Source organism: Bufo bufo, chromosome 5, assembly GCF_905171765.1.
Source record: "Bufo bufo chromosome 5, aBufBuf1.1, whole genome shotgun sequence".
In the NCBI taxonomy this organism is placed as follows: Eukaryota; Metazoa; Chordata; class Amphibia; order Anura; family Bufonidae; genus Bufo; species Bufo bufo.
Genome location: NC_053393.1, coordinates 531,315,569 through 531,387,657, shown reverse-complemented (window position 1 = coordinate 531,387,657; position 72,089 = coordinate 531,315,569). Strand labels below are relative to the sequence as shown.

General features: G+C 43.3%; 1 protein-coding gene across 1 annotated transcript; it reads right to left on the bottom strand.

Moving 5' to 3' along the window:
• Positions 1–29,740: 29,740 nt before the first annotated feature.
• Positions 29,741–58,487, bottom strand: TAC1 (tachykinin precursor 1). The gene is made up of 5 exons (XM_040431222.1): positions 58,445–58,487; positions 58,125–58,357; positions 42,598–42,691; positions 41,417–41,440; positions 29,741–30,546 (listed from the first exon to the last, which is right to left on the bottom strand). Exons 2-5 carry the CDS (start codon positions 58,230–58,232, stop codon positions 30,497–30,499), a joined length of 276 nt encoding a protein of 91 aa, XP_040287156.1. The 5' UTR covers positions 58,233–58,357; positions 58,445–58,487; the 3' UTR covers positions 29,741–30,496.
• Between the last annotated feature and the right edge of the window lie 13,602 nt (positions 58,488–72,089).

The window sequence follows — 72,089 nt, the reverse complement described above, 5'->3', positions numbered from 1 at the left end:
TTTTTTTTAATAGTTTCTTAACGCAGAGTGTATTTTCTTACAGACCGCAATACCACGTTGATAGTTTGAAGGACTTTTGTTTCCTTTGCGGTGAATATGGATTAAAGTAAGATGAAACATTCGGACGATTTACCTATGTCATTTCCTGTTTGTTTAATGAATTGATGATGTCATGATCAGGTGATTTGGATTTGCATCTATAAAATGTTACTAAGTGTCATTTAGTATCATGCAGTTGAGAAAGGCTGGACGGGCCGAAACGCGTCCTGTAACTTTGTCATTTTTGAAGATGAAATAAAGAATATAACGTATTGGAAGAAAGAACGTCTGCTGGGATTATCTGTTGCCCCTTCCCGTGCAGCGTGAATAAGGATCGTGAGTAGTGTTGAGCGAACTTCTGTTTTAAGTTCGGCGTCTAAAGTTCGGCTTCCGGTTAGCGGAGAATCCCGATATGGATTCCGAATTCCATTGTGGTCCGTGGTAGCGGAATCAATAATCGGCCATTATTGATTCCGCTACCACTGACCACAACGGAATTCGGAATCCATATCGGGATTCTCCGCTAACCGGAAGCCGAACTTTAGACGCCGAACTTAAAACAGAAGTTCACTCAACACTAATCGTGAGCTGTTGAATCTTTTTTCAATTAGATTTGCAAAATTAGGACTGGTCAGGATAGGGGGTAAATGGTCCGGTCTGGAAGTGGTTAAATGAAATAAAATTGTGCGTAAGTTCAGTGACTCATTAGGGAAAATAGCTGAAACGTGGTGTTAATGCACCATAGGAATATAAAGAGGTAAAAAAAAAGAAAATCAAGGTTTCCCCCATCAATCTGCGCTCAATACCTCATAATGAGAACGTGGGAAAGGAATTTTAGAAATTTCTTCAAATTTATTAAAATGAAAAAAACTCTAATTTCATATTCACAGACCCTTTGCTATGACACCTGACATTTAGCCCATTTCTGTGGATGATCTCTGAGATGTTTTACACCTTGATTGGAGTCACCTGTGATAATTTCAGTTGATTGGACATGATTTGGAAAGACACCGTCCTTGTAAGTTCTCAGATTTCAGAGCAAATACCAATCCATGAGGAGGAAGGAACTGCCTGTAGAGATCTTCCCATAGAAGCCCTATGATGAAACAGTAACATATAAAGGAGAGAGGGGGCGCTATAGCAAAATAAGACCCCCGTTAAGGTGCAGGCCAGAAGGGTCTTGTGGTTTTGTCCCGCTCCGTGCTGCCCTGGGCCAATTCCCTATATGCCATGTTCTTCTCCTTTGGTAGGTTTGCCCTTGGACAGAACAAGAAGCTCATCATGTAAGTATTTTTCGTTTTATGGATGGTTTTCCGAAGAGAAAATCCTTGTTTGTTTAAGGAGTCAATTAGGAAACCTGACGCTGACGGCTACTCAATGACCCTAATGAATGGCCCATTGTGCTCTGCATGTAATATAATTAATCACCGGCTCTAAATTAATCCGTCTGATAGATGGGAATGAGCAGTCAATGGAAAAAGAGGAGAACTGTGCAAGAAGAAATGGTGTCACCTCCTGCTAGGATACACTTACCATGATATCGATCTGGATATGAGGGTCGATGTATACTACTTACTTACAGTATGTTCCAGTATAACCTCCCCCCTTCACGGCTGGTACTGCTAGTTCTTAAAGTCTGTGGATGATACTTGGTTAATTCAAAGTTTTGTTCATATGGAAAGTAAAACTGCCGTAATACCGTTATACCGCCATACCATGCAGAGCCCATACAATAGTGCCGTGCAGTTTTTACATTATACAGTCCCTTATGGACAAATTTCAGAAAGTTCTTAATAAACGGAATCCCCCACTGGAGCATATCAGGTGGAAATATTGATTAAGATACATGAAGGGAGGGGGGTAAGGAGTGTTAGGGTGATAAAGAAACGCAGGTCGCTTAAAGGGGTTTTGCCATGATTGATGTAAAAAATGAAAATCAGACATCATATAGTAACTGCCAGATGTGTCCTTTCTCCTGCAGCTATCTCCCTATCACAGCTCAGAGGGTGTGTCCTTTATGCTGCAGCTTTTTCCCCATATCACAGCTCAGGGGCGTGTCCTTTCTGCTGCAGATACCCATCACAGCTCAGGAGGATGTCCTTTATGCTGCAACTATGTCCCTATCACAGCTAAGGGTAATGTGTTCTTTCTGCTGTAGCTTTCTCCCTATAACAGCTCAGAGGGCATGTCCTTTCAACTGTAGTTCTCTCCCTATCACAGCTCATGGGGTGTGTCCTTTCCGCTGTAACTCTTTTCTTATAACTGCTTCAGCTTCTAACAGAAGATGTGGCTGGTGGCAGTTTAAGAATTAAACTAAGTGCGTGCGACCAGCTCAGTGAGGCAGACAAGAAATAAGGAAAAGAACAAACGGCATGTGCCACTATTGAGATACATGTTAGTGAATAATTCAGTGGCTATACTAAATCTTTAATTACATGCAATTACAAAAGTATTCAGACTCAGGCGCTGTTTGGAAAAATTTAGAATATTTTTCATGGCACAACCCCCTTTATTGCATTTGCCACATCTTCTGTCAGTCCCTGCATAAGATAAGCAAATATTTGCCAGCTATCAGCTGGTGTACATTTAAATTATAGTAAATAGGTCAGCCCATGAGAAGCCAAGCCCCTCCTACTAAGCTAAGCCCACTTTTTCTAAAAGTTGTGAGAGCGGTGTAAAAATAAAAGTCATTTTAGTTTTCTGTGCCAAATTCCACTTGTGCAAAAAAGTGCAACTTTTGTACATCAGATCGTACAACCTTTGGGGTTCCAAAAATACTGTTTAGTGGTAAACACAGAACCACAAGAGCTTCCATGGATATTAGATATTGGCCCATGACTAGCCGAGACCACCTTGAATAATGGATATCAATATCATCCCTTTCACCACCCTAGACCACCCTAAATGAAGGATTTCAATATTATCCCCTTCATCACTCTAGACCCCCTTGAATAAAGGATATCAATATTATCTCCGTTATCACCCTAGACCACCAGAGATCATAAGTTTTAACCACTAAGACACTTTAGACACCCAGGGATTTTACAAGAATGTTATCACTAACCCCTTAAAGTGGACCTCTTCTCACATGTCTGTTTTAGTAACTACTGTATTTGCATCCTTCTTGCAATAACAATTCTGGACCATCTATTCTTATGACTTATATCTTATGACTCTATGTTGTGCCATTTTCTTTTTATTTCTAATAGAAGTTATGAATAAATTTGCAATGAAGGTCCGGATGGGTGTAACCAGTTAAGGGGTGTCCTTGCACAGTCTGACACTATCCAATCCACTGACGTAGCTATAGGGGTTGCAGCGGTCACAGTTGCTAACCCTAACCTCAGAGGGCCCCCCTTGCCAGTGGTGATGTATATTTTCCTTTCTAAGATGCACTGGGAATGCTAGCTTTCATTATGGAAGCACTTACTAGTATGCAGGTGGCGGGGGAGGGAAGCGCTGTGAGCGTCTCAGATATGGAGGTCTGGTCTAAGGTCTGATATGGGGGTCTGGAGGTCTTGTCTGGGGTTTGGAGGTCTGATATGGGGGGTCTGGAGGTCTAATGGGGGTCTGATTGGGGGTCTGGAGGTCTAATGGGGTCTGATTGGGGGTCTGGAGGTCTAATGAGGGTCTGATTGGGGGTCTGGTGGTCTTGTCTGGGGTTTGGAGGTCTGATATAGGGGTCTGGAGGTCTAATGAGGGTCTGATTGGGGGTCTGGTGGTCTATTGGGGGAAGATATGGGGATTTAGAGGTCTGGTCAGGAGGTCTGATATGGTGGTCTGGTCAAAGGTCTGATGGAGGTCTGGAGGTCTGGTCTGGGGTCTGGAGATCTGATATAGGGGTCTAGAGGTCTAATGGGGGTCTTATCTGAGGTCTGATATTGGGGCGGGGTCTGACATGGAGGTCTATTGAGGGTCTGATCTGAGGTCTAAAACTAGGTCTGATATGGGGTCTGCCATAGAGGTCTAAAGGGGGTCTGGTCTGAGATGGGGGGTCTCATCTGGGGTTGAATATAGGGGTCTGATTTAAAAGATAATGGGTATTTTTTTGTACTGGCACACAATATAAAGGGGTATTTTTGTACTGGCAGGTATTTCTGTGTGGTACCAATATTTTCAGGAGGACTGTTTCTGCAGGATAGTATTGGGGAGGTGGCAGGATGGGATGTTGAAAAGGTGGGAGAATGATGGAAAAGTAGGACACTAAGATGTCTGTTTGTTTAACTCTGCAGAGACGAGACACGGCTGAAGAAGTCACCACGGCGGTCTGGTCTGAAAGGAGAAGATGAGGAAAGAGAACGTCTACATCAGAGGCGACGTCACTGGATGTAAGAGGTACAGTTGAAACCATAAGTTTACATACAAAATATAAAAAGACACATATGCATGTTTTGCTCAATATCTGACATGAAATCAGAATAAACCTTTCCTGTTTTTGGTCAATTAGCCCCTTAAGGACTTATGACGTACCGGTACGGCATGGTTCCTGAGTCCTTAAGGACCCATTTTGTACCGTTACGTCATGTGTATTTCCGATCACTGCCGCCCGACGGGCGGTGATCGGAACCCGGTGCCTGCTCAAATCATTGAGCAGGCACCTTGGCTAAATGCGCGGGGGGGTCCCGTGACAATACAGAAGTATTGGAATGCATTGTAAAGGATTAGACCCCCAAAAGTTCAAGTCCCAAAGTGGGACAAAAAATAAAGTAAAAAAAAAGTTGAAAAAATAAAGTGAAAAAAAGTTGAAAAAATAAAGTTTTCCCCCAAAAAAATTTAAAGTTTCAAGTAAAAATAAACAAAAATTTCATTTTCCCCAAATTAAGTTAAAAAAAATTGTTAAAAAATAGGGGAAAAACATATCACATGAACTAACCCCTCAGATGAACACCGTAAAAAATAAAAAATAAAAACTGTGCTAAATAAACCATTTTTTTGTCAGCAGGCAATCAAAAAGGCGTTTGCCCACCAAAATAGTACCAATCTAACCGTCACCTCATCCCGCAAAAAATAAGCACCTACCTGAGACAATCGCCCAAAAAATAAAAAAAACTATGGCTCAGAATATGGAGACACTAAAACATTATTTTTTTTGTTTTAAAAATGCTGTTATTGTGTAAAACTTACATAAATAAATAAAAAGTATACATATTTGGTATCGCCGCGTTCGTATCGACCGGCTCTATAAAAATATCACATGACCTAACCCCTCAGATGAACACCGTAAAAAATTTAAAATAAAAACTGTGCTAAATAAACCATTTTTTGTCACCTTACATCACAAAAAGTGTAATAGCAAGCGATCAAAAAGTCACACGCACCCCAAAATAGTGCCAATAAAACCGTCATCTTATCCCGCAAAAATCATACCCGACCCAAGGTAATTGCCCAAAAACTGAAAAAATTATGGCTCTTAGACTATGGAAACACTAAAACATGATTTTTTTTATTTAAAAATGAAATCATTGTGTAAAACTTACATAAATAAAAAAAAAGTATACATATTAAGTATTTCCGCGTCCATATCGAGCGGCTCTATAAAAATATCACATAACCTAACCCCTCAGATGAACACCGTAAACATTTTAAAATAAAAACTGTGCTAAATAAACCATTTTTTGTCACCTTACATCTCAAAAAGTGTAATAGCAAGCGATCCAAAAAAGTCACACGCACCCCAAAATAGTGCCAATAAAACCGTCATCTCATCCCGCAAAAATCATACCCTACCCAAGGTAATCGCCCAAAAACTGAAAAAATTATGGCTCTCAGACTTTGGAAACACTAAAACATGATTTTTTTTGCTTCAATAAAGAAATCATTGTGTAAAACTTACATAAATAAAAAAAAAGTATACATATTAGGTATCGCCGCATCCGTGACAACCTGGTCTATAAAAATATCACATGATCTAACCTGTCAGATGAATGTTGTAAATAACAAAAAATAAAAACGGTGCCAAAACAGCTATTTCTTGTTATCTTGCCTCACAAAAAGTGTAATATAGAGCAACCAAAAATCATATGTACCCTAAACTAGTACCAACAATACTGCCAACCTATCCCGTAGTTTCTAAAATGGGGCCACTTTTTTGGAGTTTCTACTCTAGGGGTGCAACAGGGGGGCTTCAAATGGGACTTTTTATATAGTGTATGTAAAACCTCTGGTTTCAACTGCACATATATAGGGCTGTATTACCCTGTACGTTCTGTAGTGCTGTATGTAATGTTTACCAACTATGTCTTTAACCCCTTCCCGCCCAGTGCCGTAATAGTACGGCACAGAGGGACGTGACTTTCCGCCCAGCACCGTACTATTACGGCGCGTTGATCGGGCGGGTGCAGGAGTTGCGCCCACCCGATCAGCGGCGGAATCCGGCAGTCGCTGATAGCCAGACCCCTGCTATATGCGCCGGCATCGGTGAAAACACAGATGCTGGCGCATTAACCCTTGATGTGCCGCGGTCAGCACTCACCGCGGCACGTGCGATGTCCGTGCGGGGATCGGAGCAGCCATCGGGTTCCCGCGCTGCTGTGACGGGGACCCGATGGCAGGGAAGGTAGCCCGATGCCTTCCTTAGGCATCATGGTTGCCTTCCATGTAACCCTGTGAGATCCAGCCGCCTGGATCTCACAGGAAGCAGGCTGTAAGTGTATTATTCTGGTAATACACTTACAGCCAATGCATCACAATACAGAAGTATTGTAATGCTTTGTAAAGGGGATCAGACCCCCAAAAGTTGACATCCCAGAGTGGGGCAAAAAAAAAGTGAAAAAAAAAGTTTTACAAAAAAAATTTAAAGTTTTAAGTAAAAGAAAAAAAAGTGTCCTTTTCCCAAAATAAAGTAAAAAAAAAAATTGTAAAAAATAGGGAAAAAAAGAAAAGTAGACATATTAGGTATCGCCACATCCATATCGACCGGCTCTATAAAAATATCACATGACCTAACCCCTCAGGTGAACACCGTCAAAAAAATAAAATAAAAACTGTGCTAAAAAAACTTTTTTTTGTCACCTTACATCACTGAAAGTGCAACACCAATCGATAAAAAATGCCCCCAAAATAGTACCAATCTAGCCGTCACCTCATCCTGCAAAAAATGATCCCCTACCTAAGACAATCGCCTAAAAAATATAAAAAACTATGGCTCTCAGACTATGGAGATACTAAAACATGATTTTTTTTGTTTCATAAATGCTGTTATTGTGTAAAACTTAAATAAATAAAAAAAGTATACATACTAGGAATCGCTGCATCCGTAAGAACCTGCTTTATAAAAAGATCACATGACCTAACCCCTCAGGTGGACACTATTAAAAAAAAAGCCAAAAAAAGCAATTTTTTTGTCACCTCACATCACAAAGCGATCAAAAAGGCGTATGCACCCCAAAATAGTACTAATCAAACCGTCACCTCATCCCGCAAAAAATGAGACCCTACCTAAGACAATCTGTCAAAAAATAAAATAGCTATCACTCTCAGACAATGGAGACACTAAAATATGATTTTCTTTGCTTCAAAACTGCTATTATTGTGCTAAAGTGAAAAAAAAAAAAGCAGACATATTAGGTATTGCAGCGTCTGTAACAACCTGCACTATAGAAATACCACATGAACTAACCCCTCAGATGAACACTGTAAAAAAAAAAAAAAAAAGTGTGTCAAAAAAGCAATTTTTTGTCAACTTACATCACAAAAAGTGTAATACCAAGCGATCAAAAAGTCATATGCAACCTAAAATAGTACCAATCAAACCATCATCTCATACCAAAAAAATTAGCCCCTACATAAGACAGTCACCCAAAATGTAAAAAAAAAAAATATGGCTTTCAGAATATAGAGACACTAAAAAATATTTTCTTATTTTTTTTTTAAATGCTTTATTATGTAAAACTGAAACAAACAACCAAAAAAGTAGTCATATTTGGTATTGTCATGTACGTAACAACCTGATCTATAAAAATAGCACATGATCTAACCTGTCAGAGGAACATTGTAAATAGCAAAAAATAAAAACGGTGCCAAAACAGCTATTTTTTGTTACCTTGCCTCACAAAAAGTGTAATATAGAGCAACCAAAAATCATATGTACCCTAAAATAGCACCAACAAAACTGCCACCTTATCCCATAGTTTCCAAAATGGGGTCATTTTTTTGTTTGTTTCTACTCTAGGGGGGCATCAGGGGGTCTTCAAATGTGACATGGCAACTTAAAATTATCCCAGTGAAATCTGCCTTCCAAAAACCATATGGCATTCCTTTCCTTCTGCGCCCTGCCGTGTGCCCGTGCAGCAGTTTACAACCACATATGGGGTGTTTCTGTAAACTACAAAATCAGGGCAATAAATATTGAGTTTTGTTTGGCTGTTAACCCTTGCTTTGTTAGCGTAAAAAAATGGATTAAAATGGAAAATCTGCCAAAAATGTGAAATTCTGAAATTTCATCTCCATTTTCCATTAATTCTTGTGGAACACCTAAAGGGTTAACAAAGTTTGTAAAATCAGTTTTGAATACCTTGAGGGGTGTAGTTTCTAAAATGGGGTCATTTTTGGGTGGTTTATATTATGTAAGCCTCACAAAGTGGGTTTTGGAAATTTTCTGATAAAAAAGTGGGTTTTGGAAATTTTCTGATAAATTTCAAGATTTGCTTCTAAACTTCTAAACTTCTAAGCCTTGTAACATCCCCAAAAAATAAAATGGCATTCACAAAATGATCTAAACATGAAGTAGACATATGGGGAATGTAAAGTAATAACTATTTTTGGAGTTTTTACTATCTATTATAAAAGTAGAGAAATTGAAATTAGGAAATTTGCTAATTTTTCAATTTTTTTTGTAAATTTGGTATTTTTTTTATAAATAAAAATGAAATTTTTGGACTCAATTTTACCACTGTCATGAAGTACAATATGTGACGAAAAAACAATCTCAGAATGGCCAGTAAAAGCGTTTTAAAGTTACTACATAAAGTGATACATGTCGGATTTGCAAAAAATGGCCTGGGCAGGAAGGTGAAAACTGGCCCTGGGTAGAAAGGGTTAAATGGGTTATTTTCCTTTTTTTTTTTTCGTATGAGCGCTTCCTTCTCTGCTGTGCAATTGCTGCGGCGAGCAGGTGAACAGAACAGAGAAATTTTTGGAATCATAATGTTTGTGACTATGGCATTTTTGTACTTTATCTGATTTGCAGGGTGCTGCTGCGTTGTCTTTTTTTCTCCTAAATACTCTAAGCTATCCACATCATTAGCCCCATTCTGACCCCAATATTGGTCGGATTGACCCACCCAGATCGGAGCTCCAGCTTGGGCCTAGCACTTACGTAAGACCACGGCCTAGATTACTCCACGAGGCCCACCTGGGAAATAGACAGGCGGCTCTAGGTGCTACACAGCCCTGCTGACTTATACAAAACCACTGGTGAGCATTTCGTGGATCTCGCCTAGATAGTCGCTGGCCTTGTGACCTACCTCCAGTGCCCCGGCAGCTCCGCCATCTTGCCCAGACCGAGCCACGCGCACACCACTGGCCGTACTCTACAACACGCCCGTATACAACTAACCTACAAAGAGGAAGATTTTTTGTGGTCTTACATAACAACTGCTCTCACCTCAATAGGCCTCTCACGGCTGAAGATCTGTCTAGTGCATCTGGGGCTTTTGAGCCTGCGAGCCCGCTACACCTTCCCGGGGCATCTGGGGACATGAACTGCAGTGGTGAGGTCTTTTGCTCCCAGACAAGAACCTGCTGGAATCGCGGGAGTAAGGAGGGTGACCTCCTGAAGCACGACCAGACCCGGTCTTAATAGCGAACACTGCCGATCATCAGACTGAATTGTCTGAGGTACCACCGAGTGGACAGCTGCCCGAAAGTTCCAGCTCTCACCTGCTACAGTCGGAGTCTCCGCCGCTGCTCGTCTCCTTAGCTGCTCCTGTGGAGAGAACAATGTATGGTATCCAAGACGCCTTGAGGTGGAGTAACCGGGGGAATCTAGACCACATGGGCCGCAGTAAGTCTCTCTATATACCCCATCATCATAGTTGCACCCCGGCCTGAAACTCATTTTAAGGGTAACTTTTGACTCTCACTTCCAACCCCCACTATCCTCCAATTTTTCTTGACTGTGGTACAGCCCACTCTGCACCAATATCCCAGAGTCGCATCAACCTTAACATAAGGACATAGTCCTAATTTTTCTTGCCGCTCTCATCTGCTACTAATTTCTACTACCTGTGTACCCACAGACTCTGAATGTGATCATAAAATAAGCTCCCAAGAGACCCAACATCTCTTTAGCTTTCATCCAAAAATAAAATGGTGATAATAGGGAACACTAATATCAAAGACCCCAATAATTCTCAAAAATCCGCTTCAACACAAGGCGAGATGGACAAATACATGACAAAAAAGAATTCCAATGCTGCTCTCCAGAAGAAGTCTACACCATCCAAAAAAGCTCTTCTTGGAGCTCATGCAGATACTGGAGAGGACTCAGATAGCGAATTGGATGTCCCATTAAGCCAAGATTCTCTTCCTATCTCCCGCACATTTCTACAAAAAACATTAAATAAAGCTCTTGAACCCCTTTCAAAAGACTTACAAGATATCAAGCAAGATGTAAAAACAGATAGTGGTTAAGGTTGAACAGCTAGAGATGTCACACGCTGCCATATGTTAATACAGTTCAGCTGTCACAACCAAAATGTTGTCTTGTCAAAACTACCTTAATGCGGCCTTTGATGCCATAGAAGACCAAGAAAATAGAAGCCACAGGAACAATCTGAGAATAAAAGGTCTTCCAGAATCAGTTATACCAACAGCACTACACTCAACAGTCTTGCAAATCTTCAGTTCTATCTTGGGAGTCTCTTATACTGAGGATATCATAATAGAATAATTAGAGCTACTAGACCTGCAAATCCCTACCTAGGCAGTGGTGAAAGACCTGGAAGATTCACCACACATTCAGCCACCCACTCCTTGGGAAGAAGTGATGCAAGGACGATCTGGGAAGTCCAAGAAGAGAGATGGAAGACGGACATCAGGCAGCGCCACTTCAGATAACACCTGAAACCCTGTGTTAATATTAAGGTCACTCCTTCCATTTTTTAGTACCCTGATTTGACGGAATTCAGATAACACCTGAAATGCTATGTTAGCATTAAGGTTACTCCTCTCATTATAGGTACCCTGATTAGATGGAGCTCTTCCATCTGAAACCACAGATTATTACACTCTCCTCACCTCTATCTCTTATTGCTGTATTCCACTCAGCCCTCTTGAACACGGCTTTGCTCTTTTCTGTTTCCCTTACCAGAGCGAGCTCCTATTTGGGCTTTGGACCGTGGCGCGGCCCAAGCCCCTTCTCTAAGACTCCCCTCCATATTCTTACTTCTCCTCAATACTCCCCTCTAATGCACTACATGCACTTGGGCTACCGCTCTTCTGGAATATCTACTGAATTACCAATCAACTCTACCTCTATCCCTGAATAACCGCTGCCCCTTGTAGCTCTTCTATACTTCTCCTAAATCTTCTGTCTGTACCTTTCACACCCTTTGCATTATTACCTATTGAACACCATATACACTAGACCAGTTTGGTCTCACTTGCCGGAGCATCTATAATTGAAATGTCTCCGGTTGTACCTGTTTGTCGTACAACCTTGAGGTGTATTGCACACCTTAACATTAGCACTACACTATTTTTGTGGTTGCCACAACTATACTTGATTTACGTTATCTTTATGTTGCTGTATTGCACTTGTTATGCATTTATATCCCCTGCCCCCCCCCCCCCCCCCTTCTCCTTGTCTTTTCCTTCCCCCTCCATTTTCAGGGCTACTGATACCTACCGGATACTGCAATTAATGGTCTCCCTCTTTCCAATCTACCAATGACATGCTTTATGATTGTTTCATATAATGTGAGAGGTATGTGTAGCTGGCCAGCTTAAACCTGTCCTAGGTTGCAAATACAGCTTATATGTTTATACAGCTAGACCTGCCAATAACCTTAATACAGTTTCCTATGTTTGTGTGTTAAAGACAAAAGCAGAGTTTACAGTGACTTCATGTTTGGATGTCATGTAACTGCTATATACACTCACCTAAAGAATTATTAGGAACACCATACTAATACGGTGTTGGACCCCCTTTTGCCTTCAGAACTGCCTTAATTCCACGTGGCATTGATTCCACAAGGTGCTGATAGCATTCTTTAGAAATGTTGGCCCATATTGATAGGATAGCATCTTGCAGTTGATGGAGATTTGAGGGATGCACATCCAGGGCACGAAGCTCCCGTTCCACCACATCCCAAAGATGCTCTATTGAGTTGAGATCTGGTGACTGTGGGGGCCATTTTAGTACAGTGAACTCATTGTCATGTTCAAGAAACCAATTTGAAATGATTCGATCTTTGTGACATGGTGCATTATCCTGCTGGAAGTAGCCATCAGAGGATGGATAAATGTTCTCATTCTGTTTACGCCAAATTCGGACTCTACCATTTGAATGTCTCAACAGAAATCGAGACTCATCAGACCAGGCAACAGTTTTTTTTTCCAGTCTTCAACAGTCCAATTTTGGTGAGCTCGTGCAAATTGTAGCCTCTTTTTCCTATTTGTAGTGGAGATGAGTGGTACCCGGTGGGGTCTTCTGCTGTTGTAGCCCATCCGCCTCAAGGTTGTGCGTGTTGTGGCTTCACAAATGCTTTGCTGCATACCTCGGTTGTAACGAGTGGTTATTTCAGTCAACGTTGCTCTTCTATCAGCTTGAATCAGTCGGCCCATTCTCCTCTGACCTCTAGCATCCACAAGGCATTTTTGCCCACAGGACTGCCGCATACTGGATGTTTTTCCCTTTTCACACCATTCTTTGTAAACCCTAGAAATGGTTGTGCGTGAAAATCCCAGTAACTGAGCAGATTGTGAAATACTCAGACCGCCCCGTCTGGCACCAACAACCATGCCACGCTCAAAATGGTTTAAATCACCTTTCTTTCCCATTCTGACATTCAGTTTGGAGTTCAGGAGATTGTCTTGACCAGGACCACACCCCTAAATGCATTGAAGCAACTGCCATGTGATTGGTTGACTAGATAATTGCATTAATGAGAAATAGAACAGGTGTTCCTAATAATTCTTTAGGTGAGTGTATATTGTGTTCACAGAAGCAGAAAAGATAATATGCCTTTAAGATTCATTATATAATGTGAGGTAAGCTCAATGACACAGCAGAAACAACAGAAAGCATAGAGTTAAACTGTTGAAATTTCAACCAATCACGGACATCCTCACACATAGCAAGAGATTTGACCAATCACAGCCAACCTCACACACAGGAGCTGCTAGAATCATTACACCAGAGGAGAGAAGCTGAACAGACATTCACTCCACTAAGAACTGTGTTTTATGGAAGCAGAGAGGCCAAACTAGGTATTTAAATAATATATATAATGTTCCTACTGTAAATTATATAATGTTCCTACTGTAAATATAGTGATTAGAACTGTATACTGAACTAGTTATATGTGTGTTTACTAACAGTTCCACCATACAAACGAACTACTGAGCCATACAAATTACAAACAATCAAACAAATTGCATACAAATGCGAACTGCTCATGCCAGATCATAAGCAATTGTATAGAGCAAACTGCAAACCAACTTGAGCAAGTGAACTATTGGTTAACCTCAGATATACCTCTCAGAGAGATCATAAAGTGCATAAATAACTTAAATGGAACATGTCACCTGGATTTTGTGTATAGAGCTGAGGACATGGGCTGCTAGATGGCCACTAGCACATCCACAATACCCAGTCCCCATAGCTCTGTGTGCTTTTATTGTGTAAAAAAACCAATTTGATACATATGCAAATTAACCTGAGATGAGTCAGAGCTTGAAAATATGACTCTTCTCTGGTCACACAAGTAAGATATGACTCTTTTATGTTAATTTGCATAAAAGGAGGGAAGTACAAAAATGCATAATACTTATTGAATTTGTCTGCAAATGAAATTAAGTGTAATTTATATGTTTAGGGTAACACAATGAACATTTAGAAACGCTCAGTGAGGGTAGCATAGTAGAGGTGACAGGTTCCCTTTAAAGGGAGAGTACAGATACTCAAGAGAGAAATATATCCCCCATTTTATGTTGAATGACAAGATTGAACAGTTGAACCACCATCTTATGCATACTGCCATTTTATGATACTTTATTCAACACGTGTTATGTACATGGACTATCTGCTGCGGAGGCGGCAGTGTTATATATGAAGAAAAGTTGAAGTTAATAAAGAAGTTATTTCAAGCATTTGGTGTGCTCTACTGTATCCATAGAACGGCGCTAGAGGAATTACAGAGTAATAGACAGTCTGGTTAGACTAAAAGTCAGAGATATCAAAATTCTTCTAATGCCACAGCGCAAAAGGCACTTCATAGTGCTGCACCTGCCACATTATGAACTCCCCATCTAAAAGAGGACAGGTAATGTACTTTCTTAAATAAATAAAAATCTGATATATGCTTACTGCAAGAAAATGCACTTTAAGAAAAGGAACATTCCAAACATGAATAGACTACATTTTTCCTCATGGTTTCACGCTAGCTCTGACAGCGGAGCGTCAAGAGGCGTGAGTATAGGGTTTAGCAAGCATGTCTCCTTTTCGGTAGCAGATAAATGTGTAGACCCAGACGGCCGCTACCTTTTCATTAAAGGGAAGATATGTAATTCCATGTTCACTATAGGGAACATTTACGCTCCCAATAAGGCGCAGATTCCTTGGCTTACTAAGACTTTGGAAAAGCTATTACACTTCACAGAGGGGACTTTAGTCCTTGGAGGAGATTTTAATGTCGCACTGAATCCACTCATTGACACTTCTAACAGTAGATCGGCTATCCGATTTCCCTTCAATTAGCTGACTCTTGGCGTACTCTACATCCGTCAGTCAAGGACTTTACGCACTACTCGGCCCCACACAATTCATACCAACGACTCGATTACATATTCATCTCCATTAACCACATTCAATACTGTCACTCCGCAGACATCAAGACACAGGTCCTCCCTCTCAGACCACTCCGTGGTCGAAATAACCTACACAATTCCCTTGTCTCCTGCTCCCTCCAGATGCTGGAGACTGAATGACCTTCTGCTAAAATCCCCCCAAAATGTCCCAAAAAATCTGACGACTCCTAGAGGAGTTCTTCGAACGAAACGATAATAAGGGGGGTTTCTATACAGACAGTATGGGAAGCTCACAAAGCACATATCAGAGGAGAATTTACTTCCCTTTAAGCATATGAACATAAGCAAAAATCCAAAACGATAACAGATTTACAGCAAAAGATGTCGCAGCTGGAGTGTCTGCATAAAAGATCCCTGATAGCTTCTCATTTAAAAGAATTAACATCGGGATGAACTTAAAAATACCCTTAAAGGGATTCTGTCACCTGGATTTTAGTGACAGATCTTTTAACATCATCACATCAGTCTGCTCGTTTTGTATTAGAATATACTAGTATTACTACCCTAAGTGTTGTCCTTTGTCTAGAAAATCGCTTTTATTAATATGGTAATTACCTGAGTAAGGAGCCCAAGGGGTTGTCCCTCCGGCCGCTGGAGCCCAGACGCGCCCCTTCTCCTGGAGCCCAGCACCGCCCCACTGCTAATTTATTCACTCCTCATTGCGTAATATGTTTGCTGAGCCGTAATCTCGCGCATGCGCCGTGGATACACATGTCAGCCCCTGGAATTGGCCTCACAGGACGCACTGCACATGCGCCAGCCAGCAATGAGGAGTGAATAAATTAGCAGTGGGGCAGTGCTGGGCTCCAGGAGAAGGGGCGCATCTGGACTCCAACGGCTGGAGGGACCGAATATTAATTTCCTCACACTTCGTGGTAATGAATCGCATTTTTTTCTTAAAATGAATTCTGCACGTGTGAGGACATGGAGCAAGGAACTCTGGGAAGGCAGTATCACCCATAATGTCATGCATGCTGCCAATCAGCAGCCAGCCCTGTGATGTCACAGCCCTATAAATACTCAGCCATCTTGGATTCAGCCATTTTCCAGTGTACTTAGTGCAGGGAGAGACGTCAGCAGGCGCTAGGGACAGTGCTAGGAAAGACTTTAAAACTTTTATTTAGCTGTATAGAAGTTCAGGGAAAGGATAGGGAGGAATCATTCCACAGTATCGAAGCAGAACAGGGTGCAGTAGGGGAGGTTACAGCCTGGGTAATAGGAACAATCCTATTACACCTTGCTGCACTGACTGGGGATCCAAATTGCCATTATACAGCTCTGTAATTCCAGCAAACCGTTCTTGTTATTGGGTTGCAAGTGCTGTGTGATACAGCCATTAACAGGAGTTATTACAAGGAAATATTTCTATGTCTTATTTGCCCTTGTGCGGTGCAGTTATATGTTCTAAAGCATTTTTTGGCTTGTATTAGTGAGAAAAAAGGGCTTATTAACCATTGTGTGGTGAAGTGAGAAAATTACAGCCCTTTTTGGCGTGTATTAGTGGCAAAAAATATATATATTTGCCTTTCAGCGGTGCAGTTATATGTTCTAAAGCTCTTTTTGGCATGTATTAGTAGAAAAAAATGGCTTATTAGCCGTTGTGTGGTGAAGTAAGAAAATTACAGACTTTTTTGGGGTGTTTTAATTTCTTTTTTATTTATTTATTAGATCTAACAGTATGTCAGACAGAGAAGTGCCAGGCCCTGCACAGGGGACGGGCAGAGGCCTAAATGTTTATGGCGGAGGCACAGGTCACATCAGAGTAAGGGGGCATGGCAGCAGGAGTCGCAGCGAGAGGCCTGAGCTCCCGGTGTCATCTAGCGGTCGTGTCTTGACCAACAACCCAGCGGTTTTTGAAAGGTTGACTCGGTCATCCACTTCGTCCCAAGTGACCCAAGAGTCGGTGGGTTCGTCAGACACAACCCTTAGTTGGCATGGCCTGGGAGCAGGCCATGTGCCCTCACCTGTCCTCAACCTGCCTCTGTCCTTTTCTGTTTCCTCAGCTAGAGAAGTATTATATGCTGTGGGCTCAGCCCCACCATACAGCGAGGATGAGCTACTAGAGGACAGTCAGCAGCTACTGGCCAGCCAAGATGTGGAGGAGACATCCGCTGCTTCCTCCGGTAGGCGGGCAAGTTGTGATGGGGAGAGTGGCGTGGGAGCTGGTGTCGCAAGCGGTGAGGCTCCTGAGGACATCAGTGACGTTCAGACAGTACTTGATGATGATGATGTAGCTGATCACACTTGGGAGCCAGGTGAATTAGGGGCTTCATCATCATCGGGAGAAGAGGGTGTCAGCTTGCCCGTGAGTCAGCGTCAGAGCCAGTAAGTCGCTAGCGGGAGGTTGGGGCCCGATGCTTGCTCACTTGCCTGCGTAGCGACAGCCAAATTGTCACCATTCGGCAGAGGGATGACCTCTGGCTCTCCAATTTGTTGGACCCTCGCTACTGGTCCAGAATGAGGGCTGAGAGGGAGGACAAACTGAACTACTATAGAGACATCCTATGTAGTCAGTTGGCTGCTGCTTATCTGCGCCATCGTCCATACTCTCGCAGGTCTGACCGGGGGGGGGCCGTCTGCTCTCACTTTCCTCTGCCATGACTGCTGTGGCAGGGTGGGGGGGGGGGAAGGGTAGGAGCAGTTCCAGCTCCATCAGCAGCAACTTGAGTCTAGAGTCGCTGATGATCAGCTTTCTTCACCCACCTAGTGAAGAAACTACTCACCAGCACCAGCAGCAGCTAGACCTGGAGCAGGACCTGAACCAGCAGGTGTTGGCATGCTTGGACAGCACCCTGCCACCCCACATTCAAGATCCGCTGCACTGCTGGGCAGCCAAACTGGATTTGTGGCCGCAAGAAGAACTTGCCTGTCCACCCAAAATGTGGAGAGACTGACCTCAAGTCAAGATGAATCAGACGTGGATCAGCCAGGATTTCCACCGACCGATGCCTGAGGCATCAAACTAGATCCTTCATGGTGCCACACCAACACTTTGACAAAAGAGATTGGTTTCTTCTGGCTACCTGCCTCAGCTACTATTTTGATGCTGCCACCCACCTGATGCCACATATCTTATGCCAAGTGCTACTTCTTTCACCCACCATCTTCAGCTGGCAATGGTATTGCCATCCACCTCCCCACTCGGTCACCGGGTCACTCTGTGGTCTCCTGATGCTGCTGTCACCTCCACACTATGTCACCTTGCCACTCTGTGGTCTCCTGATGCTGCTGCTACCTCAACACTATGTCACCTTGCCACTCTGTGGTCTCCTGATGCTACTGCTGCCACCTCCACACTGTCATTGTGCCACCCTGTGGCCTCCTCCTGATGCTGCTGCTGCTACCTCCACACTCTGTCATTGTGCCACCCTGTGGCCTCCTGATGATGCTGCTGCCACCTCCACACTCTGTCATTGTGCCACTCTGTGGTCTCCTCATGCTGGTGCTGATGCCACCTCCACACTGTCATTGTGCCACCCTGTGGCCTCTTGATGATGATGCTGCCACCTCTACACCTCTGCACACCACATGTCATTGTGCTACTGTTTTGCCTGAAAAAAGTGTTGCTAACACTACTATGGAGCGCTCACTAGCACACAGACTAGGACCATTTAAAGCAAAACAATTACTTTATTTATGATTAATGATAATAAAATTATGGTTGACAATAAGAGTTATCATAATTATAAAACTACAGTTATCTTGATTATCATGAGTAAGTAAGAGCAAAGCATCAATACATCACCAGATATTGTAGCATCACCCGTTGCCCACAGATTGGGGGATTCCAACAATCAGCATGGGGAAGAATCTGGGAACAGTGCAAGGCACGTCTGCTGCGTCTTCAATGAATCCCAATTCCCCATGGAAACCCCCCTAATTTTATAAGCAAATATGTTTTCATAAACTCGTGATTGGGCATGTAAGCGCGTGGTCATATTTACTTGATCATGCGCAGAGAGAATAGTCTTATTATGCTTATTATAAGAAAAGTAGAAAAAGCCTTCTTTTGAGAAAAGTATTATTATGAGAAAAAGTCTTATTATGAACACTTCATTTGTTCATGCACAATAACTTGTTTTCCTAACTTGTGACAATGCCTGAGAATCTTCTTTGTTTTCCTGAACTCCAATACCCTCAGTACTTTTTCACTTATATACACGGCTATACTAACTAAGGTTTCATGACTACTTGAGTATCAATCACCATTATTCCACTCATTCTTATACATTCGTATCACATTTGTATCACAGATACCATGTGGCCTCCTCCTGATGCTGCTGCTGCCACCTCCACACTCATTGTGCCACTCTGTGGTCTCCTAATGCGGGTGTTGCCACCTCCACACTGTCATTGTGCCACCCTGTGGCCTCCTCCTGATGCTGCTGCTGCCGCCACCTCCACACTCTGTCATTGTGCCACTTTGTGGCCTCCTGATGCTGCTGCTGCCACCTTCACACTGTCATTTTGCTACTCTGTGGCCTCCTCCTGATGCTGCTGCTACCTCCAGACTCTGTCATTGGGCCACTTTGTGGTCTCCTCATGCTGCTTCCACCTCACCACTCTGTCATAGGGACACTCTGTGGACTTCTCATGCTGTTCCCACCCTCCCCACTTCATGACTGGGCCACTATTTTACTTTTCGGCCTGGCTAACATCATCATTTGTTTGACCCTTCTTCTGATCTGTCAGAAGGAAGGAAAAATGAGACGCACAACGGATCCTGTCTATGTAACAGCTGTAAGGCCTGCATGACATGGTGCCTATTTTGCATCAGAATTGGCTTATGATATGGTAGCCAAAAGCAGGAGTGGGTACAAAACACAGAAGACATGCAAATATTACATTCACTTGTCATCTCATCTCTGTTTTGGATCCACTCCTGTTTTTTTGGCTTTAGCAATACTGATGGATTACTTAACCAAATGCTGATCCAGTGAAGGCCTATGCTCCACAGACAGGATACTTTTTTTGGGGATTATTGTTCTGACGGATCAGAGGAAGGGCAAAATAATCAGTGAGGTCAACACAAACTTACTGCTGACAGCCTCTCCACTCTGTCGGGGGCCTCTACTTGTATAAGCGTTTAATAGAACAGGTTCTGTAGACATCTATGTGGAATCAGCTGACGACGGTGTAAAAGGAGTGCGCTTCTTCTTGACGCTAACATTGACCTGTGAGTTCACACTTCAGTTATTTGGTCAGTTTTGGCCCTGTAACTGCCAAAATAAGTAAAGTATGCAGTAATTCTAAGGGTACTTTCACACTAGCGTTTTTCTTTTCCGGCGCTGAGTTCCGTCCTAGGGGCTCAAATCCAGAAAAGAACTGATCAGTTTTATCCTAATGCATTCTGAATGGAGAGTCAGTCCTTCAGGATGCATCAGGATGTCTTCAGTTCAGTCTTTTTGACTGATCAGGCTTTTCAGAAAAACGTAGCATGCAGTATTTTTACCTCCGGCCAAAAAGCCTGAACACTTTGACTGAACGCCGGATCAGGCCTTTTTCCCATTGACTTGCATTAACGCCGGATCCGGCGCTGTGTGTTCAGTCAAAACGGATCCGGCTTTTGCATGTTAAACCCGAAAAATGTGAAAAAAAGTTAAAGTCCATAAATGGCGGATCCGTTTTTTCCAATGCATTTTTTAATTGTGATCAAAATCCTGATCAGGATTCAAATGTAATCCGTTTTCACACGTTTTTCCGGATCTGGCGGGCAGTTCCGGTGTCGGAATTGAACGCCGGATTAAAACAACGCTAGTGTGAAAGTAGCCTAAGAGTGACGCCTGTCATCTGCATGTCATACTGACTCACAGTATTGTTTCACTACCACAGCAGACTCCCTATGCGTGTTACTGCAAGGCACAGTGTTCTACACCACTATAAAGGCTCTCTGCAGCCAGGAAATAGCCATTTTTGGATAGCCGAATAAAGTTTTGAGAAATTCGCTCATCTCTAATCATTACCATAATGTAAGCACTGTGTTTATTATCTCTGTACTGTGACATCACTGTGTTTATTATCTCTGTACTGTGACATCACTGTGTTTATTATCCCTGTACTGTGACATCACTGTGTTTATTATCCCTGTACTGTTACATCACTGTGCTTATTATCCCTGTACTGTGACATCACTGTGTTTTTATATCCCTGTACTGTGACATCACTGTGTTTTTATATCCCTGTACTGTGACATCACTGTGTTTTTTTATCCCTGTACTGTGACATCACTGTGCTTATTATCCCTGTACTGTGACATCAGTGTTTATTATCCCTGTACTGTGACATCACTGTGTTTATTATCCCTGTACTGTGACATCACTGTGTTTATTATCCCTGTACTGTGACATCACTGTGTGCATTATCCCTGTACTGTTACATCACTGTGCTTATTATCCCTGTACTGTGACATCAGTGTTTATTATCCCTGTACTGTGACATCACTGTGTTTATTATCCCTGTACTGTGACATCACTGTGTTTATTATCCCTGTACTGTGACATCACTGTGTGCATTATCCCTGTACTGTTACATCACTGTGCTTATTATCCCTGTACTGTGACATCACTGTGTTTATTATCCCTGTACTGAGACATCACTGTGTTTATTATCCCTGTACTGTTACATCACTGTGTTTATTATCCCTGTACTGTGACATCACTGTGTTTATTATCCGTGTACTGTTACATCACTGTGCTTATTATCCCTGTACTGTGACATCACTGTGTTTATTATCTCTGTACTGTTACATCACTGTGCTTATTATCCCTGCACTGTGACATCACTGTGTTTATTATCCCTGTACTGTGACATCACTGTGTTTATTATTCCTGTACTGTGACATCACTGTGTTTATTATTTCTGTACTGTGACATCACTGTGTTTATTATCCCTGCACTGTGACATCACTGTGTTTATTATCTCTGTACTGAGACATCACTGTGTTTATTATCCCTGTACTGTGACATCACTGTGTTTATTATCCCTGTACTGTGACATCACTGTGTTTATTATCTATGTACTGTGACATCACTGTGTTTATTATCCTGTACTGTGACATCACTGTGTTTATTATCTCTGTACTGTGACATCACTGTGTTTATTATCTCTGTACTGTGACATCACTGTGTTTATTATTCCTGTACTGTGACATCACTGTGTTTATTATCTATGTACTGTGACATCACTGTGCTTATTATCCCTGCACTGTGACATCACTGTGTTTATTATCCCTGTACTGTGACATCACTATGTTTGTTATCTCTGTACTGTGACATCACTGTGCTTATTATCCCTGCACTGTGACATCACTATGTTTATTATCCCTGTACTGTGACATCACTATGTTTGTTATCTCTGTACTGTGACATCACTGTGCTTATTATCCCTGCACTGTGACATCACTATGTTTGTTATCTCTGTACTGTGACATCACTGTGTTTGTTATCTCTGTACTGTGCCAATAGCATTGCTCTCTATATAAACACTTATGGCTCTGTATGGATGTATAGTATATTTGTTTATATATATATATATAAATTAGTATTTATCCACTATGTTTGTATTTGTAATTATTGATTGGAAGAGAATGTATTTATGCATAGATGTATACAGTGGCGTAGCTAGAAATGACTGGGCCCCACAGCAAATTTTTGAATGGGGCCCCCCTCCCCCAGTAATTCTTCTGCTACCCCTTCCTTTCATGCCGCCCCCATTCCTGTGGCTAGTAAAGATCGCTCTCTCAGACCAGGCCCGGCAGCTGCTCCATCCGTTTTCTACACTGTCTATACTGTCACTGTATATCATTTCATTGTGTAATACTGTTGAGGGGGCCCTGACCAAATCTTTAAGTCCTCCTCCTCCTGGATGGGCCCCTTCTGGGTCAGGGCCCCAAAGCAGCCGCTTCCCCTATAGTTACGCCCCTGGATGTATACATGTATATTCGTATACACGTGTGCACCTGTGAATTAGATTGCACCAAGTCATGTTTTTGTTTTCGCAGTTTTAATTTATTAACATCTCCTTAGTATTCTCCATCCTCATGAAGGTGGCACCACCGAAACGCGTAGCTAGCTTTTTTATTTATATTGTTTTAAATATGTTTTTTTTTTATAAATAATTTTGTAGTTAGCAGAGCAGCGCACTTTTTTTTTTTTTCTCCTTGATGAGCGAACGTGCTCTAAGTTGTATTCCGGACTTCATTTGTAGGATTCCGGCGAACAAGGGCAAAAGATTTGCACAACATGACTCGGTAAGGTCCGTTTTTTCTGCGGACCGTATGCGGAACCATTCATTTCAATGGGTCAGCGCAAAAAAAACGGAAGGTACTCCATTTGCATTCCGTTTCCATATGTCCGTATTTCAGTTCCGCCAAAAAATAGAACATGTCCTATTATTGTCCGCATTACGGACAAGAATAGGACTGTTCTATTAGGGGCCGGCTGTTCCGTTCCACAAAATACGGAGTGCACACGGACGTCATCCGTATATTTGCGGATCTGTTTTTTGCGGACCGTTAAATACATACAGTCGTGTTCATGAGCCCTAAGCCCCTATCTGAAAACCCTAAGGTAATTCACAAGGGAGCGCCCCCCATTGTTTTGATTCTGAATACAAGAAGGAGAGAGAGCCCAAACTTTTGTCTTTACAAGAGGCTCAGAAATTCTCCAGGCAGTTTTCCGCACAGGAAGCTGAGCTATGAGGAGCTGTTTGCTGGGTCCTCTGATAGCACTGTGTATCTGATAAGAACACAGAACTGTGAGAAGAAAAGTTCCGTTTTTCAAGCGCTGCCGCATAGGGAGATTTACTTAAAATGATTCTTATAAATTATTCAGGGGAAGAAAAATCACTAGAAACAATGGATGAAAAGCATAAACCTGTCCTCACCTAATGAAGCAGAACAACCCGAGCAGCCAAAACCAACAAGTAACCAAACACACAAAACCGGAGACGAGCACAGAGGATATCTGACATTTATTGATTCCAGGCTTCGCTGGCTGCTTCTTCTTCTGTTAATAATGGGTCCCTGAGGGGCAGAGGAAGCAGTCGTAACCGGGCCCTGGTGCCTAAGGGGGCACAAAATACCTTAAAGGGGTTTTCCCTCTTACACAGCCATCCATATGTCCCATTATGCCCTATATGGGACGCCTCTGTATTTTGTAGCAAACATTGGGTTCATCAAAGCAATGCAAGATGAAGGAAAACATATCATACTGGAGATGGAAATCATCCATTGGCAATGTGCCTCAGATGTTGATCGAGAACCAAAGTGCTTGGGTGCTCGAATAGAAGACTTTGTGATGCTCGGGTGCTCTACAGAGCACCCGACCACAATGGAAGTCAATGGGAGAAACCAGGCAACCCCTGCTCTGAAGAGGGGAGGGTGCCGGGTCCCACTGAGGTCTATGCAGAGGATCGCTGTACACTGAGGGAATCCCCCAGTGTGAGTCCGCGCTTAGGAGTTCCTGCTCTGACTCCATATATAGCTATGTCCAGAGTCAGTGCTTGGGGACACCCAGTGTATTGAAATCTAATTTAGCCTCTATTTCTGAAAGTTTCTGCCAGGATTTGAACTCACAACCTTCTACATTAGAGGCAAGGACTTTAACCACTCAGCTACAAAGTTGAACAATAAACTATGTAAGAAAAACCATAGTAGTAGTTTGTCGTGTAGTAAGTATTCCTATACAGCAGAAGTATCATTTTATATTTCAGCGCAGGTTCACATGTAGCTGTATAGCATAGTGGTTAAAGTTCTTGGCTCTAATGTACAAGGTTGTGAGTTCAAATCACAGCAGAAACTTTTCAGACATAGAGGCTAAATTAAATTTATATATTTTATATATTTTTTTGTAATTGCACAAAATAAATGTGTAATTAATTACTAATATATACATATACATATAGATATATATAGAGAGAGAGAGAGAGAAAATTATACTTCTGATATATACCAATGCATAATATGTAGGAAACTACTACTGATGTTTTTAGCCATAATATATTTACATATATTATAATACAAGAGAATTTAGACTAGAACCTTCAGAATCAAAGCTGCATATCCATGAAGCAAACATAATTATAAAAAACAAAATGGCTGCAAACCGTTATACATACAAACAATAGAGCTAAGAAATGGGGGTCATTCTAAATAAAAGTGGTACAATACCGACTATAAATGAGTTAATGGAAGCTCTTAGCGCACATATGGCTTCCATTAACTCATTTATAGTCGGTATTGTACCACTTTTATTTAGAATGACCCCCATTTCTTAGCTCTATTGTTTGTATGTATAATGGTGTGCAGCCATTTTGTTTTTTATAATTATGTTTGCTTCATGGATATGCACCTTTGATTCTGAAGGTTCTAGTCTAAATTCTCTCGTAGTATATATTGAGGGTAGCGCCTATATTAGACTGAACACGCCCATCTACCTGGGACTTCTGAGCAGAGTACTGAGGAAGCTACAGCATAGCAAAGCTGAGGTTGGTGCAGAGGAAGCATTTACCTGCCATTTGCCTGCTGAAACCTACTGGAAACCAAGATAAAGTCTGGAAACTGCATGGATAACCATTTATGGCAAGTAAAAGCAACTGTTCAACGTTTACCAAGTCTGGACTCAACTTTGTTCTACCCCATCCATGTTCTTCCTCTCTTTTTGCACTGCCTCAGTCGACTACGTCTGAGATCCACCAGTATTCAGGTAGGAGCACCGTTACAAACGTGCTACACAACATCTCTAGGGATATTGTGGCCTATTTAACACCACTCTGGCCTTCCTACCCTGGGTACCAACACTACTATTTACAAAGGGGACTCCATGTTACCGTTGCTTAACTGCAACTGGCGTCACGTTTACTTGCTCAATAAGAGGGACAAATATTCTTGTCAGAAGACTATGAAACCAATAGAGGGCGCTGTTCATAACTCAATAGCGCCATCTATTGGTTACATAGTCTTCTGACAAGAATATTAGACTGAGTCATGACAAGCTTATTAGTGTAGCCTTTTGCATGGAAAATTCGCGATTAGAATATTTGCGATCTACACTAGGATGATATCTGAAACTGGGAAAGCTGGGTAATAACTCGTGATCTACACTGAGTTATTAGCCAGCTTTTCCAGTGTCACATATTATCACTGACTAATACATAATTATTACATAATATTTGCTATATTGCTCTATATTGGTTTTTCTTTTCCGAGCAGGAGGTGCCTGGGGTTCTCCCATTGACTTCCATTGTTTTAAGTTGTATTCGAGTACCCAAATTATTCGGCCGAGCACTTGGATCTGCCGAGCATAGCGATGCTCGAGCCGGACGGCAGTTTGGCCGAGCATGCTCGCTCATCACTAGTGCGCACCGCACTTCTATTATGTTAGCCCCACAAAGTGACTTCGGACCTGAACTGGTCCTTAAAAAAGTGGAAATTTTCTTAAACATTTTAAGAATTGCTTGTAAAATTCGAAGCCTTCTAACGTCCTAAAAAAATAAAATGACATTTCCAAAATGATGCCAACATAAAGTGGACATATGGGGAATGTTAAGTAATAAATATTTTATGAGGTATCAGTTTCTGTTTTAAAAGCAGAGAAATCGAAATTTTGAAAATTGCGAATTTTCAAAATTTTGGGTAAATTTCAGATTTTTTCATTAATAAATGTGAAATATTTTGACTCAAATTTATGACTATCATGAAGTACAATGTGTCACGAGAAACCAATCTCTGAATGACTTGGATAAGTAAAAGCGTTACCCTCACCTACAAGGAGAACGGAGCGGGGAGAGCTCTGGCTGGAGGAGCCCAGATTTCCCGGGGTCCGTCCACCACCAAGAGCTGCTCCCCGCTGCTGGCATAGAAGTGAATGGAAGCGCACCGCGCACGCGTGGCCCCTGCTCCCAGCGCTCGGCTATTTTCGGCGGCCCCATAGAAATGAATAGAGGGCGGCTGCGCAGTACGCCCTCCGTTCATTTTCCCACTCCGTTCTCATTGTAGGTGCGGTCCCAGTGCGGGTCCCTAGCGATATGTCCTCATTGTCTGAGATGGCAAAACCCTTTTAAATCACATTAGAGTGTGGAAAAGGCAATCTAGTTTAAGTTCATATCCCCAAGGGTGGGCTGAAAAAAGCTTACAATTTTTTTTATTTATTATTTAACAAATAATTAAATAAGTATAAAAATTTGAATCACCCTCGCTTCCCCAAAATTAAAATAAAATTAAATAAATTATTTGAAAAAAATATCCTAGGTATCATTGCATCTCAAAATATATAGATTATAAAGAAAGAAATCTTTAGAGGATCGCCTCACAAAAAAACTCACATCTAAATGAGTCCTCGCAGAGCTCCGTAGACATAATTATACAAAAATTATAGGGGTCAAAATATGGCAATGAAAAGAAAAAAATATTTTTCTCCAAAGTTTTTATTTTTTTAGTATTAAAACACAAGAACAACTATATAACTGTGCTATCGCCATAATCGTACTGACCCGAAAAATGAAGAACGCATCAGTTTTACCGCATAGGAAACGCTGTAAAAACAAAACCCATAAAACGGTGGAGGAATTGCATTTTTTTTTCCGATTCCACCCCATTTGGATTTTTTTTCCAACTTCCCACTACATTGTATGAAGCCAAATCACTGACAGTGAAAAAACACTGTCGTGTGCATGAGGTCTAAACCAATCTCTCTGCTTTTTCCATCCTGTAGGTAGCACTTCCTGTTGCTGCATCCAACCAAACCCATGATGCACTTCTCCTTTCTCAGCCACATCTCCAACAACTGCCAGCTAGTTTATAGCCCCTCCCACCCAGATAGTTACATAGACACTCCCCTATCACTGCCCCTCCCATGGACATGACATCACAGGAAATAAGAAGGAGCTGCATGGACATGGTCATGTGACCACAGCCCAGAACAGGAGACAGGAGCAAAAAAGGTAAAATAAATACTTTACAAAATAAGAGCTGCCTTCATAAAGGATCATTTTATAGGATGTCGATGCAAACTGGAAAACCCCTTTAGTCTATGACGTAGTGTATCAAAGCTGTACGTGAGGCAAAGGAGTTGCAAATTTTGGGGCAAGTCCCGTTTTGCATCGAAATTTGCAACTTTTGGGTGGGAAAGTGGACGTGGCGAGCTATGTTAATTAGTTTCAGGCCAGATTCGTCCCTACAACTTGTCACAAAAATATTTGTAAACACTCTCCAGGAAGGAGCTGACGTAAAAAGGTGGACCATCAATTCCAGGCAAAAAGTCTTTGATTGCACTAAACGTGCGCCGTTTGATACATTTGGTGCAAAGTGTTCTCATGAAGACTGACTTCAAAAATTACTCTCATGATAAATTCCCCCTAACACTTCACTCTTGACATGTTACTCCACCGCAGTGAAAATGAGACTTTTTAAGCCCTTACAGATTTACAGGGCTGTATTTAGGGTTGACACTGCCCTTTAGCGTCCCCCCCCTACTGATTGACTGGGGAATCACCACATCACAAAACTGCAGCACACTCGGTTAAGCCGCATGCGGTTTTAAATGCCTTTTTTAATGCAATTTTGAATGTTTGGTTAAAACATCTAATTTTCCCTTACACCGCTGAAAATAAAATATAAACCTAATGCCGGGTCAGGACGCGGACGTCATCTGTGAGCGGTCCGTATAAAGATGTGTCCAAGCCGCAATTCTTGCCAGGTGTATGGCCGCTTTTAGGCCTCATGCACACGACCGTTGCAGTATTCCAGTTTTTTGCGGCTCGGACGCGGACCCATTCACTTCAATGGGGCCGCAAAAGATGCGGACAGCACTTTGTGTGCTGTCTGCATCCATTGCACCGTTCCGTGGCCCCGCAAAAGATAAAATAACATGTCCTATTCTTGTCCGTTTTACGGACAAGAATACGCATTTCTACAATAGGCCGCCTGTTCCGTTCTGCAAATTGCGGAAGTCACACGGGCGGCTTCCGTGTTTTGCGGATCCGCAATTTGCGGACTGCAAAAAAATGGAACGGTCGTGTGCATGAGGCCTTACTCTGTGACATTTCTGTGCAGGTCCTCAACACTCATTAAAATGGGGACAAGACCAAAGTGGAACAGGCTCCATAGCAGCCTCCTGGTATAAGGTGTGCACAGCCTTGACCTGTGGTCCTAAACCTGCTGCTCTCCAGCTTATACAAAACTACAACTCCCAGCATGTCCTGGAACGGGACCCATAGCATCCTCATGGTATCAGGTGTGCACCCTTCACCAGTAGTCCTAAACCTGCTGCTCTCCAGCTGTTACAAAACTACAACTCCCAGCATGTCCTGGAATGGACGCCATAGACTCATGGTATTAGGTGTGCACCCTTCACCAGTATTCCTAAAACTGCAGGTCTGCAGCTGTTACAAAACTACAACTCCCAGCATGTTCTGGAAAGGACTCCATAGCAGCCTCATGGTATCATGTGTGCACCCTTCTTCAGTGGTCCTAAAACTGCTGCTCTCCAGCTTTTGCAAAACTACAACTCCCAGCATGCTGGGAGCTGTAGTTTTGCACCAGCTAGATCCCTGCAGGTTGGAGACCACCGCCGTAGACGATAATCAGAATAGTTACAATGGCGTCAGATCTATAGAATATACAATGTGAAAAGAAACAAGCTTGAAACGCAAAGAAATGTTGCAAAATCTCAAGTTTTTTTTATTCAAAGTGCCACTATCAGAAAAAATCTAAACTATGAAATGAAGACTTTGGATTCACATTCAGGAAATAAAATGAACATGCTGCAATGATACCGCTATCTGGTCAAGATCAAAAAGTACACGAGAAACATTGAACATCCCCACGGAGGTCCAGGTAAAACAGGGAAACGTTAGGGGTAGTGAACCTAATGGACTATAACCACCAGCATGTTCTGCTCATTGCAACCCCTTATAGTGGATGGACAGGCCATTTCCACATTTGGGAGAATCTGCTTCAGTGAAGAACCTCAACTTAAAGGGATTGTCCAGGATTAGGTATTGCAACTCCTCCCCGTTCACTTCAATGGAGCTGAGTTGCAGTACCAGACATAACCTGTGGACAGGGGTGGTGCTGTTTCTGGAAGAAAGCAGCCATGTTTTTCTAATCCTGGCGAACCCCTTTCCGCCATTTCCAGTCATCATCACATGAGGTTCCTCACCATGACAGATCCTCCTAAAATCAGTTGGGCCGCTCTCCAATCGTTTGCCTATTATGGTAGCCCGATGAGAGTGATAGTTGGAGAATTACAGCACACTTATAGGACAAGTATCATTGCCACACTATTAAAAATAATAACTTTATTGAATATACAAGCTAATAAACCAATTTCAAAATAAATAAGTATTCATTTTACACTGGATATCATATATTACACTTCATCTTCTGGTTCACGGAATGAAGTTTAATCAGTGGATCGGGAGGGGGGGCTCATTTGCGTCTTCTTTCGTAATTATGTATTGTGTTCCTTTCTGATGATCCTGTCGAAAAAGATACCATGGTTAATATATAGAATTATCTACAAGATAGACAGAGATAGATAGATAGATAATAGATAGATAGATAGATAGATAGATAGATAGATAGATAGATAATAGATAGATGATAGATAGATAGATAGATAGATAGATAGATAGATAGATAGATAGATAATAGATAGATGATAGATAGATAGATAGATAGATAGATAGATAGATAGATAGATAGATAATAGATAGATAGATAGATAGATAGATAGATAGATAGATAGATAGATAATAGATAGATAGATAATAGATAGATAGATAATAGATAGATGATAGATAGATGATAGATAGATAGATAATAGATAGATAATAGATAGATAATAGATAGATAGATAGATAATAGATAGATAAATAGATAGATGATAGATAGATAGATAGATAGATGATAGATAGATAGATAGATAGATAGATAGATAGATAATAGATAGATAGATAGATAGATAATAGATAGATAGATAATAGATAGATAAATAGATAGATGATAGATAGATAGATAGATAGATAGATAGATAGATAGATAGATGATAGATAGATAGATAGATAGATAGATAGAAGATACAGTATAGAGTTGTGCTATAATACCGCCATCAGTGGCACATACATTACAATACCATACATGACATATGTAGAGATGTATCGGGGAGAATAACGGGAAGAACCTCTATGTAATTAGTAGTAATCTTCATCATATTAAAGTAAAGTAGAAGGTGGGGGATGTGCAGATCGGAAGAAAAGGATGACCCCCCCCGCATTGACTGTACATATGGTGCCTGCACCAGGAAAGCTTCTCTCTATGGTTTACAGACAGAAGGTCCGCGCCGTGTCCACGTGTGTTACTGGCACCGCAAAGGGGGAAATCCACACAAACATCTGATAGGCACATGATTTCCAAATCCGCACAGAAGGAAAAGGCAGAGTGCGCCTGAGGTCTGATCCGCTACACGTGGCCGGCACTGTGCTATGCACAAAACCCCACTCCTAATCCGCATGGTGAGCAGGTAGCCTCAGGGGGCTTTCACACTAGCGTTTTTGTTTTCCGGTATTGAGTTCCGTCACAGGGGCGCAACACCGGAAAAGAACTGATCAGTTTTATCCTAATGCATTCTGAATAGAGAGTATTCCGTTCAGGATGCATCAGTTCAGTCCCCCTTACGGTTTTTGGACGGAGAAAATACCGCAGCGTGCTGCAGTTTTCTCTCCGGCCAAAAATCCTGAACACTTTCTATTGAAATGTATTAATGCCCAAGTGTTCCGGCAAAACGGATTCGGTTTTGCGGTCTACGCATGCGCAGACCTTTAAAAATGAGAAAAAAATTAATATCGGATCCGTTTTTCCGGATGACATTTGTGAGACAGATCTGCATCCGGATCCGTCTCACAAATGCATCTGTTTTGCGTCCGGATTGACGGAACTGCCTGCCGGAATCCTCTGCCGCAAGTGTGAAAGTACACTTAAAGGGATTGTATGAGATTACAAAAATGGTCAGCTTTCTCCCAGAAACAGCTGATCTGCAATACCAAACATAGCCTATGGACAAGGGGGGCGCTGTTCATACAACCCTTATAAAATGACTTTGGAATGCCATAAAATCATCTTACAGTGCACAGTCACTGTCATTGTTTTATACCCCAGGTGTCATGTCACCCCAAATGTCAGTGTAACATTATCTCACCCCGAATGGAAGTGTAAGACCTCTTGCACACAGCGTATGGCTTTTTCAGTATTTTGCGATCCGCAAAAAATACGGATGACGTCTGTGTGCATTCCATTTTTTGCAGAACTGAACAGCTGGCCCCTGATAGAACAGTCCTATCCTTGTCCGTTATGCGGACAATAATAGGACATGTTCTATGTTTGAACGGAATGGAAATACGGAAACGGAAGGCATACGGAGTAACTTCAGTTTTTTTTGCAGATCCATTGAAATGAATGGTTCCGTATATGGTCCGTATACAGAACGCAAAAAAAAAAAAAAGACGTTCGTGTGCAAGAGGGTTTCATCTCTGGAGATTCCACTCCTGCTTTTGGCTTATAAATACTAACTACATACTGACCGTGTGAAAGTAGCTAATCTCTACTCTCTGCTGACTGTCGCCGCTCTCTGCTGACTGTCCCCGCTCTCTGCTGACTGTCCCCGCTCTGTACTGACTGTCCCCGCACTCTGCTGACTGTCCCCGCTCTGTGCTGACTGTCCCCGCTCTGTACTGACTGTCCCCGCTCTGTACTGACTATCCCCGCTCTCTGATGACTGTCCCCACTCTGTGCTGACTGTCCCCGCTCTCTGATGACTGTCCCCGCTCTGTACTGACTGTCCCCAATCTCTGCTGACTGTCCCCAATCTGTACTGACTGTCCCCTCTCTCTGCTGACTGTCTCCGCTCTGTGCTGACTGTCCCCGCTCTGTACTGACTGTCCCCGCTCTGTACTGACTGTCCCCGCTCTGTGCTGACTGTCCCCGCTCTGTGCTGACTGTCCCCGCTCTCTGATGACTGTCCCCGCTCTGTGCTGACTGTCCCCGCTCTGTACTGACTGTCCCCGCTCTGTACTGACTGTCCCCGCTCTCTGATGACTGTCCCCACTCTCTGATGACTGTCCCCAATCTCTGCTGACTGTCCCCGATCTGTACTGACTGTCCCCGATCTGTACTGACTGTCCCCTCTCTCTGCTGACTGTCCCCACTCTCTGATGACTTTCCCCACTCTGTGCTGACTGTCCCCACTCTCTGATGACTTTCCCCACTCTGTGCTGACTTTCCCCACTCTGTGCTGACTGTCCCCGCTCTCTGCTGACTGTCCCCGCTCTGTGCTGACTGTCCCCGCTCTGTGCTGACTGCACCCACTCTCTTCTAACAGTTTTTTCTCTGTGCTGGCTGTCCCCGCTATGTGCTGACTGCTCCCACTCTCTGCTGACTGTCCCCACTCTCTGATGACTGCCCCCACTCTCTGCTGACTGTCCCTATTATGTCCTGACTCTCCCCACTCTCTGCTGACTGCCCCCACTTTGTCCTGACTGTCCCCACTCTGTGCTGACTGTCCCCACTCTGTGCTGACTGTCCCCACTCTGTGCTGACTGTCCCCACTCTGTGCTGACTGTCCCCACTCTGTGCTGACTGCTCCCACTCTCTGCTGACTGTCCCCACTCTCTGATGACTGCCCCCACTCTCTGCTGACTGTCCCTATTATGTCCTGACTCTCCCCACTCTCTGCTGACTGCCCCTACTATGTGCTGACTGTCCCCACTTTATGCTGACTGTCGCCACTCTCTGATGACTGTCTTCACTCTGTGCGGACGTCTGTTAGTAGCCCATAGGCGTGATTCTGCGCTTCCATGATAGATGAGGGATGACTGCAGCAGTCCCCGGGATTCTGCTCTGCAGCCATTTAACAATTTGTCATCATTTGCATTGACGTTTTAAAAACCCGTTCCCGTGGAGTAATTAATTAAGCAGCACTTGATGTGTAATGTGCGAGCTCTATGTACTTAAAGGAGAGGAACTAAATAATTCAGAGAGCAATACTGGCAGGAGGTGTTCGCTGTGCTCCGCAGTTGACCCCGTCACTTACTGAGGCACCAGGGAGTCCATCCACCTCGCAAAACGCCCTCAGGTTCCTGCTCTCTAATCCTTTACAGGATTCCCCAGACTAAGGCCGAGTTCACATGAGCGAGTTTTCTGCGCGGGTGCAATGCTTGACGTGAACGCATAGCACCCGCACTGAATCCTGACCCATTCATTTCAATGGGTCTGTGTACATAGTTTTTTTTTAACGCATCAGTTCTGCGTTCCGTGAAAATCGCAGCACGTTCTATATTCAGCATTTTTCACACAGCCCTGGCCCCATAGAAGTGAATGGGGTTTCAGTGAAAAATGCATTGCATCCGGAAGCAAGTGCGTTTTTTACTGATGGTTGCTAGGAGATGTTGTTTGTAAACCTTCCGTTTTTTATCACGCGTGTGAAAAACGCATCAAAACGCATTGCACCCGCGCGGAAAAAACTGAACAACTGAACGCAATCGCAGACAAAACTGACGGAACTTGCTTGCAAAATGGTGCGAGTTTCACTAATCGTTCGTGTGAACTCAGCCTAAGAGCTCATGCACACAAACTTATTTTTTGTTTGCATCCGATCTGCATTTTTTTGCGGATTGGAGGCTGTCCACATCCGTATGTCTATTCTGTGGCCCCGCAAAAATATAGAACATGTCCCATTATTATCCACATTATGGACAAGGATAGGGTAAGTTCTAATATGGGCCGGACGTTGCGTTCCACAAAATGCAATCTATATGAGCCCTCAAGGAACAGTTTGTGCTCCAGAGCCGCATGCATTGACCCTGTCCGGCTGCACCTGGAATCCCTAGGATTCCATATTACAGACCTGTACACGCAGAGTGTGCCGCCATATTGTATTCTCCCCTTTCCTAATACGCCATGCACTGTTGTTATGCAATTAGAAGCACACGGTGGTACAGTACGGACCTACTGTAGGCGCCATAAATATGGACTCCTATTACTGCAATGTGCATGAGGACTTATGGGGACGGCAAGCTGCTGTCTCCCCCCCCCTCCTCTTCTATATCTCAGGGGTCTACACACCCTTGGGTCCCCATTCAACATCTGCATTAGGGTCCCAAATCCCATTGTGTAGGATCTAAAATCCTTTGAAACGTGAGCTCTTCACATACAGGTGACATTCTGTGACTCCTCTGTGCAGTATTATAGGACTGGTGGTCAGTACTACAGCAGAGGGGTCATGGTGTCCCCCTTGGACGCCAGGGCTCTGCTTCCCAACCCCCACCCAATACTAGGGGCTGGCGCTCCTACATAGAGGTGGGGACATCCACAGGTCACAGTAGGAGGCAGACATGCAATTTTTACATAAACAGAGCTGGTTTTAACCGTGCCCCCTCCTCCCCGGGTTACATCTTTCTAGTGGTGTGCCAGGCAAGAACACGTAATAACAGTATTACATGACAGACCGCACACATAAAGCGGATCCATCAGCCCACTCCTCAGTATTAGGCCTCATGCACACTTCCAAAAAGCGGGTCCGCAATATACAGGCACCGGATGTGTGGGCACCGGATGTGTGGGCACCGAGAAGATACGGTGCGGAGGCATGTAGCGGAAGCCCATTTTGGTCCGTGCCTCCGCACTGCAAAAAAAAATATAAGAACACGCTCTATTTTTTTGCTGTGAGGACGGATCGCGGACCCATTCAAGTTGAAAGGGTCTGCATCCGTCAGCACAGGCCACACGGACAGTGCACGCGCAATTCGCGGTCCCCAATGCACGGCACAGGAGGCACACGTTCGTGTGCATGAGCCCTAAAACGGAGAGCACTGTCAGGTTCCTTCTGTTCTCCGGCGTCCAGATCTGCGGCTCCGTTGCAGAGAAATTACGTCTATTCTGAGCTCTTTAGTGCAACAAAGGCGGCACCCTTGCACCTCATTGCACCAAAAGCTCTGCCCGGTATCCTGGATAGCACCGCGCCCCCAACTGTGAGTGACAGGTGGCGATGTAATTTCGCCTGGCCCTGTGTGCGCCATCGCCCTGGGATTTGGCGCACGAGCAGTATAGCCCTGGTGCTTGACAGGGGTGCACAGTACAGAACTTCAGGCTGTACTGCGCATGCGGCCATTCACAAAACAAAGGCAGATGCACGAGACCACAGGGCCAGGCTTAATTACATCACCAGTCGGGCCCTGTCACTCACAACTGGGGGGGGGGGGGAGGTGCTATCCACCATACAAGGCAGAGCTTTTGGTGTGACCAGGTGCAAAGGTGCCGCCCTCGTTGCACCAAAGAGCTCATTTGCATATCACAATAGACGTGATTTCTCTGCAACGAAGCCGCAGATCTGGATGCGGGGCGGGCAGAGAAGGAACCTGACAGTGCTCTCCGTTTAATTCGGAGGGTGACCAATCCCTTAATGCTGATGTATCATTAATATTCTGTTCTGCGTGATGCACAGGGTAAATACATACCGGAAAATAAAGACCTTTTGCCCATAAGTCCGAAAAACGAATCTGATTTATACCCTGAAAAATATACATTTCAAGCATTGTGGCTTTTAGACATTTTTTGTAATTTTTTGAATGATCACATAAGATCCCCATTGATCATTGATCCCAAGTTGATGTACGGACCCTTTAATATTCAGTCCAGAAAATCACAGATATGAGAGGCAGGCGGATCGATGGGGGCTTCACAGCAGAGAATGAAGTCATTTAAAGGGGATCACAGTTTCGCCAAGCGGATTGTTTTGTGGACGAGCGGACCTTATCCTCCATCTATAGTTACACTGATAAGGTTCTCAGTTCTATACTAAACAAACGCTTTACTTGGTAAAATCAGGACATCTAAGCCCCGACCTGATAAACCTTGCCTCCCACCTGGTAATGCCCACTTATGGGTGGGGTTTACAGTAACCCCACCTATTTTCACCCCAGGACAGCCCGACTTTGCCGTGATTGTCTCTGAAAATCAAGGACAGTCCCAGCAATTTCGAGGGACAGTTGGCAACTATGCAGTCCTCCTGCTGGGAGCTGTAGCTTGGATGGATTGGGCCTTGGTGCATAAGCTGTACTGGGTCTGGATGGTTCTGAACTCCATTGTGCCAGTTCCGGGAGTACAATATTGATGCTCTCTCCTCAGAATAAGTCATCAATGTCTGATCAGTGGGGGTCTAACTCTTGGCACGCCCACGGATCAGCTGTTTGAAAGGGCTGTGGCCTCCTCCTAGGCCAGTAACATCATGACCTGTGTGCCGCTCAGTCCCTTTCAAGTGAATGGGTCTGGGCTGCAATACCAAGCACAGCCACTGTGCAATGTGCGGCGCTGTGCTTGGTAAGATGTGAGGAGGCCGCAACTTTCACCTGAGCCCCCCAGCCTTTTTTCAGACAGCTGATAGGAGGTGGTTCCGAGAGTTGGACCCTCACCGATCTGATATTGATGACCTATCTCAAAGATGGGGCATCCGCATTGTACTTGCAAAAAAAAATCCTTTAATCCAGAATTTGCTAAATGGGAGAAGTGTAATACTTCATTTTACCAGTGGTGGTGCTGCAGGGAAATGAAACACTTGCTGCAGATCATACCCGATCATGTCGATGAGGTCTTAGCAGCCGCAGTTTGTGATCAGCTTATTTTAGGTGGGGAGATCGCCTTTAACCACCAATTATTTCAATGCCGCCATATACAATCCATATACAGTTTGGAAAATATTTGTATAGTAAGTTAGTTCTGTCTATAAGGTCAGAAATGTGACCCTAGTGTGCGTCGGGGTCGAGCACCTGTATGGCGGCCACACAACGTTCCCTGCGCTTTGAGACCCTGTGCGGATTACAAATGTTCGTCATTTGTCATCTCAGTTTTGGTCTTTAAATTTGAGCTACAAAGCTATGCGTGGAAAGACACTGCGGATGGTTTGTTACAATGTGTCACTAAACGGGGAGAGAGAGTACAGGACAGGATTGTTCCTTTCTTTTGCTAACTTCATATAGGTTTTGCAACAAACCCTCAGCTGTGTGTAATGCAATAAGTCAGCATGGGTTTTATGAATCTGAATGTAAAAAAATAATAATTCTATTCATTCCAGAAAGAGTATCTCTCACTCTGGAGGACCTGCTACATCCTAGCTATACACCAACATAGTCTAGGGGGTGAGAAGATATCCCTTTCAGGGCCTCATCCAGAAAGAGTGTCTTGTACTCTGGAGCAGCCCACTGATCTCAATGAGAACTGAGTAATTCTTAATTATCCCTCAAGGGGCACTGCAGGTAAATGTTTCTTCCCACAGATTACACCTGATCGCATGAGATCCCAGCAGACGGATACCCTTAGTTTTGTGGATACCCCTCTAACAAAAAAAAACTGTCCAAAACAGGCAGGCCACTCCAGCAATGTCAGAATATTTCACGCCTGTCCCGTTTTGGGGAACATGAATATTCTATCTTTATCAGGGGCATAACTGGAAGGGTAACAGGTGAATCAGTTACTATGGAACCAGAAGCTATGGAAGCCCCCTAATCTAACTTCAACTAACTGGACCAAGGGAATGACCAGTACTAGTTATGAAACCCAACATCTGAAGGGGTTAAACCATTTACAGCTGATCTGGACTCTTCATCAGTCCTAGTCTCCAGAAAGTGAAATTTGGAGACTTATTCTGGTTGTTCAAAAGTAGAGTAGCTCTACACGACCACCCTTGATTTGCAAGAGCAGCTTCCCTATCTGGAGGACTCACATGCATGGTCTCCCTTTTGTTGTATAGTGTGCCATGTAATACCACATTTCTCCTGTAGTGGCCACTGCAGGAAATACATGTTCCTCAGTTATATTAGCCGATCACCAGGGTTCTAGCTGCCAGCTCCATGGTGATCAGCTCATCACCAGCAGGTCCTCAGAAACTGATCGGAGAACCGCTTTAGGGATGGTCTTGACTTATTGCATGTCATTTAACCCTTTCATATGCATAGCTGTCCTCTCTCTCTTTCTCTCTCAAAATTGTTCTGCTCACCCTTGGAAATAGACAACACCCCATTGCTAGAAATGGTGACCCTTTGTAGCTGTCCACTGAGTTCCCACAATGCACTGCTCTGTGGTAACAGACAATTGGCAAAACTGTGAACGCAGCTTTAGATGTGAATGGAGAAGAAAGGCATCATGTCAGTTAAAATCAGCACAAGACAAGAAAATCAAAGGATTGCTCAACATTTTCTGCAGATTGTGTGAGGAAATTTCTGTGATGATTCTCAGGATTGCATTTCAGGAATGATCATAAGGCAGATGAAAAAAAATTGATTTGTCAATGAAACCAAGCGCAATTTTTTTGATTTTCTGGATTCGTTGGCAATCACGTGATTATGCTGATTTATGCAGACGATCACAGAAAATCGCCAGTAAAGCTAGCACCTTTCTAACTTACGCTTTCGAGATATCTGACCGAATCCTACACGTGGAAGAAGAATAGCAATGTAAAATATTTTAAAGTAAGTAGTAAAACATTATTGAAGGAGGCGTGGCCTCCCTAACCCCCCCTCCCCCCAAACAAAAACTGCTTAAAGGGCTGTTTGGGTTACACTAGGCAATGCCAAGCACTGGGAACCCATCATCCATGAGCAGTCCCGTGGAGGTGAATGGAGTAACAGTGCGCACGCTCTACAAATATAGAAAGTGAGTATTCCTGTTGCTTATCCGGGAATACCGTACCTGCCAGAGCTCCTCTTTAAAGCCCATCTGTCAGAAGATTTGTCCTTATGACACTGGCTGACCTGTTCCAGGTGCGCTTGGCAGCTGAAGGCATCTGTGTTGGTCCCATGTTCATATGTGCCCGCATTGCTGAGAAAAATGATGTTTTATTATATGCAAATGAGCCTCTAGGAGCAACCGGGGCGTTACCATTGCACCTAGAGGCTCTGCTCTCTCTGCAACTGCTGCAGCCTTCGCACTTTTAACGACAGGGCCAGGCTGGAAAACATCATCACGTCTGGCTATGTCAAAGTGCAGAGGGCGCAGCATATGTAATGTAGAGAGAGCAGAGTCTCTAGGTGTAAAGGCGACGCCCCCATTGCTCCTAGTGGCTCATTTGCATATATTAAAATCTCATTTATCTCAGCAATGAGGGCACATAGGAACATGGGACCAACACAGATGCTTTCAGCTGCCGAGCGCACATGTAACAGGTCAGCCAGTGTCATAGGTGCAAATCTGCTGACAGATGCCCTTTAAGAAATGTAAATCTGCTGACAGATGCTCTTTAATGGAACTCTAAAAGTAAAACCCACTGGGCATCATTGATAAGAACAGAAAAACCGGCCTAGCCGACAATACAAGCCCACTTGGGGTTGTCAGATTCAAACACGCTTTCCCCTTTAACTTTGGTTGCTATGGGAACAAGGCCCATGGTGTACTGCCAGTTGCAGGGCCAAAGCATGACACTGGGATGGTCTTTTTTGGTATTCATGTGTCATGTCGTGTCCCTAAGGCCCTGCACTAGGCATGACATAATGTATTGGTGTAGCCTAGAGTGTTCCCTTAAAGGGGTATTCCCATCTTGATTATGTCCCATAGGTGGAAATTCCACCTCTGGGATCCTCTCCTTTCTCGAGACTGGAAAGTATCCGCAGTTATCTAAATTCACTTTCACCCATTCTCCAGATAGGTGTGTGTCCACAGGACAGGCCATAAATATCAAGATGGGAATACCCCCTTAAGTTAGGCATTCTCTGCCTGCTGTGTTTTGTTGCTGTTTGTATTCTTGAAAATCGAATAAAGTATCAAGAAACAAAAAGGTAAAAAAAAAAAAATTGTACAGACCAATAGTAGAGCAGTTAACCAAATCATCCAATCAGATCGCTTGTTTCATTTTCTAAGCAGCACTAAGCTCTGATAGGTTGCTAAGGACTGCTGTTGTGTTTCTCCCTAGCAACCGATACTATTCTGCCAATTTGGCTAGATTCTTAGCCTCCATCTTGGTTGTCATGTATAAGGCCGCCTTTTCTCTCTGCTCTGTATTTAATGAGCCACCCTTATTGCGCACAGATTCTATCATATTAAGCGCTAATTAGAACACAAAATTAATAATGATACCGCCCTACGCCAGCCAGATTGTTATAATTGCACATCTGCTGGACCTCTCATATTTTCGTTCACTAATTTGATTATGTGCAGTCGATGAGGACTGGGGGATGGAACAGTAATATCAGAAAGAACAAAAACCGGATGGTAAAAGCGATGCAGGAAAGGGTTAAATGAACGAGATACGCTGTAGATTGCAGAAAAAGTGACGTATACAGAAATATGGAAAGTAAACAGTAAACTTACTTTTGCGGGACATCTGGCCATATCCTAAAAAAAAAAAAATTATTAGTCGGCAGCCATTTTGTAGAAGTTCAGTCACTAGTCACCAAAAGTTGATAAGACCAACATCTCCATTCATGAGTAACATCACTAAATATTTTCCCCGCCCATCCTGGTGACATCACAGAGTTTAGCCATCTGGTTGACTAGTAAGCAGTGATGTCATTAATAAGCCCACCCATTCACTGAGCCTGTTTGATGAATAGGGTGGAGTATCTTATGGGGGTTTTCCTAACAATTATGATATACGGTACCCACTTAGGGGACTTCCACCTAAAGAGAACAGGCGTCCCCCTGGCCAAACAAAGACTGAACGGAGGGATGGCAGCAGAAGTGGACACGCTCCATTTAGTCTATGCCTCGATACATCGGCTGGCACCAAACTTTGAGGGGATTCTACCTCTCCCATGAGGTGGAGCCCACTCCTATCAGACAATACATGGACAATTTTATATTTTAGGAGATCCTTTTAAACTGCAAACATCCTAAAAGTAGATGATCTCCATGATCCCTTTAGATGTTTGGATATTGACATGTCACAGCCTGAAGAAGTAAAATGGCCTCCTACTCCCAATGCTGGACTTCCTTCTAAGGTCCTGCAGGGAGTTATCTGTGCTTTGAGGATTACAAGACGTTGTCCTGTTTTTCTATTGCTCCAACACATCTAATATGAAAAATAAAGAAACTTTGAGAAAAGTCTCCATGGCAACAGACTACAAGCTGGCTCTGCGTAGTCTGATCTTGCAGTCGTAGTCCTTCCATCAGGCTCATTTTTGCATACCAACCAAATGTAAGTTTAGCAAGAAGTAGAGGTCAGATGGAAGAGAGTTTGAGTTTGTTGTAATCTGTTACCGTGACGACACATAGGTCTGCACAGGAGCTGTAGACACAAAACGGTAGGATATTTGTATTGGACCATTTGTGAAGTTTTTCATTTTGGATGCAGCAGAGCAATAGATTTTGTCATGGAAATGGCCTTTTTATCATTTGCCAGGGTACAGAGACATCAATGGTGAGTGAGGTAAGTACGTTGTACATGAAAACATGGCTGACTCCAACCATGTGTAATAACTGCGCCCGTAACGTAATAACCCGTCGTTACATAACATATAAACAATCAGATATTACGTATTCCTATCACCTACCGTTGTTCCTCTTTCCCATTAAACCATAGAACTGATCAGGTCTTGGTTTCCTTGCAATCCTCTGTAGAAAATTTTCAAACACTGGTAATTCCTCCTAAAAAAGAAATGTCCACAAAATAAAATTATTTTAAAGGGGTTATTCCACTATTAATGTGAAAAATGAAAATCAGACATCATCTAGTACATGACAGTCTAGAACCAGCCCTGTACCTCACATGGGTCCAGAGATCTCCCCATTCATTGCTCCAATTGCTCTGCTAGATTTATTTCAAGCTGGCAGCTCAAAGGGCATGTCCTTTCTGCTGCAGCTCTCTACTTATTATAGCTCGGGGGGGGGGGGGGGGGGGTGTTCTTTCTGCTGATGCTCACTTCCTATCAAAGCTCAGCGAGTGTGTCCTTTGTGCTTCAGCTCTCTGTCACAGCTCAGGGTGTGTGTTCTTCTACCGCGGCTCACTCCCTATCACAGCATCTGTGCTGCAGCTCTCTGCTTATCACAGCCCAGGGGGTTTGTCCTTTCTGCTGAATCTCTCTATAACATCTCGAGGGGGGTGTCCTCTCTGCTGCAGCTCTCCCTATTCCCAGCTCAGGAGGGTGTGTCCTTTCTGCTGCAGCTCACTCACATTGCCTGTTAATGACTACGAGTTTTGCCTGATCGCTCAGTGCTCCACAGAGGTGTCTCGGACCCCTGTGGGTCAGCTCTCGACCACACCAGGACTACTCCAGGAGGTAGCAGCCTGGTGGCTCCCCTGCAGTTAAGTCTAGATCACTGTAAATGGGTTAAAGGGTAAATACAAGGAGTACTAGGTTTCCGCACCCACTGCTATAACACACTTCAGTCCCTTTAAAGAACATCTTCTAGGCAGGGGGTGAGTAGCGGATTTTCAGTGGCTAATTGGTGGTGTCCTGATCTTTACTATTTCCTATGCCACAATGGATGTAAAAAATAAAAAAAAATTCATATTTTAGATGACATCTTTCTAGCAAAGCTACAATCGGCCCTGTACCTCCCATAGATCGAGAGATCTCCCCAATCATTGCTCCAATTACTCTTCTAGAGTCTCTTCAGGCTGAGTGTCCCGTCAGCTCAGGGGTTGTTCCCTTTCTCCGTCAGCTGTCTCCCTACCACAGCTGTGTCCTTTCTGGTATAGCACTCTCCCTATCACGGCATAGGAGTGTGTCCTTTCTCTTGAATCTCTCTCTATCAGATCAGTGGTCTGTCCTTTCTGCTACAGCTGGGGGCAGCGGAAGGATTGAACTGAGCATGTGCGACCTCCCCTGTAGGTGGACGTGCAGATTGCTACACAGATCACACACCAGGTGGCACCATTATAATGAAGTAAAGAGGATATCTCACAACCGGAGCGTTTTTGTAACCAGGTTAACTTTTTCATGCTGAATTCTAATAAAATAACCCTTAATGGTGGCACAATCCCATTCATTTCCAAATCCTCTTCTGAGGCTTCAGCTGAATGTTCAATTGCACAGATGATACCCAGAAGTGGCGTGAGGATTATTGCAACACTGGTCATGAAAAGCATTCTCCATTGCTCTTCTCTGCTGATGCGATTTCTACGCAACTAGTGTCGGACCTGGGGTTCCTTGGGCCCTCCAGAGGAAACTATTCTTGGGGCCCAACCCTTATATCATAAGTAGAGATGAGCGAATTTCTTGAAAATTCGATTCGGCTGCTTTGACGAACTTTACTTCACGAAGTGCATTTTTTTGTGAGTAGCGGGTGCAATGACAGGGAGCTGAGACAGCGCCGCCCCCGTCATTGTACCCCTCAGATGCCGCGTTCATACGTGAAAAAAAAACATTAATTCAAACTTACCGCCTCCATTTGCTCGCGACGGGCCGCCAGCCTTCATCTTGCTTGAAGATCTCGGCCGAAATCCTGTGTGGCGCGAGATTGCGAGATGTGGAATCGGGATTTCGGCCGAGATCTTCAAGCAAGAGGGAGGCTGGCGGCCGTCGCGAGCAAATGGAGGCGGTAAGTTAGAATTTTTTGGTTTTTTATGCTATTTCAGGTTAAATCGATTTGCGCAAGGAAATTCGGCTTCTAGGCGAATCGAATTTATCCTGAAATTCGGATCGAACTCCACTTCGTGGGATTCGATTCACTCATCTCTAATCTTCAGAGATTGAATGAGTGGCAAGAGATTGGCGCCATAGGCAGCTGCAAATATTTTGTATTCTCCTGGACCTTTGGGGTCCACCTGAGGATCCTCTGGAACTGTGGTGGGCCAGTCCAACGCTGCATGCAACCCTTTCAGAAGTGATTTATTCCAGCAGCCTGAATGATGAAGATCGCCCCCTAGTGGCCCATTTTATAGAAGAAAAAAAAACGTTTTTGTATTTTCCACTCAAATCAACATATTGCGAAGAGACCCTGTGAGCAGATCACTGACATGAGAAAATTATTTTTGAGAGAAGCAGATTCCTTCCTGCGTTCCCCGAGCTTCCTTGTAGTCTTGAATTCATGCGGAAAAAAACCCCCTAAAACATTTATGTTTTCTTGTCTCATCCTTTTAAATTCCACAGATTTGCTCATTTAGCTGCATCCTGCTAATTGCTGAAGTCAGCCCTCGATTCATACAAATCACCCTTCAATGCTTCATCAGCGCAGGATTCATTAGGCCAAATTAAATTCTGACCAGAAACGAGTCCTGAAGGGAAATCTTCAATTCCAAAGTACGATCCCGTGAACGCGGTCTAAAAACAGGTCAGACGTACGGCTGGAGAACAGTAATGCTATTACACGCAAATCTCATCAAACCAAAGCAGGTAATGGTCGACGGGCTGCATCCATCAACGCCAGACATCAAGTAGTCAATGCACGGCCGGTTTCACGTGAGCGTATTGCGGTCGCAAATCCTGCCCTGACCGAGGGGGCGAATCGTCAAACGATGCTGCTAGCTTGGGTTATCAGAGCCGAGGTTGGGTCGGGTTTTATCTTCCCATATTTAAACCAAAAAATGGAATACTTTGATATAATATCTATAAGTATATAATATAAGTATGATAAATCAAAAAAATAATCATGATGATATTAAGAGCTCATTCAGACCGCCTTAGTGCTTTGCAATTTGCGGATCCGCAAAACGCAGATACCGGCCGTGTGCATTCCGCATTATGTTGAACGCCCATGGCCAGCCCTATGATAGAAATGGCTAGACAAGAATAGGACATGCTCTATCTTTTTTCCGCGGGGCCCCGGAACTACGGATGTGGATAGCACACAGCGTGCTGTCCGCAGCTTTTGCGGCCCCATTCAAATGAACGGGTCCGCGCCCGTTCTGAAAAAATTGCGGAACGGATGGCAACCTATTCATACGGTTCGTCTGAACGAGCCCTAAAAATATATTGGAAAACAATTATATGAATAACGGATTAAGAGTATTAATAGTCGAATACTACAAGGGAATATCAATAAAAGGAATAGTAATAGTAAAGTGTATAAATAATGTATTCCTAATATGAATAATAATTTAAAAAGCCATAATATTTTGATATTATTAATACTATTGTCATTAATATAACAATATGAATAAAATAAAAAGGTAAAAAAAAAAAAGAAGAAAATAAAAATAAAACCTATAATGAAAAATTTTTTTTTTAATACAGAGTTCAGTTTGCGTTTTTACCGATGAGCCGCCAACCCCTTCCATAGAAGCTTCCAGAAGCATGGCGAATCCATCCCGCTAAGGTATTGGAATGGCCGGCAGGCTGTGAACCATTTGACGAGACGCGTTCCAAGGGAAAAATTCAACTTCTAAGCAAAATTTTAATTTTTGGTTTTTTTTGGCCAGTATCTTGTAAGGATTCTCCGCTGTCTGCCAAGTAGCGGTGCTGTCACGGAGTCTTCCGCAGTTCCTGAGTTATGGAGACTTCTCTCTTTTAGGATAATTAGAGAGCTCTCCTCCAAGGTGACTTTGTGACCTTGGGTTCGTATTTCATCCTCCAGATTATATAATACATCACCGGCTCAGACCTTTTACATCATTGATTCGCATTGATTATTTAAAGTAATTAGAAAAAACCTCGGCGCGGTCTGCCCGGTTTTTAGCATACCTCGGCCGGCTCCGCGAAGCGTGCCTAGAATTGTCATTGAAATCCCACTGGCCAAACGCCAGCGCTGGTCGTGCAGTGCACATATCACATCCATCACAGAAGACGGCACAGACCTAGCCGGAGAGGATGACTGATGGAAGACTTTGAAGTCATTTAAAATTTAAAGGGATCATCCAAAAACAGCACCACTCTTGTCCATTGGTGGTGTCTGGTATTGCAACTCAACCACAATTACTGAAGACATAGCACGGGACTAAGAGAGTTTTAAGACCTTTCCTGAATTTCCATAAATTCAGTGCATTCCCTTAGAATCAATAATGAGAGATCTCCAGCCTGGTCCAGGTTGGGTTTGAAGAACCAGCCCACCCTAGGTACAATGTGACCACACAGGATGCCACCTATGATGACCTGCTAGGGTACAGACAGAGGCCACAACAGGAATGTTACTCTGACTGCCCCTCTTATGGTTGCAGCATTGTGTGAGCGCTGTATGAGTGCCATACCCATGCTATGTTGGCACTGTGCGAGTACCATACCCATGCTATGTTGGCACTGTGCGAGTACCATACCCATGCTATGTTGGCACTGTGCGAGTACCATATCCATGCTATGCTGTACTGTATGAGTACCATACCCATGCTATGTTGGCACTGTGTGAGTACCATACCTATGCTATGCTGGTTTTGTGTGAGTACCATACCAGTGCTATGCTGGTGCTGTCTGTGTACCATACCCATGCTATGTTGGCATTGCGTGAGTACCATACCTATGCTATGTTGGCATTGCGTGAGTACCATACCTATGCTATGCTGGTGCTGTGTGAGTACCATACCCATGCTATGTTGGCGCTGTAAGAGTACCATACTGTGCTATGTTGGCGCTGTAAGAGTACCATACTGTGCTATGTTGGCGCTGTGTTAGTACCATACCCATGCTATGCTGTGCTGTGTATGTACCATACCCATGCTATGTTGGCATTGCATGAGTACCATACCTATGCTATGCTGGTGCTGTGTTAGTACCATACCCATGCTATGTTGGCATTGCGTGAGTACCATACCTATGCTATGTTGGCATTGCGTGAGTACCATACCTATGCTATGCTGGTGCTGTGTGAGTACCATACCCATGCTATGTTGGCGCTGTAAGAGTACAATACTGTGCTATGTTGGCGCTGTAAGAGTACCATACTGTGCTATGTTGGCGCTGTAAGAGTACCATACTGTGCTATGTTGGCGCTGTGTTAGTACCATACCCATGCTATGCTGTGCTGTGTATGTACCATACCCATGCTATGTTGGCATTGCATGAGTACCATACGCCTGCTATGCTGTGCTGTGTGTGTACCATACCCATGCTATGTTGGCGCTGTAAGAGTACCATACTGTGCTATGTTGGCGCTGTGTTAGTAACATACCCATGCTGTGCTGTGTGAGTACCATACTGTAGTATGTTCGCGCTGTGTGTACCATACCCATGCTATGTTGGCATTGCATGAGTACCATACGCATGCTATGCTGTGCTGTGTGAGTACCATACTGTAGTATGTTGGCGCTGTGTGTGTACCATACCCATGCTATGTTGGCGCTGTAAGAGTACCATACTGTGCTATGTTGGCGCTGTGTTAGTACCATACCCATGCTATGCTGTGCTGTGTGAGTACCATACTGTAGTATGTTGGCGCTGTGTGTGTACCATACCCATGCTATGTTGGCGCTGTATGAGTACCATACTGTGCTATGTTGGCGCTGTGTGTAGCATACCCATGCTATGCTGGCGCTGTGTGAGTTCTGTGTGGGTGTTTTATGGAGCTCCATGTGTACTGTAGGTATGCAGCGCTTTCTGTAAGACTGTTTGACCAGTGCTATGGCGACGCTATGACGGTACAGTATTAGTGTGCTTTGGGAGAGGAGATTTTATGGGTGTCATATGTGCACTATACTTCTTTGTATGTGTGCCATATGTGTCATGTATGACTGATATCAAGGTATTTCATGGGTGTTCTGTGGTTGATGTGAGAGGATATTATGACTGCGGTATGTGCGCTGTTTGGCTGCCCTCGGTGCGCTGCATGCAGGGTCGGACCGGCCCACCACAGTAATGGAGGGTCCTCCGGAGGGCCCAGCCTCTGATACCATAGCGGCCCCAAAGATCCTGGAGGAAAAAAAAACATTTGGCTGCTTTTGGAGCCAATAACTTGGAGCCTCCAGCATCTATTTCTTTGATTCAAACTCTATTAAACTTTATTGAAGATATAGGGGCTCAAGATTAAAGGGGTTTTCATATATACTGATGATCTATATACTTTTGACCTATTAGGATAGGTTATCAGTACCTGATCGGTGGGGGTCCGACACCCGGGACCCCTGCCGATCAGCTGTTTGAGAAGGCACCAGGGTTGGCAGTAGCACGCAGCTTACCATAGGCCAAGTCCCGTCACATTCATCGGTCCCATGGCATCACAGCTGCGATACCGAACACAACCACTATACAATGTACGGCGCTGTGCTTGTGAGCAGGAGCACCGCTACCTTCATGAAAAGCTGATCGACAGGGGTCCCAGGTGTCGGACCCCCACCAATCAGATTCTAACGACCTATCCAGAAGATAAGTCATCAGTATTAAAGTCTCGGAAAACCCTTTTAATTTTTTCTGGTGGTCCCCAAGATCCCCAGTCTGACACTGGTTGCTGTCAGGCTATTTTATAGGTGCTGTACGTGTATTATATGTATGATGTGTGGTTACTATATGTATTTTATAGGTGCAGTATATGTATAATATGTACGATGTGTGGTTATTATAAGTGTATTTAATGGCTACTGTATGTGTACCATAGGTATGATGTATATACCGTGGCAGTATTTTATAGGTGCTGTATGTATACTACATGTATGATCCATGGTGATTGTGGCGGTATTTTTTGGGTGCTGTATGTATACTACATGTATGATGCATGGTGACTGTGGCGGTATTTTATGGGTGCTGTATATGCACTACATGTACGATGCATGGTGACTGTGGCGGTATTTTATGGGTGCTGTATATGCACTACATGTACGATGCATGGTGACTGTGGCGGTATTTTATGGGTGCTGTATATGCACTACATGTACGATGCATGGTGACTGTGGCGGTATTTTATGGGCGCTGTATATGTACTACATGTATGATGCATGGTGACTGTGGCGGTATTTTTTGGGTGCTGTATGTATACTACATGTATGATGCATGGTGACTGTGGCGGTATTTTATGGGTGCTGTATATGCACTACATGTATGATGCATGGTGACTGTGGCGGTATTTTATGGGTGCTGTATATGCACTACATGTATGATGCATGGTGACTGTGGCGGTATTTTATGGGTGCTGTATATGTACTACATGTACGATGCACGGTGACTGTGGCGGTATTTTATGGGCGCTGTATATGTACTACATGTACGATGCATGGTGACTGTGGCGGTATTTTATGGGCGCTGTATATGTACTACATGTACGATGCATGGTGACTGTGGCGGTATTTTATGGGCGCTGTATATGTACTATATGTAAGATGTAGTATTAATGTGAGGGTATTATATGTATATATTTGGAGCACACATACAGTATACATGACATGCTGAGCTCAGCCCTGCCCCATGTTTTATCAGCAGTCTGTAATGGCGGTATTATAGTAAGGAGTCCAGTCATATTTGGCTATAACGTGCTCCGGTCTCCATCCTGTGGCTTCCCAGCTGTAATGTACAGCTCCCAACTTCAGAAAGAAATGGTTGATCTAATTATGGAGATGAAGCGGATTCCGCCTGTGCCCTTCCTGCTGTACACATCAAACCCCCAATTCTACACCCCTCCCCACCCAACCCCCTGCACCGAACATGTATCCAGCTTTACACATCAGCAGTAATGCATTCATCCAGATGACTAAAAGCATCAGGGCAAATATGGCTGCGACCCTTCTGAGCATAAGTACAGACGGAATTGTGCATTTTACGGACAAATAACTTATTATAATGAGAAGGAGATTCGTCTGGTGAAGGAATTCTATGTTATAAAGTCTGGATCCGTCCACATCACAGCGACAGATGGCAACACTCGGGGACGGTGACATCCTGCCGATCCCTGAATCCCACTACGGGTCTAAGTAATCCAGTGTATTCTCTAAAAGCTGAGAAGATTCACGGTTAAGACTGACCATAGCAGAGATGAGTTTGTCACTATAGCAGCAGTGATCTAGTGTGGGGGATTACCACAAAGGATCTACCCCATGTGCTCCATAAAGAAGAAGAGACCATTCTGATATGGAGAGAAGATGTAAGAAGGAAGGAAGGAGAGAGGAGGATGGAAGTAGTGATAAGAAAGGAGGGTGAGAAGGAAGGAGAACAAGGGAAGTAGTGATAAACAAGAGGAAGGAAAGAAAAAAGCAAGGGAGAGAAGGAAGAAAGTAGTGATAAGCAAGACAGGAAGGAAGTAAAGAGAAGCAAGAGAGAAAGGAAGGAATGGTGGAGGAAAGGAGGGAGGAAGAGTGAAAAGAAAGGAAGGATGAAAGGGAAGCGAATGTAAAAAGTAAAGAGAAGCAAGAGAGGAAGGAAGGAAGCAAGGAAGTAGTGATAAGCAAGAACAGATAGAAGGAAGAAAAGAAGGAGAAGGATGTTTGGATGGAATGGAAAAAAGGGGGATCAAAAGAAATTAAGGAAGGATATAGAAATGGAGAGGGATGTTTGTATGGAAGGAAAGAGAGGAAGATATAGAGAGGTTTTTGGATGGATGGATGGATAGATGGAATGAAGGAGAGAGAAGGACGTAGTGATAAGAAAGAAAGAAAGAAGAGTGAGAGAAGGAAGAAGAAGAAGAAAAGAAGTAGCAATAAGCAAAGGAGGAAAGAAATAGAGAGAAGCAAGAAAGGAAAGAAGGAAGCAAGAGAGAGAAGGGAGGTAGTAATGATAAGCCGAAGGAAGAAAGAAAGTAGAGAGAAGGAAGGAAGGAAGTAGAGAGAAGCAAGAGAGGAAGGAAGGAATTGTGGAGAAACGGAAGAAATGAGAGTGAAAAGGAAGAAATGATAGAAGGAAGGAGAAGGAAAAAATTAGAGAGAAAGGTGGAATGAAGAAAGGAAAAGAATGGGTGAGAAGTAGAGAAGATAGGATGGAAGGAATGGTGGAAGTAGAAAGAAAAAGAAGGAAGGAAGGAGAAAGTAGAAAGAAGGATGTTTGGATAGATAGATGGAAACAAAGGAGAGATAGGAAGGAATAAGATAGAAATAGAAAGGGATGTTCCGGTAAAAGGAAAGAGAGGGAGATAGAGAGAGATCTTTCGATTTATAGATGGAATAAAGGAAGGAAAGAAGTAGAGAAGGAAGGAAGGAAGGAAGGAAGGAAGGAAGGGGGAAGTAAGACAGGAGAAAAGGAAGGCAGGATGCAATCATGGAGATCATGAATATTGAGAAGCACGAAACCCCATACAGAAGCCATGAGACGGCTCGTACAGTCCCCGGGATGTGCACATAATACACACATCCTTCCATATATCACTTCTCACCCAAATATCATGTTCCATAAGGAACCATTTGACTCTGGGCTGGAAATTAAAAATGTAAAAAACATTTCAGAACATTAAGTTTCCCTCCAGGGATTCCAGCTCTGGATAATGTGTGAAGTGAATGAAGCTGTTAATGATATATGATGGTCTGATAGAACGATGCGCTAATGGACGATACGAGAAGCGCTAACACAACCATCATGTGCCATTAGAGGTTTCACAGCAAAGGGCTTGATGGTCCATAGTCTGTAAAGCTACAAAGCACTGGGGTATTGATGTAGCAGAGCTCAACGTGTTATCTATGTCTTTAGATCTGCATAGCGAGTTCAATTCTTTTCAGAGTTATATGAATGCTGTCAGAGGTTGACCTGAAGTCCTGGCACAGTCACTACAATGCTGAAATGACAAACTGAACTCTGCTACAGATGAATGCAGGGTAAGAGATCCGCAGATCAGAACTCGCTCGTGCTTACCTACAGTCCCACAGATATCAAATTCTGACGCTACCACAAGTTGGGCTAGATGACAAACTCGCCAATTTTGCATTGTCAAATTTTACTCTGCTACATCTGTGCTATAAATTTACTGCTAAATATTTTCTATTTTACAGCATCTTGTCTTAATGGATCTATGGTAATGGTAAGCAGCAGTACATGGTTTTCGCTGAACTGAATTGCAGACATAGCAGAGCTGGATTTGTTATTTGGCATGATGTCAGCATGTGTGCTGAATGTGCAGGTGAGCCCATTGAGTTGTCTCAACCTAGTGGGTCATCATGGTGCAAAAAACTGTTAAATAACCGATTCAGCTCTGCTACATCCGGAACAGAAACAGATTCTTGAATTTCAGACGGCGTTGCCGTTAATGTGGGTGCTGCGCCCGGTCCTGACATAATAGAATACTCCCACTGTCAGGATTTGTGAAGTGACCATACTGTATGGCAATTGTGAACAATACACTGCAGTGTTATTCTGAAAACTGGAACATTACAGATGTAGCAGAGCTGAGTTTGTCAATGCAGGATTACTGAGCTGGTGTTTAGGTATGTACATGTGTTTGTGCATATGTCGCGGTTTCTGCATGTGTGTGACTGGCAGTAAGTAGCTATCAGGGTGTAAGTCTACATGTGTGTATCTGTACTGCAGATATTATAGTGATGGGTATTTAAAGTCTGTGTAAGTCCATATGTGTCTGTGTATGCGTGTGTATGAGTACATGTGTGTCTGTGTATGCGTGTGTATGAGTACATATGTGTCTGTGTATGCGCGTGTATGAGTACATGTGTGTCTGTGTATGCGTGTGTATGAGTACATATGTGTCTGTGTATGCGCGTGTATGAGTACATGTGTGTCTGTGTATGCGTGTGTATGAGTACATATGTGTCTGTGTATGCGCGTGTATGAGTACATATGTGTCTGTGTATGCGCGTGTGTCTGTGTATGTACATGTATGTATCTGCATGTCCATGTGTAGGAGTACATATGTGTGTCTGTCTGTGTGTGTACATATGTGTATCTGCATGTCCGTGTGTACGAGTACATATGTGTCTGTATGTCTATCATTACCTATATGTGTCTGACTGTGTGTGTATGAGTACATATGTGTGTCTGTGTCTGTACATGTATGTATCTGCATGTCCGTGTGTATGAGTACATATGTGTGTCTGTCTGTGTATGAATACATGTGTGTGTGTATGTACAGTATGTATGAGTACATATGTCAGTCTGTGTGAGTACTTATGTGTTTCTGACTGTGTGTGTATTGAGTACATATGTGTGTCTGTATGTCCATGTGTATTGAGTACATATGTGTGTCTGTCTCTCTGTGTGCGGGCTCTTCTGGATTCAATAACCTAAAATAATAGCCACCTGTTCCTATTCCCAGATGTAGCAGAGCTGAGTTAGGGTAAAATAACAGCTTCACCTCTGCTACATCTGTAATCCTGCGGGTGCTGTCCATGGTGCTGAGAAGTGACTGCGCCCTGGTGACGTTGTCTGTTCTCTGATATTACAAGGGGCTGATGAAGGAGCTCATATTCCTGAACACAGGTCATTAAAACCAGATTAGGGCTCTGTTTGGGGATTTCACCATTGATCAGAGATGGGTACGGGCGGGTCAATACTGCCATGTGGACGGTGCCGCGAAACTGACGGATTCAGCTAATAGGTCACAATGAGGAAACCGCCGACTTGGGAAATCAACCTCACTGTATGTTAATCCGGCTGAAGACAAGGTCATCGGGGGCACCGACCATCTTATTTTATTGTCTTTTTTGTGTTATTTTCATATTCAGTTGGATCTTTTTGTCAGAGGGTTTATTTTTCCATTTTATATTGTTTTTATTCTATTCAGTTTTTTTTTTTAGCTTCCCCCCCCATGTTATTTTGTTGTTTTCATGCTTTTTACTGTTTGTTTCCGTTGTGTTTCCGGTTCCGTTCCGTTTTTCCATTCTGATTTTCCGTATAGCCTATACAGTATACAGTAATTACATAGAAAAAATTGGGCTGGGCGTAAAATTTTCAATAGATGTTTCTGCAAAAACGAAACGGATACAGAAGACATATGGGGTACATTCCGTATGTGTTCCGTTTTTTTTGCAGACCCACTGACTTGAATGGATCCACGGAAACGTGATTTGCGGGTAATAATAGGACATGTTCCATCTTTGAACGGAAAAAACGGAAATACGCAAATGAAATGCATACGGAGTACATTCAGTTTTTTTTTTGCGCAACCATTGAATCCCAAAAACGGTCCGTATACGGAACGCAAAAAAACGTTTGTGTGAGGGCTCATTTCCCATTTCCGTATTGCGGACCGCATTTGCGGATCCGCAATACACGGGCACCGTTCCGTGGACATTTTTCGCATCACAGATGCAGACCCATTCATTTCAATGGGTCCGCAAATCCGGAGATGCGGAAAAGGAAGAACGGATCCTTCCGTTCCGCAAAAAGATAGAGCAAGTTCTATCTCTTTGCGGTGCAGTAGCGCTCCGTACTGCTTCCGTAGTGTTCCGTTCCGTTCTTCAGTTCTGCACCGTTCCGCATCTCCGGATTTGCGGACCCATTGAAATGTGATGCGGAATGGCCACGGAACGGTGCCCGCGTATTGCGGATCCGCAAATGCGCTCCACAATACGGAAACGGGCAGCACGCGTTCGTGTGAACGAGCCCTTAGGAATTGGAAACGAATGCCTATGGAACCTGAAAGTGTATGTTTCATTGGAGCGACCACTAACAGGACAGGGCTCCAGTCCGCAAAGGTCCTGGTGGACGCTTCTGATTGGGCAGCCCAGGTTTAACTCGCTACGTTCCAGTTTGCTCCCTTCGTTTCAGTACATAAGGTATAGGAGCAGCGGTACAGTGTTAGGACCCCCCATCCCATTACATATATGTGACGGTATAGCATAACGTAATCCACTAGAAGCTCTGTACCTCCACATATATAGCAGAGTTTATCCATGCGGTGTGTGCAGGAGTTTGTCTTTAGGCTCTATGGTTTTACATAGGGCTGTGGGTAAATACTGTGCATCATCACTGGGCCAGGAGTCAGTAATAAATGGCACGTTCAGCGCTGCTATATCTGCTTGGAAACTCAATTTCAAAGTATCCCCTACCAGTCTATCAAGTGCCATAGTCCAAGCTGTGCCGATACAGCAGAGCTGGACCTGTCCGTGGAAAATTAGTACTGGACATAATCGTCACAGTCTATATAGGAAACGGACAGATGACAAGTTCAGCTCTGCTATATATATATATTTTTTTTTAACTAAACCGATATAAAATAATTAATAATTATAAAATGATATAATAACCTAACACTGGGGACAGTAACAGCCAGAAGGAAGGTGAGTGACTGGGTTATGTGAGAAGACACCAGGGGAAACCACCACTAACACAGGTATGAATGGAGGATAGATAGATAGATAGATAGATAGATAGATAGATAGATAGATAGATAGATAGATAGATAGATAGATAAGAGACAGATAGATAGATAGATAGATAGATAGATAGATAGATAGATAGATAGATAGATGATAGATAGATAGATAGATAATAGATAGATAGATAGATAGATAGATAGATAGATAGATAGATAGATAGATAATAGATAGATAATAGATAGATAGATAGATAGATAATAGATAGATAGATAGATAGATAGATAGATAGATAATAGATAGATAGATAGATAGATAGATAGATAATAGATAGATAGATAATAGATAGATAGATGATAGATAGATAATAGATAGATAGATAGATAGATAGATAGATAGATAGATAGATAATAGATAGATAGATAGATAGATAGATAGGAGATAGATAGATAGATAGATAATAGATAGATAGATAGATAGATAATAGATAGATAGATGATAGATAGATAATAGATAGATAGATAGATATGGGATAGATAGATAGATAATAGATAGATAGATAATAGATAGATAGATAGATAGATAGATAGATAGATAGATACATAGATAATAGATAGATAGATAGATAGATAGATAGATAATAGATAGATAGATAGATAGATAGATAGATAGATAGATAGATAATAGATAGATAATAGATAGATAATAGATAGATAATAGATAGATAGATTGTTTTTTCTGCCTTCTTGATCAGTAGGGGAAAACTCTGGCATTAGAGTGTAAGCTCTTCAGGTCAAGAATCTGATCTATGTTCCTTGTGGCGCCATAGACAGGAAATAATAATTTCTAGAATTATAATTGATGATCTTAAAACAGAAATGTTAGAAACATGAGAGACAAGATTCTAAAGAAATGTAGATTTCTTGTACGATATAGCAGAGCTGAGTTTATTATTATAGCAGGGCTGAGTTTGTCGCTGCCGTAGCTCACTTTGACATCACAAGCAGAGCTGAGCTTCTTAGTGTAGCAGGGCTGAGTGCATCCATGTGCCAGATGTGAGTTTATTCATGTAGTAGGCTGACATTGTCATTGTAGCAGGTTTCAGTTTATAAATGTAGCAGGGCTGAGGTTGTTACTACAGCAGCTCTGAGGTTTATTAATGTAGTAGCGCTGAGTTAGTCATTCAGGACTGCCCGCCGTGATATCACAAGCGTGTAGCAGGGCTGACTTTTCTTATGTAACAGGTTTTCAATTTTTTAACATAGTAAAGAGACTCATTTATCAATGCAGCAACAATGAGTTTGCAATTTGGCACAGCTCACTGTGATATCCCAAGCAGAGCCATAAGTTTAACAGGTTTAAATGTTAATCTAGCCGAGCTGAGCGAAAGTGAGTGTGTTGTTTGGTACAACTGATTGTGCTCTTACAAGCAAAGCTGGGTTTATTAGAGTGCAGCAGAGCTGAGTTTGTTCATTTAGCGGGTTTGTGTCTATTAATGTAGCAGACCTGAAGTCGAGTTTGTCAATTGGCACACCAACAGTACCTCAAGGGTGGTTTTGTAAACATAGTAGCGCCAAGCTTATTTTTGTCACTGGTTTGAAGTCAGCTCATGTAGGCTGAATTTATTAATGTAGCAGAGCTGGGTTTGCCATTTGGCACAACCCCGCTGTGAGATCTCAGCATTTTTACATAGGACTGCAGGTAAAACCTACTGCCATATCCAAATTGCCGAGGCTATCATGGTGCACAAACAGCCCTATCACAAGTTTGGCTCTGCTACATCAGTAAAAAATTTTTACATTGCGCGCAGACTAAAGGCATTCAGCTGGGTGCCGACCACAAAATAACAAACCCTACAATATATATATTTATCCTGACATCCTCCACCCCCAAAGTCGAATTTAAAAAAGTTGCAAAAAAAACTTTTGGAAAGAAAAAAGAAAAAAGGTCCGAATTTAAAAAAATGTTACAAATGTATCCAATTTCTTTTACGGAATGTAACAAAATGTAAACGTTTTCAAAAACTCTTTCTCTTACCTGGATTTGGTCGCTGTACGGCCAGTCGACTTCATCCAGCCCGATTTCTGCGGCAAAGACCTGCGCCGACACCAGCATGACCACCGCGAAGGCTACGAGGATTTTCATGCTTCTCCTTTGCACGCTCTCTGCTCTGCGGGAGTCAATGGGCTGAGGGCTGAGGAGACAGGTGGAGGCACGAGGAGGCTCAGAGCGGAGAGGCAGGAGCTTCGTACAGCAGCCAGGGGTGGAATCTGCAAGAGAAGACAAGCGATGTCAGCTCCGGGGAGGCAGCAGTGGTGGAGTGAAGTTTCTTCTCAGCCTGGGGCGTGAATACTTACCGCACTGCTCTCCTCTTCCCCTTCACACCGGCTTGTCTCTTACTGGAACAGCCCTCTCCCAAGTGTTCTCCACTTTATATAGGAGGAGAGGGGCTGGACCAGGGGACGTTCACGTTTGCAAAATCTAATTACCCAACTCTGCTCGCCATATGGGGGCCCATGTGACGTCTCCGTATCAATATTCAATGAGTCTCGGAGGCTTTCCCGTGGCTTTCTCCATGGATCCTACGTAGGTGACACACTACTACCCCCCCATCGTCTGTCCCAGTGACGCCTCGGGAGAACTTACAATTTGGCCCGAGTGACGTACAAGGCGGCCGAATCTGCGGCCACGCCCGTAGCCGATGACTGAAGAGGAAAATTGGGCAATGATGCCTTCGAGGCGATGCGAGTCACGAGCGCTTTATGCTAATGGTGGGTTACATGTCACGTAACGCAATGATGAGGAGGGTGATTCATCAGAGTCCATTAGTGATAGGGATGATTGTTCTATCAATGGCGTTCAAGTGGAAGACATTCCGAGCGTCACCCCCCCTCGAGCATTCTGATTAATCATCACAAATTTGGACAAAAGATGGAAATTCTTAAGAAAAGAAAAAAGTTGAAGTTGATTCTTTTCCGCTTCTTATTAATTAAAGTGGAAGTCTGGGACAGACTATGCCTTTAAAATGCCCTATGATGACGGTAGCCGGTAGGGAGGGAGGCCCATGGCAAAGATTGAGTTTTGCCTCATGGTGTTTGCATCGGCTTTCAGTCAAAATCAGCAAAAGTGGGCTGGGACCCCTTTTTTCACACTGCCTCTACAGTATGTATTCTGTTGGATGGTATATTAGAAGAGGGTTGTAAGGGGGAGCTCCGAAGGAGACTGTCAGAGCACTGAACCACCCTGTTCCTGCAACTGTATCCCTGAACTGTAAAGCAGCGTTGCAGTAACTTAGTGCTCTTGTGCATGCTGTTCTGTGCTGTTTAGCTGCATGCTTGGACTGTATTATGTGGGGTATGTGCTATGTCATGCCTGTAATTCAGTATAGATTGCAGTACTCACTCTTGACAAAAGGTGGCACTGTTTCATAATATATAAGGGGGCCTTGCAATGAGGAGCAAGCAGGAGGGGGTTGAGGTCATGTAGCTGAAGCCACATTGAGTAAGAGTTAGGACATGTGCCCATGTGGAATAGGCACCCCCCTAACTACCTTTCCACTGGAATTGTTGGCAAGTCAGAGCTGTCGGAGAAGCGGGGAGCAGCAGGACCCGCTTGAAACACACTGTAGCCGGGTGTAGAGGGCCTTAGGACACATAGACCAGCCATAGACCGTGAGACAGTTAAGTGTTGACTGTGTAGACTCAGTGGTCAGCCTGCCGAAGAGGGTGTTAGCCGCAAAGAATGTGCTGCCAGGGTCTGACGGACAGTCAGGTGCCTGCATGTATGTACAGGGAGGTGCAGAGGTGTTGAGAAAGCTGCCGGTGGGCTCGATGGGCACTGTGATATAAGAAGGCATTTGCAAGGGGTGTGACATAGTAGTCGGAGTCCATTACAGAAAATGGAGTATATTTTTGGCCCCAATTGGTATCAGTGGACACAGTTGTAACTTAAAGGGGTTTTCTGAGATTATACTGATGACCTAGGATATCAGTATCTGATCGGTGGGGGTCCAACACCCGGGACTCACATGGGGTAACAAGCTTACGCTTACAGCACTTTTTGATAGGCAACTGGCTTGGTTACAGTCCCGTAACGAGGACCTAGGCTTACTTACAGGCAACACCATAATATGATACATGGTCTCCTTAAGTGGCAATGAACAAATACGACACTGTCCCTTTAAGAGATAACAACATTGTACTAAGCTACCTGGCATGGACACTCTGGACCTGGTCTCTGCACTTATCACTACAGATTTGTCTCCAGATGGCGCAGTATGACACAATGTGCACAGTGTCCAACAGACGCTCCCAGGTTGTGGTATCTGGATTTACAACCTCTGCACGCACACTTATTAATCGCGGTATCTCTGCCTCACCACGTGCAGTATCGCATAGAGTCTCTCACACAATATTGCTTGCAGGCTGCAGGCTGGTCTCTGTCACTGATCTGTCTCTTTAACCGGCCCCGGCTGCTTTCAGAATGCGCAGATTATACAGCTTCTGTTTATCACTCAGCTCCGGCTCCTAACCCTCTGCGGTATTCAGCTTCTTGTGCCCTAGCTAATCTCTGGGGTGTTGCACCTGTCTTTTCAGCAGCAACCACCTCCACAAGTTCCTGCAGGGATGACCCTGGATCTGATTCCAGCAGCAGCCACCAGCTTGCTCTTTCTTGTCCTGTCTCACACTGCCCATGAGGCATGCATACCACTCGTATTTAGGGGCTCATACATATGAAGGATCTTCCAGTGGCTGGTCTCTTCAAGAGCTATTTTCTGCACAGGACCTTAGATGCTAATTACGTCAGCTGATCAGATACATATTTATTTATAGGGGTTTTACCATTGCAAGTCCATTATATCTTAGGGTACGGCTACCCGCCGACATTTGTAGGGCAACATTTTTTGTAATGATAGTCAATGGAATCACACTGTGACATATGAAATGCTGCGACTGTGACGCGACAGTCGCACAAAAATCCATCCTAGTCGGATTTTTGGTGCAGCTGTCCCGTCGCAGTCGCACTAGTACTGGATCTCCACTGGACCATGAAAGTCTAGCGAGCGTGTGGACACAGGGCGCAAACTCACAACCAGATGGCAAGTATAATAAGGTTTATTTTAAGAAAGAGCGTTTCGGGGTTCAACGGACTCTTTATCAAGTCTAAAAAACATAAAATGGAATAGGAAGGGATATACACATGTAAGTATATATATATATATATATATATATACACTGCTCAAAAAAATAAAGGGAACACTTAAACAACACAATGTAACTCCAAGTCAATCACACTTCTGTGAAATCAAACTGTCCACTTAGGAAGCAACACTGAGTGACAATCAATTTCACATGCTGTTGTGCAAATGGGATAGACAACAGGTGGAAATTATAGGCAATTAGCAAGACACCCCTAATAAAGGAGTGGTCCTGCAGGTGGTAACCACAGACCACTTTTCAGTTCCTATGCTTCCTGGCTGATGTTTTGGTCACTTTTGAATGCTGGCGGTGCTTTCACTCTAGTGGTAGCATGAGACGGAGTCTACAACCCACACAAGTGGCTCAGGTAGTGCAGCTTATCCAGGATGGCACATCAATGCGAGCTGTGGCAAGAAGGTTTGCTGTGTCTGTCAGCGTAGTGTCCAGAGCATGGAGGCGCTACCAGGAGACAGACCAGTACATCAGGAGACGTGGAGGAGGCCGTAGGAGGGCAACAACCCAGCAGCAGGACCGCTACCTCCGCCTTTGTGCAAGGAAGAACAGGAGGAGCACTGCCAGAGCCCTGCAAAATGACCTCCAGCAGGCCACAAATGTGCATGTGTCTGCTCAAACGGTCAGAAACAGACTCCATGAGGGTGATATGAGGGCCCGACATCCACAGGTGGGGGTTGTGCTTACAGCCCAACACCGTGCAGGACGTTTGGAATTTGCCAGAGAACACCAAGATTGGCAAATTCGCCACTGGCGCCCTGTGCTCTTCACAGATGAAAGCAGGTTCACACTGAGCACATGTGACAGACGTGACAGAGTCTGGAGATGCCGTGGAGAACGTTCTGCTGCCTGCAACATCCTCCAGCATGACCGGTTTGGCATTGGGTCAGTAATGGTGTGGGGTGGCATTTCTTTGGAGGGCCGCACAGCCCTCCATGTGCTCGCCAGAGGTAGCCTGACTGCCACTAGGTACCGAGATGAGATCCTCAGACCCCTTGTGAGACCATATGCTGGTGTGGTTGGCCCTGGGTTCCTCCTAATGCAAGACAATGCTAGACCTCATGTGGCTGGAGTGTGTCAGCAGTTCCTGCAAGACGAAGGCATTGATGCTATGGACTGGCCCGCCCGTTCCCCAGACCTGAATCCAATTGAGCACATCTGGGACATCATGTCTCGCTCTATCCACCAACGTCACGTTGCACCACAGACTGTCCAGGAGTTGGCAGATGCTTTAGTCCAGGTCTGGGAGGAGATCCCTCAGGAGACCGTCCGCCACCTCATCAGGAGCATGCACAGGCGTTGTAGGGAGGTCATACAGGCACGTGGAGGCCACACACACTACTGAGCCTCATTTTGACTTGTTTTAAGGACATTACATCAAAGTTGGATCAGCCTGTAGTGTGTTTTTCCACTTTAATTTTGAGTGTGACTCCAAATCCAGACCTCCATGGGCTGAAAAATTTGATTTCCATTTTTTTATTTTTGTGTGATTTTGTTGTCAGCACATTTACCTATGTAAAGAACAAAGTATTTCAGAAGAATATTTAATTAATTCAGATCTAGGATGTGTTATTTTTGTGTTCCCTTTATTTTTTTGAGCAGTGTATTTACAATATATATATATAAAGAAGAAATACTTTGGGTTAAATATTGCTACAAAAAAACTTATTTCAATAGAAAAAATAATTAAAATAATGAGAGATAGATGCATAATAAATAATATAAAATTATTATAATAAAATTAATAAATAAATAGTTAATTAATAAATGCACAATTAGTACATAGCCAGAGTGATATAGGGGGGTGTAGTTACAATAGTACTAATACATAGTGGTATGTATAAATGTTAGTATGAGCCCAGGAGCTTACTGCAAGAAAAAGTATGTGAACCCTTTGGGATGATATGGATTTCTGCACAAATTGGTCATCAAATGTGATCTGATCTTCATCTAAGTCACAACAATAGACAATCACAGTCTGCTTAAACTAATAACACACAAAGAATTAAATGTTACATGTTTTTATTGAACACACCATGTAAACATTCACAGTGCAGGTGGAAAAAGTATGTGAACCCTTGGATTTAATAACTGGTTGAACCTCCTTTGGCAGCAATAACTTCAACCAAACGTTTCCTGTAGTTGCAGATCAGACGTGCACAACGGTCAGGAGTAATTCTTCACCATTCCTCTTTACAGAACTGTTTCAGTTCAGCAATATTCTTGGGATGTCTGGTGTGAATCGCTTTCTTGAGGTCATGCCACAGCATCTCAATCAGGTTGAGGTCAGGACTCCTCTGACTGGGCCACTCCAGAAGGCGTATTGTCTTCTGTTTAAGCCATTCTGTTGTTGATTTACTTCTATGCTTTGGGTCGTTGTCCTGTTGCAGCACCCATCTTCTGTTGAGATTCAGCTGGTGGACAGATGGCCTTAAGTTCTCCTGCAAAACGTCTTGATAAACTTGGGAATTCATTTTTCCTTCGATGATAGCAATCCGTCCAGGCCCTGACGCAGCAAAGCAACCTCAAACCATGATGCCCCCACCACCATACTTCACAGTTGGGATGAGGTTTTGATGTTGGTGCGCTGTGCCTCTTTTTCTCCACACATAGTGTTGTGTGTTTTTTCCAAACAACTCAACTTTGGTTTCATCTGTCCACAGAATATTTTGCCAGTACTGCTGTGGAACATCCAGGTGCTCTTGTGCAAACTGTAAACGTGCAGCAATGTTTTTTTGGACAGCAGTGGCTTCCTCTGTGGTATCCTCCCATGAAATCCATTATTGTTTAGTGTTTTACGTATTGTAGATTCGCTAACAGGGATGTTAGCATATGCCAGAGACTTTTGTAAGTCTTTAGCTGACACTCTAGGATTCTTTTCACCTCATTGAGCAGTCTGCGCTGTGCTCTTGCAGTCATCTTTACAGGACGGCTACTCCTAGGGAGAGTAGCAGCTGACTGGGTGAGCTCGGATTGAATGACAGGAATGATCTAAGTCCTTTCTTGTAGGCATATATCACAAACATTACTGTCATACGTAAATGTATTGCTGGGTGTTCATAACTGTCTTGTTACGTGTATACATTTTTGTATTGTTTTAACCCTTTGATGCAGACGCAGTCTTGTTGTCTGTCACCATGACAACGGGCAGCGCCGGCATTTAAAAAGGGTGACGCGAAAGTACGCAGTGACGCACAGCCCGAGGAAGCGCTTGTAGCGCGAAACGGCCGTCGCTGTTTTATGCGTGCATTAGAATTGTCCGCCCCCTGCTACACCTTATTCATGGAATAAAAGAACCGGAATTATTTCAACACACTGGTGAGTGCCGCTGTGTATTCCTTCTCCTACATTGTCATTACATGTACCTTACCTGCTACGTTCAGCTGTGCACCACCGGCAGTGTGTATCCTCATCAGCCGTGGGAGTCGTCTGGCTATCTGTGCGAATTGTTTGTGTGGCTGTGCCACCCCCTGCCTCACTTATGTGTACCATTCTTGTTTAGTGTTTTACGTATTGTAGATTCACTAACAGGGATGTTAGCATATGCCAGAGACTTTTGTAAGTCTTTAGCTGACACTCTAGGATTCTTCTTCACCTCATTCAGCAGTCTGCGCTGTGCTCTTGCAGTCATCTTTACAGGACGGCCACTCCTAGGGAGAGTAGCAGCAGTGCTGAACTTTCTCCATTTATAGACAATTTTTCTTACCGTGGACTGATGAACAGCAAGGCTTTTGGAGATACTTTTATAACCCTTTCCAGCTTTATGCAAGTCAACAATTCTTAATCGTAGGTCTTCTGAGAGCTTTTATGTGTGAGGCATCATTCACATAAGGCAATGCTTCTTGTGTAAAGCAAACCCAGAACTGGTGTGTGATTTTTATAGGGAAGGGCAGCTGTAACCAACACCTTCAATCTCATCTCATTGATTGGACTCCAGTTGGCTGACACCTCACTCCAATTAGCTCTTAGAGATGTCATTAGTCTAAAGGTTCACAAACTTTTTCCACCTGCACTGTGAATGTTTACATGGTGTGTTCAATAAAAACATAGTAACATGTAATTCTTTGTGTTATTAGTTTAAGCAGACTGTGATTGTCTATTTGAAAATAAAATAAAAACAGGCACTCACCAGCTGGTATGTCTATAGTAGATTATTTATATAATAAAATCCCACATACAATAAATATAAATATTAAACACAATATATCATAAAATCAATATGCACTGGGATCAATGGTCTTGGCACATCTTCCTCAGTGGGAGACCCCTCGAAACGCGTCTGACTGGTCCTGCGAGCGACAAACTACCCACCTGAACCCGAGCAAAGACCTATCCATTATTGGTCAATATAGGATCTTTATGCTGATCTGGACGCCAGTGAAAGAGAAACTGGCTAATTCCTGCAGAGTGCTTCCTGGAAGGTGACACGCAACGATACCACATGGAACGCCGAGACCTGAGAGCATCAAGCAGGAAACTAAAAGTATCGGATCTCATACCAGGAGATACAAAGGACCCAGCGATCATTGGAGCAGCAATTATACAAGCGACAGGCATTCTAAAGGGCAAGGTAAGAGGGTTGACAAATAGGGGGACGCCCCATTTATAAAACCCGATCACCTTTTATACTTCAATATATGCCTTACTGAACCCTGAGTGCGGACTCTGTATGCTGGTGAAATCTGCTGATCTATATTGCTACATTAGCGCTACACTATATTGGATACAGCTTCTATGCAAGAAAATTAAATCTATTGCTACATCAGTGTTATACTGTATGGACACAATTTTCACATAAGAAGATACTAAGTATCTACAAGTTTTCTTCACAGGATATATTTTTTCGCAGGATATCAATTCTATAGGACACTGTTTCCCCACTTTTTTCACAGGACATTATATTTTTACAGAATATTATTCCTTATAAACGACATTTATTGTTTATTTACAGGATCTTGATTTTTTTTACTTATAATGCACAGTTTTATTGTATTTTATTTTATTTAACTGTTGGAAGCAATTATTCCTTGAAGCATACCGCCATATAGATATATATTCAACGTGCTAGCTATATAGAGCGAATAAGATCCAAATACATGTGCCAAGACCATTGATCCCAGTGCATATTGATTTTATGATATATTGTGTTTTATATTTATATTTATTGTATGTGGGATTTTATTATATAAATAATCTACTATAGACATACCAGCTGGTGAGTGCTTGTTTTTATTTTATTTTCATTTGGGTTACATTTGCTATATCGGATGAATAGGTGAATCATCCAAAAAACAGAGCACCTTAACCACATTAGCAGATACGGGTGAGCCACGATATAAATATATTCTACCTGTGATTGTCTATTGTTGTGACTTAGATGAAGATCAGATCACATTTATGACCAATTTGTGCAGAAATCCATATCATTCCAAAGGGTTCACATACTTTTTCTTGCAACTGTATATAGCTACATGATGGATGCATATAAATGGGATCTTCAAGGGGGGCCCATACAAAAGGTTACCAGATATAGTACAGCAAGAAAGGGGGATATATAAATGTCTGTGAAGAAAGACTTGTAGTGATCGCTGTTTGGAGGCAAGGACCTGTGGGGAAAGAGTAAAGGTACCTGGAAAGCTGCAACTGAAGGTTAAACACGGCCCCTTGCGGTCGACACATGGGGCGTCTGATTTGCTGTGCGCTCGCAGCGCGCGCTTACAGCGAAAAGAAGGAGGTGTGGAGTGGGCGGGGACCAGAAGCGCTGGTTGGACAGCGGCATTAGCGGGATAGGAGTGGTCCAGGCGATAATGAATGATGCTCTTTTAAAGTGGGAAGATACAGAGGGGACCTGTATTGGGAGAAGGATGACCAAAGGGTATTACAGCAGGGTAAATAATGACAGGGAGCTACACGGAGGCAGGGAAAATGGAGGGGTAAGGATGAAAGAATATATGAATAGATGAGTAGTACAGGGGACAAGAGAGAAAAAAAACTTATAGAGTGTATGGCCAGGCAATGACCAGGGGGAGAAGGATCTCTATACATGAAAAAGAGTCAGCTATGATATGGGTAAAAAGAACCTGGTATGAGCAGCAGGAGAAAGGAAGAAGACAAAGGGAAGTGTATTGACAAGCGGGAAAAAGATGTGTGCCTAAAAAGTGGGAGTAATGTAGACAAATAGCGGGACAGGATGATGATTGAATGAAAAAATTTATAAAAAGAATGGGGGTAATGATTGAATAAAAAATAGAAGGAAGGGGGTGGGGGGGGGGGAGTGGTGGTGGAGAGGAGAATGGTCCAGACCAAAAATCCTCTGGATATATAGGTCAAAAGCATTTGTTTTCAAGGCTCTCATTAAGGCCATATGGTTCAAGCGTCTGTAGTTTAAAAATCCAGAACATCTCTCTCCTTTCTGGATCTATCCGGACAGCTATCAGCAATATGTTCAATTGGTGTGATCGATATCCTCGAGGGATCTTTGTCATGGGTGGCAAAAAAATGTCGGGATATACTGTGCTTTAGGAAGCCCCGTGTGATGTCCCACCGATGCTTATTTAAACGCTCCCTCAGGACCGACATATTGTAGGCCGCAATCACACTCCAAGAGATAAATCACGTATGATGAGGAGCAGTTCGCGAAACTCTTTATGGGGAACTCTTCCCCCGTAGCATTGCTCCTAAAGGTCTTGGTCCGGTGGGAAATATTAGCGCAGCATTTACATAGGGTATGGCTGCATTTATGACTTCTCATACGATCGGGGTACCAGCTCGCCACAGTAGAGGAGGTGGATGTTTTATTTTTTTATTTACTTGGAGCTAATAGATTCTTCTGGGTTCTTGCCCTCCTGAACGTGATCAGTGGCCTGGGCGGGATGGTCTCTTTAAGATATGGATCATTCTTTATAATATACCAGTGTTTGGTTAACATGCTCGTCAAAACTTCATGATTATGCTTATGTAGTAGAAAAGGAAGATTTTGATCTTCTGCTTCCATTGGCTTTTCCTTAATCGCGAGGCAATTTTCTTGGCTTAAGCTACTTGCTCGCATGTAGGCACCGTCAATGATCCCTCTGGGGTATTTCTTATTGACAAATCTAGAACGTAAAATCTGGCTCTGTGCAGTAAAATCATAGTGGAACAGTTTCTACGTATCCGTTTGAATTGACTAAACAGAACATTGTCTTTACATTTCTTGAAATGAGCACTACTATAGTCCAGATAGTTATTACCATCGACCTTTTTAGAAAAGGTCTTGGTCAAAATTATTTCGTTATCTGAGTATAAGACAAGATCCAAATATTCTATTGATGTGGTTGAGCTGTTCGCTGTGAAAGTTAGATTCCAGGTACTAGCATTTAAATGAGAAATAAAGGCCTCAGCCTCCTCCTCGCTACCTCTCCAAATGATGATCAGATCATCGATATAACGCTTAGAAAAATCAATCATATCCTTGCAATAGTGATCATTGTAGATGAATTCCTCTTTGAAACGAACTATGTAGAGGTTTGCGAAGCTTGGCGCAAATCGTGTCCCCATCGTGGTCCCCTTTCGCTGTCTACACTGCGTGCAGAATTATTAGGCAAATGAGTATTTTGACCACATCATCCTCTTTATGCATGTTGTCTTACTCCAAAGCCTACTACCAATTAAGCATATTAGGTGATGTGCATCTCTGTAATGAGAAGGGGTGTGGTCTAATGACATCAACACCCTATATTAGGTGTGCATAATTATTAGGCAACTTCCTTTCCTTTGGCTAAATGGGTCAAAAGAAGGACTTGACAGGCTCAGAAAAGTCAAAAATAGTGAGATATCTTGCAGAGGGATGCAGCACTCTTAAAATTGCAAAGCTTCTGAAGCGTGATCATTGAACAATCAAGCGTTTCATTCAAAATAGTCAACAGGGTCGCAAGAAGCGTGTGGAAAAACCAAGGCGCAAAATAACTGCCCATGAACTGAGATAAGTCAAGCGTGCAGCTGCCAAGATGCCACTTGCCACCAGTTTGGCCATATTTCAGAGCTGCAACATCACTGGAGTGCCCAAAAGCACAAGGTGTGCAATACTCAGAGACATGGTCAAGGTAAGAAAGGCTGAAAGACGACCACCACTGAACAAGACACACAAGCTGAAACGTCAAGACTGGGCCAAGAAATATCTCAAGACTGATTTTTCTAAGGTTTTATGGACTGATGAAATGAGAGTGAGTCTTGATGGGCCAGATGGATGGGCCCGTGGCTGGGTTGGTAAAGGGCAAAGAGCTCCAGTCCGACTCAGACGCCAGCAAGGTGGAGGTGGAGTACTGGTTTGGGCTGGTATCATCAAAGATGAGCTTGTGGGGCCTTTTCGAGTTGAGGATGGAGTCAAGCTCAACTCCCAGTCCTACTGCCAGTTTCTGGAAGACACCTTCTTCAAGCAGTGGTACAGGAAGAAGTCTGCATCCTTCAAGAAAAACATGATTTTCAGGCAGGACAATGCTCCATCACACGCGTCCAAGTACTCCACAGCGTGGCTGGCAAGAAAGGGTATAAAAGAAGAAATCTAATGACATGGCCTCCTTGTTCACCTGATCTGAACCCCATTGAGAACCTGTGGTCCATCATCAAATGTGAGATTTACAAGGAGGGAAAACAGTACACCTCTCTGAACAGTGTCTGGGAGGCTGTGGTTGCTGCTGCACGCAATGTTGATGGTGAACAGATCAAAACACTGACAGAATCCATGGATGGCAGGCTTTTGAGTGTCCTTGCAAAGAAAGGTGGCTATATTAGTCACTGATTTGTTTTTGTTTTGTTTTTGAATGTCAGAAATGTATATTTGTGAATGTTGAGATGTTATATTGGTTTCACTGGTAAAAATAAATAATTGAAATAGGTATATATTTGTTTTTTGTTAAGTTGCCTAATAATTATGCACAGTAATAGTCACCTGCACACACAGATATCCCCCTAAAATAGCTAAAACTAAAAACAAACTAAAAACTACTTCCAAAAATATTCAGCTTTGATATTAATGAGTTTTTTGGGTTCATTGAGAACATGGTTGTTGTTCAATAATAAAATTAATCCTCAAAAATACAACTTGCCTAATAATTCTTCACTCCCTGTATAGAGTTTGCCTTTGAATGGAAAGACATTGTGTGTCAAAATGAACCGGATCGCATCTAAAATAAATGCTTTATGTCTTGGGGAGAGTTAATGGTCGGTTTCCAGATAGTAGCTTGACGTGCTGATACCTGCCTTGTGTGGGAAATTGGAATATAGGGCCGCTACATCCAATGTCAACCAACAGTAGGAGGGGTCCCAGTAGACGTCTTTCAATAATGAAATAAGTTGGGACGAATCTCTTAGGTAAGAGCGGAGATTCATAGCATGTTTCTGTAGAAAGACGTCTACATAAAGTGAAAGATTGCTGGTCAGGGAATTGACACCCGAAATGATCGGTCTTCCTGGTGGACTCTTCGCGTCTTTATGGACTTTTGGTAGTCGCAGCATGTCGCATGTCATACTATCATTACTAGTGAGAAGCAAAGTTTTCAAAAATTCGATTCAGCTGCTTCACAGAATTTCGCCAAGAAATTAGATTTGTTACTAAGTACTTTGTCACGAATCGCATTCCATTGCATGTAGCGGGCGTGATGACGGTGAACGGTGATCGCACCGCCACCCTGTCTTTGAACCCCTCAGATGCCAGACGCCAAAACTCTCCATTTCAGGAAAAATTTATTTGTTACCATGAACCATGGGGAAATTCACCTTTGTGACAAATTGAATTTTACCTGAAATTCGTATTGAAGTGGACTTCGTTAACTTCAATTCACTCTACACGAATCGTTCTAAAACTTTTGCGCTATATTGCTGTGACATAATGTTGTGTCGTGCAAGTGTCATCGTGTAGCCCTAGCCTTACCCAAGGTATAAGACTTTCCCAGAGTCAGTACGCTGTGATGGTCTCAATATTTACTGGGTGTCTCACCCGCGGTAGTTCACACATTTACCATTCCCTCGCTGGCAACTCACAGCAACTTAAAGGCACAGTACATGGTAAGTCACGTATCATCACAACATGGCATAGCACATCAGGGCAAGTGCCAAGAGGTATACAGCACGCATTAACATGACGTTATAGCCATGCTGGCATTTCCTAGCAGCAGTCACATCACAGTTTAACTAGCTTTTATTGCCATCCCAACAGGGTCTGTAGCAAATAGAGGATATGGTCTTCTTTGTAGAAGGTACAAGGCTGATTTCCAGCCCTCTTACCCGCTCAGAGCACCTCGTGGTCCATCAGTGGAAGAGTTCTGCAGAGCTAAGCATACCTGTCCTGACCTCATAAGGAGGATCCATGGTTGGAGTTCGGTCTGCTGAAAGAAGTAGAGACCCCGAGGCTACATTCACACATCAAAATCTGCGGCAGAAAAATTGGTGGCGTATCAACAGGGGATCTATCTCTGTGAACCGCTCGTTTTTGGTGACAAAAATGCAGCCAAAAATGTTCAAAATACCACAAGCTATTTCAGCCTTTCCCATTGAGTTCAACAGGGAATGCAGCTAAATCAACTTAAAAGAAGCAACATGCGGAAAAAAGACGCGACCATTTGAGATTTTCCACTGGTAACTAATGTGGATTACGACCATTGTCTGCGTGGTCCTAGCCTGAGATCTAGTGGAGCAGTTTTGGATCCCTGCTCACAGGGAGATACCGGGAGGCTTTCCTGGCACCTGGGAGATTGCAAACTCCTGAGAATCCAGGAGGTCTCCCCTTTTTCCAGGATCCTCCTGGACATTTCGGGAG

Coding starts and splice junctions, on each gene's coding strand:
- TAC1 (XM_040431222.1), bottom strand. CDS start 58,232: ATGAAAATCCTCGTAGCCTTCGCGGTGGTCATGCTGGTGTCGGCGCAG. Junction 42,692..58,124: donor CGTACAGCGACCAAATCCAG/GTAAGAGAAAGA, acceptor TTTCTTTTTTAG/GAGGAATTACCAGTGTTTGA. Junction 41,441..42,597: donor AATGGGAAAGAGGAACAACG/GTAGGTGATAGG, acceptor TTTTTTTTTTAG/GATATGGCCAGATGTCCCGC.